A 72,089-nucleotide genomic window follows, 5' to 3' on the forward strand; every position below is an offset into this window, starting at 1 on the left:
GATGAAAACAGAAACTGAGACTTACTGCAAACTGAGACTGAGACTTCCTCGGAACTCTCTCAGCTTGCTGCCTAAACTCACCTAAACAATCCTGGAGCTGCACATTACAATTCTGGAGTGGGATCAATCCTACCRGGAAACCACTTTTTGGGGCTTCTTTCAGCCTTCCTGTGGACAACTAAAGCTTGTGAACTTTCTTGGAGAAATCTCTTCAGAACTTGGGGAGCTTGGATGACTGACAGTAACAGTCAATGTTCTCTGCAATAATTCACACTGGCTTCACCCATTGGTTTGGAGAGAGAAACTGCCAAAAACTAAACTTTGACTTGAACCTGCTCTCTCAGCCCTGCTGAAGACAGACACGGGAAGGAAGTGGTGATCCTTTTCTCTCAAGGGTCCTCCTGCAGATGAATAAGATGGCAGAAGCAGATACACAGGGGAGGAAATATGGTCTTCTTGATATTAACCAACTGCCTTATGTTTAGTGGGTGGGGCCTGAATAAGGAAGACCTATAACTACATCTGCTGATGTATTTTTTACTTCATTGCTTGTGCATTATACACCTTTTCTTGTACTGCTATTGCATCACTCAGCTCTCATGTAAGGTAAAATGAGGTTTCTTTACCAGAATCCTTCCTCTGGAAGGTAGGGGAACATAATATTCACAGAAATGTGTTTCAATATTGGAGAAAAAGCAAATTTAACATGAAATTAGTATAGCAGTAACACACATTGTGCCAGCTGCACAGCTTCATTTGCTAAGAGGCTTGATTCAGCCAGCTACAAGTAATATTCCTAACCATTTTGGATTGGTTTATCGGAGAGACAGTGTTAGAAATACTAATCATCCTCATAGTACAGTTTGACATTAATTTAGTTCATAAATCCAGGCCTTAGATAAAGAGAAATGTTTCACTACTGCTAATAAATTAAAGTGACTAAAATGAACTAAAAAATTTTATGCCATAAAAGGCATCAAAATCTAAAGGCAATGACAAATTATTAATATAATTCCTAAGCTGAAACAAAGTGTATTCTCATACAACGTAATAGAATAAAAGATCTAGCAACGCTTGCCCAGTTACAGAGCAGATGTGAGAGATCATTTCCCAAGGAACCTATTTTTTTCTTCTAGAAATTCACATTCTGTCATTCTGCTTAGGGAGAAAATCTGAATGCAAATAGCTGCAGAAACCAGAATACATTAGCATATATATACTCAACAATAGGAATTGTATCAGTTTCCCACAACATCTGCAGCAGTTACACACTTTTGGGTACTTTCTGAAGTGTGATTTCATGAAACTTTTCTGTAGTCGATTTAAATACTAAATGTCCACTTCATACAGCAATATGCATTTCATATGCTTAGCTGCAAGTTTTCTTCGTGCCATTTTTATATCTCAGTTTTTGCTTTTAATTTGTTCTCTTTTGTCTCTGCGGGTTAGCTGTAACCCAACTTATTTCCTTCTCTTTTACACCTCTCCCCCTTCATGTGTTCTGTTTTCATGATACATGCCAGTGTCAGCAGCTTAGCAGTAGCTGCCATCATGACATATGAAAAGAGGCCAAGGGATTTGCAGCTCTCTTTGCATCAGCYTGAAGAGGAGGAAGCTAAGGGAAAACCAATGGCAGCCTTTCAACACCTAGTGGATGGCGACAGAGAACACGGAGCCAGGACCCTCCTGCAGCTGCACAGAGAAGGGGCAATACTCACAAATGGAAATTGCAACATGAAGGAAACAAGATCTTCACAAGAAATGGTGTCAAACACTAGATTTGTTGCCCAGAAAGATTGTGGAGTCCTGAAGGATCCAAAATGCACATATACATAGCCCAGTGTGAGCTGCTCTCACAGAGCAGTTAGCCCTGGTYTAAGTAGGAGGTTGTATCAGATGACCAAAAGTCCCTTCCACGAAAGCCCCTATACAGTATTCAGAAAAACTTCATAGGACCTTAATGTCATACTAAGCATGGGTGAAATGGCTGCATTATTGAAAAACAAGGTCAAAAAATACTACAAATGCATACAGCTATGCAATCACAAACTCTGTCATTTCAGCATGAAAAATTCATTGAATTTACTTTGGAAACTGGGTCAGAGATGAAGTACTTCATGAAGGTGCCCCAATTTATCTTTACTACATCAAAACAAGAGGGTCACTGTCTAAAAATAGTCTGGGGAAAAATGATTTGGGGGAAAACAATCGGATGTTTCAGAAACATCAAAGCTTGATGTTTCAGAAAACAAAAAGGTTGCCTTATAGGTGCTTATGCACGAGAACACTTCAGCCTATGATTTTGGCAATGTTAAGCTTCAAATGCTCTCTTTTAAAGATGTCAAGGCTAACAAGATGATCTGAAAGCCATGAAACATGAAAACTTCATCAGCCATTAAGAAAGGCAGAGAACTTGAAATTCAAAATTTTGAATTTGCTGGAATGCAATCACTATTTTCTAAAATTATGCAGGGCATTTCCAACAGTACTGTACTCTTTGACAATTTTCATCACACTTACATACCCTTATATTCATCATAAATTTTAAAAGGAAGCAAACTAGTTCATACATATTCAATAAAAAGAAAATGCACCTATGCCACCTCACTGGGRGAATTTGAAGTGTTGCTTTACTCTGCAGATAAATATGACTCAAAACACACCTCGCCATATGTATACTCCTATTTAAAGTGCATTTAAATCTCACTAATGTGCTCTTAACTTAGGAATGTTTTAGCATTGTTTATACCCTAGGGATCTGCAGTTAAAAGAACAAAAATGAAAAGCTATTAATAATATTAATCACATAATGATCTGAAAATACACAATCTGTTCAACCATGACTTCCCAAAAGAAATTATTCATGAAAAATACTATCAGCGGACTTAAATTTTATTCAGCTTCTTGCCTGTTAAATCATAGCATTTACTACTTAGTTCACTGAAAAACAGTGTAGAAAATCATTATTTATTTTTATCTATCTATCTATCTATCTGTCTGTCTGTCTATCTATCTCCTACATATATAGGAGTCCTGACCCAGAGATATTTAGGATCATCTCTGCTGTACACAGTTGCTGTGAGAAGCATTATTTAAAGTAGAATGAGCACTATCATATAAAAAACTTCTTTCACATAGAGAAAATTTGTAAATATCCTATTTCATGACTAAGCAAAGTTTTCCTTTGACAGTCTATTACATTATTCTTCCTCCCAATAAAATCTATAGTCAAATTCCCACTGAATTCAATGCAGAAGATCCAGGTTTTACCATTTTATGAAATAAAATCAACCTGTGTCTTACGGTCCATTCTCTCTGGATTATATATGCCCTGCTTTGAAAACAGGCCTTCACTGATAAAAGTGCATTTCAGATAGAAGCGCAAGACACAGAAACACAGCGCTATATATGGTGCTACTGTTCTGCTTTTGACTGTGTCCCTTTTTAAATCACTTCACTGAACAACTTACATTTTTCTGCCAAGGTCCTTCCATCTACTGCGTCACAGCTCCTATATCTGAGAAGCCTCTTCCACAACATTCATTAGAAYTGTAGTTTTCTTTTAACAGTTTAGGATTGATGAAACAAGTTTATACTTTTCCCTTTCTATCCACCATGTTTGATGCTAAAGAGAAAATCACATTAATTATTTATGCCTTGATCTACTGCACTGCTGACTAAAGAACAGCCAAATGGCTTCAGCTTACACTTCACACYACAGAAAACACAGAAACAGGATTCTTCCTAGTCACTGTGGCTCTCCAGCATGAGCTCTTGATAGCAGTTGCATTAAACATTTTAGCTAACCCTTCTTTTACATCTCATTTCTCCATGGACTACATTCTCTGGAGAATAATAAGAAGAGAGGTGCAGTATGAGTAGCATGAAAAATTGGTTATTTCTATYTAAGTATCTTCTGGAACTTCAGGTCCTTTCTTTCTACCCGATGATATATGACAGCATCAGAAAGGTAGCCACAGAAATGCTCAGGAGAGCTACAAAGAATGAGACTGCCACCCTTAATCCACATGGTCAGAAATGTTTAGATGACATGCACTGGACTCTTTGGATTATCTCTTTGGCAAGTAAAAGCTTACACACCTAAATATTAATGAGATATTCACTAATCCACTTAAATTAAAAACTAAACAGTCCTTCCTTGACTTTTAGCTTTCTGATAATAAGAAACAGAACCACAGTCAACAAGATTATGTAAAACCCAACAGTTATTTCAAGTAGCTCATCTATAAGAGTAAATATGACAGTCAGAAATAGGGTGATTGCTATTCCTACTCCAGTGTGTTCTCCAAATGGCAGGGTATATTTCATTCAAACTAGTATTTACAGAAGAAATACCACATACTGTAGAGAAAAGATTGGAATAAGAGTATAAGCATTTCGGCCAGCTGCTTTACTGTGAGAAGCTTACTACTCCTGCCCCCACTTTAAAAAAATGTCAAAACTCACCACAAATTTGTTAGTATGCCTACATTTGTAGCCATTTGCAAAGTGACAAAGGTAGCACAGCAAGTATTTGTAATTTCTACTTCTAATTTGTATTTAGATAGATTGAAAGCCTTCTAACCTGTATATACTGTATATACAAACCTGTATATATCTAGTGTATAGTGACACAACATCGGGACCCGCAGGTTTGAAATAAAGCATACTTTGAATATCATCTTTGTCAGTCCCCTCATGTAAAACATAGCTTAGCACAAACAATACCGTACATATACATGAAAATTTTAGAACAAATTTCACCTAAAAATAATCTTCAGAAATTTCTCTGGCATAGTTAAGAACAGACTTCGTTAGACATTTAAATTAGTCAATTTAAGAAATAATGGACAGTTAAATTAGCCAAAGAATATCTGTGATAAACCCATATTCTTCTAAAAATAGACTCATATTACATCAGTATAGAGCTCTCATTCAAAACTCTGGTATTTATGCAGTTTTTAGTAACGTTAAATTTCATGACATTTTCATCCATTACATACACATTAAAAGATAGTCATATATCCCAATCAAAATCTATGGAAAATTTTCCCCACGGTGCTCAAAGGAGGCAGGATTTCAATAGCGTACACATGGGGAATGGTCTTAGGCAAATGTACTGCCCATGGACTCAAAAAAAAAACCCAAATATTAGACATTTTAAAAAAGGATCACTGTGAACATAAAAGATGGTCTATAGAAAGCAAATAAAACTAAGTTGAATCGAAATTTCACTTCAAAACATTTGCTATACTCCTGTGAATAGAAAACTCCTGAAAGTCAAATGACATTTTTTYTCACTTAAATATTAACATAAATCTACATGTATTTCTTTTAAAAATTTTATCTTTCATTTACTCCTCTCATACACTTGTTTCATTATGTCAACATATTTATCTTACTATATTAGCAACTGAGTACTCACAGTAATGGAAATACTTGAGCTTGCTAATTCAAAGGAGATACATTTTTATATTCTTCTGAATTCCCATACAGATGCTCACCAATATGAACTCAGGTTATGTGAACTGATGATACATGGACAAATCAATCATCCTACATACATTCAATTAAGTGGTTCAAACGCCATAGCTTTGGTCCTAGTTAAAGCTCACTGGGCTCTTGTGAAGTAACTGTGTAGTAGCCATGTCTCTCAGTAGAGTTGTGAGTTCACTGATAAGAATGTAGCTGAAGGCAAGGCCATGACATTGAAAACAAACAAACAAAATACACACAGTTTATAAAGTGAATGAATAGTCATTTTACTTACCAAACTAGACTATCATCTCATGTTTCATACCTCTATAGAGCTTTAAATTAGAAACATTTCATTTATGCTACTATTCAGATTACGGAAGTACATTTTTGATGCATTAATTCCAGACAATAGTGTTTCTAGGATGAATGCCAAGAACATGGTTTTGCTTGTGCAGTTGCAAGCAGAAAAAAAGTACTGAGATAGAATATCAAATAAGTCTCTTGGTCAATAGATTAGAATGAGGTGGATACTTGTTGGAGACAAAAGTCCAGAGCAGCATGATTTAATCTGAAAATGACAACTGCTTGTCCCTTAACGCTGACCTACCTGTGCCTCCATCAGTCTTAGATATAAGTTCAATTTCTGTATCTATTCATTCCTCCTCTTTTTGTTGGTACTACCCAAAAAGCTTTTATACCCTCAATGGTTTTAGTGATAGCAGCAAAAGAGATTCAATACTCTGAACTCTGGTATAACAGGAATTTCAAAACTGCTTTTCTATAGCCATATAAGCAAAATAAAAAGGATTTTAAAGGCTGCATGCGTATATCTGGAGGTATATTGGCTCATACACACAGTTACACAAAGAGTTCATCAGCACAGACAATGAGGTCCTCAAATGAGGGTAATGAAGGAAAAAGATACGATGAAAATATATCTCATACTATTTGCAAATATAATTTGCATATTAGAAGTTAAAAGTTAAAAAATGAAATCATTAGTTATCTTGAATATGAATCTAAAAGAAGTTTTACTTCTGCTTTTTGAAGCTGTGGCAATTCTTTCTCTTCTGCACTTGCTTCTCTATTCTTAGTGAATATATTACAGTTCTGAGTTCCATAAAATCTTCACAGCAGGCTGACAACATCATCTTCACCTAGCACAGTTCAATTACATAGAGCTCATCACTTTGCTGTGAATAGATACACAGCATACTAAACAGGCGAAGAAAAAGACATTTCCACTCACTGTCTGCTCAGTTGGAAAACATTCTTGCAGTCTAAACTTTACACCAGGGAAGGTCTCCCAGATACATCCGACTAGCCAGTTCAGTCTCAGTGCAGGCTCAGTAGAGACTGCTGCCTTAACAGCATCTGAAAGTGGAGAGTACAGTGCCAGCAGGGATGGAAAAGCAAACAGGTGTTTCCTCTGCAGGACAGAGTGATGTGCAACATTACCAGTATCCTTACTGCCTTCACTCAGGTAGTAGAAGCTGACTTATGGGTTCATTCCCATGGTAAGGAATAAAAAGAGCAAGTCAAGAAATCCAAGACTTCTTGGATTTCTTACTACCACTTAGGTCTGAAAATTATGATGCATCTACTATGTCACTGTTGGCACAGTCAAGCAAGTGTCAAGGTCAGAGAGGTAAAAGCCCCTGGCACTCATCGCTGCAATGGAGGTACGAAGACTGGTATTAAGAGGTTAACATAATGTCAAGGTAATAATAAAAATGAGCATTCCAAGATAGCTTTTATGTATATTTATATGTATAAAGAACAGGTTGTTCCAAATACATGTATACATTTATACATACATACATATATATAAATATATATACATATACATACCTATATATATGTATGTGTGTGTGTATATATATATAAATATATATATATATATATATAAAAGAATTTGTTCTGAGTTTGTTCCATAGACCAGCAAAGCGAGCCTTTCAATCAGGCACTTGGTATACTTAATAAACACAGTGCAACAACAGTTAGCAGTGTTAGTGCAACAACAGCCAGGCAAATCTACGAAGCTTAAAGCCACTGCAGAAGAGATGCTCTTGTGGTCCAGAGCAAAACAGAAAAATAAACTGACGAGGGCTTTGGAAGAGACAAAGCAAGTAGGTAAAATGGGAGGAGGTGGTACTACTGGTAGAAGGTACTGGAAAAATTCTATAAAAAGAATAATCAAATGTATTTAATTTGACTGAAGACCAATATATATTTCATTTCTATTATATACTTTATTGATCCAGCAGTACTGCTGTTAGCCTGAAAGAGGCAGTGTTTACAGTTTTGCACCTTATCATTTGATAAGACATTTTATTACTGTAAACATTAGGTCATATGGTGACATGTCATGGTGGAGACAATATGATGACAATACATGGGCAGGTGAAAAGCCAGTAAAAGAAATACAAAATGTGGAAATACAGTTGGCATCTTCATCCAACAAACCTGCCTGTTTTACACAATTGTTAGTTCTCATATTGTGTAAAAGAGTTACAGAATTGTCTGTCCTTATGCTCATTTTTGAGACTTTCCAAAGTTATCTGACTGAGAAGATTAACTATGARAAGAACTATGTGTTCTGGCAGATGGTGGAAATTAAAGACCCTCCACAGTAGTTGTGCTGCAGGGAATCATCAGATCTGTTCTCAAAATATTAATGCATTTTCGTTTATATAAAGAGAAACAAAACTGGCCAAAACTATGAAGCTCACAAAACATCAGCTTAATAAATTTTCTCCCTTCTGATGCCTTGCATTTTTCTCTAATCCCTTTGAATGACACTTAGGGCAGTGAATACTTCTGTTCTTATATCTGTATATATTAGTATAACAATAAATAAATTGATAAGAGAATATTAAACAGCAGGCACTATTGCATTGTTTGGAGATACAGAAGAAATGAAGGAATCACCTAACACTATAGTTCATCAGCCCAAGTGTAATGCTACCTTGACATGATTACATCGTGCCATACATATGGATGGGCAGGTATCTGGGCCTTAACGGCAGTTAGATGTATTTGCTCAATTCTAGATCATTTTTTTGATCATCTGTTCACTATCGTATTGTACTGTGAAGCATCTGTGAAATGAGAGTCCAGGTTGCTGGAACTGCACTGCACTCCATCTATATGCATGCRACTCCCAACTTGTTTTAGGTATTCCAAAATAGATTATTCTCATTTGAACACTAGACAATGTTTTTCTTTCTTTTAAGGACACCTCATCTTCGACACTAGCCATTAGCTAACATATTCACTTAGAAACTTTGCCTTAGGAAAACAATTAAAACAAACTTAATAACTTTTCTATCAGGTTAAATTGTCTTTATTAATGTTCTGACTAAGGCCTTGGGGAAAAATTCCAACAACAAAAAGTTGTAATAAGGTCAAAACTACACTCCTAGAAAGTTCTTTAGAGTGGATWCTCAAGTGTTATCAAGAAGGTAGGAAGAAAGACAAGAACAGAAAGTGGGAAAAYAGCACTCAAAAATCTTCAAAGACATCCTAACCTTGAACAGAGTAACTCTGCAGCCCATTATCCAGGCAAAAATGAAAACACATAATGGAACTGAGGTAACATAATCCAGTAACTAATTCATTTTCTCTTCAGTTGAATATTGTTTTTCATTCTTTCTCTGAAAGTGGTATGAGCAAAAAAAGATGTCTTTAAGAAGTTGCCCCAGTTTCTCCAAAAATGGCAAAGAAAATTTCTGCAAGCAGTCTTAATGCTTTTGGAAAACTCTAGAGACTTAAATGCAGAAGTTGTACATAACTGTGTTATTACTGTAATTATTACACAGCATGCCCCAAACTAGTTCTAGAACTTGAAACCACTGGTATCATAAGCAACTAGGTACTGAATCCTGAAGTCAATTGCTTTTCCTTCAGTTAACAGATTATTCTATGACATTTGTAGAAAAATATACTGGAGGATATGATGGGAATCCAAATGTTTTTCATAAGCTGGAAGAATGGTGTGAAAAGCTGAGGRTGAAGTTCAGTAAGAACAAGTGTAGAGTTCAACAAGTATTCAATCCACATGTTCAGAAGAAGGAAAAGAAGATGCTAAAGCAAAAAAAGCATTCTTCAAAAAAGACCATGGTGTCATTCAGAAACTGAAAGTAACAGTCATACAATGCAGAGAAAAAGGACAATTATTCTGTTATTTGTGACTACATTCATATTTATTTTACTCTACCCAACATAAAGGTTACTTGATCAAGGGCCTTTTCAGTGCAAGCAATAATAAGTAAAAGGAGGAAGACATAAAGAAAACACACAGAGACACAAACTTACGTGAGTTTTGGTTGTGTCCTATGTGAGYGTTGCTGAAGACAGTGACTTCTCTGTGACAGAATTTGGAGCTGACTGAACCAGCTCAGCATCATAAATATTAGCTTTAAAGGAGATCCTACTCCATATTCACCCTCTAAAAGCCTTAGAAGATACTAATTATCATCTTGATATCCCAACTYAATCTTGGCAAAAACTTACTTACTTCAGGCCACTTCTATGTAAACACAATATATTGGTGCTTTGAATATATGGACAATATTTGTCCATATTTGTGGACATTCTGAAACTTTTTTTTCAGAATTGAACAACCAAATAAATGACTGCTAAACTAATCAATGATCACTGTGGAGCTGCCATATTGGACTGACTTTAAGACATAAACCTTGCAAAATTAATTATTTTGATGCTTTAGTCAATGACTTTGTGGTTTGACTCAGGATTACCSATAATCTTGCCTAAAATATCTACATATCTATTAAAGTTACTGCGTTTTATTAATTTCAGATTAGTGGTTGTATCCTGCTTGACTGAAGAGTGAGATGATGGCTGTATGTATAAAGGTCATCTCCAACTTAAAAGTAAAACACTAGCCAAAAGTAGTGAGACAACAGCATTTAAACCAACTTTGTCAATTAAAAAATAAAACAGGTTTCATCTACTGTTTGCCCATGGGGGACAACCATGGTGTGCACTGCAGTCACTCAGATCTGTCACCTGTCTGGAGCACGCCAACACTGCCCTGTGGCTGTGTGCCTGCACTGCCTTTCCCTGTGTGTATCAGAGCAGAGGAGAAGGTCATGGGCACCTGGATGGTACTCCAGTTTGTGCTTAGAAGTGGGAATTTAAAGCACATTTGAGTACAGTAGTACAGGCACAAGCACAACTACCAAGCAGCAAATAACATCTTAAAGGAATTTAACAGTCAAGAACGTTGAAAACTCAGTCTCTTATTACACTTAGACAGCTTTACACTTCATCAGGCTTGGCTTCTGTTGTTTTATATTTTTCATTTGCACCAATGRAAAACTGTCTGGAAATCTTCTCCAAACAAACAGCTGTTAAGAAGTCCATTTAGCTTATACCAGACAGCTATTAAGAAGTAATGTGATTGCAGTTTCTAAGAAACTACACAGGGAATAAAACTCCAAACCTCAAATACCCTAAAACTGGACAAAGGCAAAATAATATCCAAAATCTATAGGCAAATAATGGACAGATTCAGGCTACATTTAAGATGCATGTTAAAAACAATGGGGGACTACTGAGCTTTTCATTGCCTCTGAAATTGTTTTAAGTCTAAAAGCTTGGAGCATAAAATCCAACCCTTCCATTTCAGTAGCATTCAGCACTCAATTTGACTTMAGGTGGATGATTACATATCCCGCAAGGCCACTCACATCCATTATGGAACAGGGCTCACACTCACTTCAACTTAATTTTAGAAAACTTGCATTCAAGGCAGCATAAAAGGCAATACAGAAATTGTATGTAAGGTAAGATGGGAAATCCCACTCTCTCGGAAATTGGACCTGGAAGCACATCCTTTGATCAATTATTGTACTGAAGGCTAGAAGGTAGATATTATTTTATACTTGAGTTGCACTGTTTATGGGGTGGTTACTGGGACTCTCCAGCTCTCCGACTGCTTTTCTTCCTATTAACTTGTTTGGTAACAGAGGTTCAGAGACAAGCACTATTTTTAAGGRGTGCTTTGCTCCTTTAAGTTTAGAGGGCTTTGCTACTAGGAATGTTCAAGGACAGTCAGGCCTAACTTAGCACAGGTGGAGCTAACAAATGAGTAATGTATCAACAGGGACAGCAGTGCTGAAAAGTGCAACCTGACTGGTAATTAAATACAAATGCATGTCAGCTTTTTGCTGAGGTTTGTGAGGTAATGGTCAATGTGAGGCAATGTTTTCTCTAATTCATTCCTAAGATCATTGTGTTTTGCAGCACTGAAAAGAGGAAGCATCCTGAGGTTAYCTAATTGAGAAACTAAGCTTCTTACAATGCTTAAAATGCATTTTCTGAACCATGCCAACATCTCTACAGAATTGTCTCCAATACTACATGGCATAAAGAACAAGTAAAGGAAATATAATTCTTTGATTAACAGATGTAATAGAAATCCATTCTGCTTCTGTACTTCATTCTCACTAGTTCTTTGCAGACAACATACATCAAATAGTCTGCACATGAGAAATGAAGCCTGCTTATTCAGATGGTCTCTAAATATCCACAGGCATTAGACAATATGATGAGCATTAGCAGAGACATATCAAAGATAAAACAGACACCTATTTTCTCAGTGTCTATTATATTAAGCAGCAAGCTATTAATTTCCCAAACTGCTTAAATATGTAAAGCAGGCCTGAACTAAGTACAGTGCCACAATTAATTGGGAGGATATTTTTCCAGCATAGATACTTTGGCTGACCTTCATGAGTTAACTGGCAGCGCTGCTGCATATCCAGTGTCAGATACAGAACTGCCTGAACAGTTGACAGAGAGCACAGGATGAGATTTTCAGATGTGGGTGATTAAGATGAGATACAAATCCCTGCACCTATATTTGGGCTTAACCCTTGGACTATACATGCCTGCTCCCAAATACAGGTTTTGGGGCCTGCAGTTAGGCATCAAGACATAAAATTCAGGCTTTTTTTTTTTTTAATATTTTCCTTATGGAATGTATTTTCTTTCATGTAATCAGATCTCTAGCTAACAAAGAAGTTGCAACAACTTGATTTATTGAGTTAACATCAAGGATGTTGGTATTAATGCTCTCTCCAGTAAACGCTGCTAATTCTCATTATAGTGTCAGTATCATCTTAGGAAAGCTCATCTATCTGGCTTTTCAGAGAGACACCAGTGTAATTGCACTTATTCAAAAGATCAATATTTATTTCATGACTTGGGATGAGAAGAGTTTAAAGGCAACCTCTCCAAGCTTAAGACAATCTAAACCATAAATCATAAGTGAATGGCACGCACATCTGCAATTTTCTGTTTTCCCTTATGGCTTTGATTTTTAGTGATAGTCATCCCTACAGTCATGGAAAGGCATCAAGTAAAAAGTGCTGTATTAAGTTTTTGCAACAGCAACCTAGTACATAACTCATTTTCCTCTTTGAAAGTGCACCAAACACATTAAAACACTAACCAATCCTAAGAACAATCTCTCTGCTGTTATTCTCATGCTCCTCTAAGTCAAAAAGCTAAAAACTTSTGTTACATTTCCTGAATTATCCTCAAGTTTTTGTCAGACCACAAATCTCCAAAGCAGAAAATTCTTCCTCCCTTGAAGTACAGCAGTTAACTGAAAAAAAGCACCGTTCTTAAGATGGCCTTATATCTAGGATATATTCAGGAAGATTTCTTATACTTGCCTGTAACGGATATGAAAAACCAAAGTCTTTTGCTTCTCAGAAGCCATTATACATTGAGAGATACATTCTCTTACTTTAGAGAATGAGACACAATTCAATACTAAAATTTCCTGTTATAGACCTGAAAAAAGCCTTAGAGCCTTCTTAGAGCCTTTCCCAATTCTGCTTTTTCCCCTCACACTTTCTTACCTCAGTAACTTGGGCTCTTGTTTTTATTTTTCTGAGTCTTTAAACAGACTTAGCCTCCAAAAGAGGGAGAAAAAAAAAACAGAAAAAAAAAATGAAAATTCCCATAAGGGCAGTCCTAGAGAAAGAGATTAGGGTTCTAATCTCTTAGATTAGGCAGATTCTCTTAGGGTTAGGCAGTGTCGTCCTGCCTACACTGAGCACTGCAGACATGCTTTGGTTACTTATGAGAAGAGTGACTGGCAGCGCAAACACCCTGACCAACATTCACTGGACTGAGAACTGAAGGGAGCCAGTCCATAGCGTGACTGTGCTTCACTTCTGGGATCACGTAGTGAGACAGTTTATCACATTTTCAATTCTGCATATAATGTATGCAGGCAGTGGTGACACATTTTTACACTGATAAGACTTCCAAGACATTTCTAATTTGTGAAAAGGCCAAAACACTTCACGGTTTATTGATTCAAATAGGATGGTGGTGTTTTTCTTAGTGAGGGCTCAGACTAAACTTGCCATAGATTACTGCTCTTTAAGTTGATTTATTTTAGATTTAAAAGGCAGAGATTGTAACATTCAAAATATACAACTCTGCATTTCTGTGAAATATCAACAAACCTGCAGATCTCTGTAGTCATGGAAAATCACTTCTTCATCATGAGTTCATCTAACCTGAATTTCACAGAAAATTCAACACTAGCCCCATAAAACAGTAAAAATTCATTTTTCTGTGTGGGTTAAATGACAGGAAAGATGGCCTTAGAGTCATTCTTGCGCTGTTTGAAATCTCGCTTTTCTTTTTTAAAGGTTGGCCACAAGGAGTAAACATGGCACAAAGAAAACCTAAATTCAAAATATTTGCTATTAGTTGGCTCTCAAAGTGGCTTGTTTAGGAATGAGTTCCAGTTTGGATGTACATGAAATGTATCATAATGGATTTTATAATGATAGAGAAGATGTTGATCCAAAAGCTGGAAATGCATAAGGTCTAAGATCACTAAAGCTCACTRTCTGTTGTTTGACTGATAACACATCTGATTTACTTAAGATCTGAAAAAAGCAGGAAACTCTTTCAAGTCTTATTTAATAATGAAGAATCACTGGAATCCTTCTCCCATTCTCTCTTAAAAACTGATACTCAGTATAACAATCTTTAACAGCGATTAGGTAGCCAGAGCACGCGACTGAAGATGGGAAAAATGGATTTGCTGAGCCTGGAGAAGAAAAGACGAAGGGGAGGCTTGAAGTGCTGCTTTCAGCTAAAATGATGTTGCAGGGAAGATGAAGCCAGCCCTTCCTCATTGGTACAGGAGGAAATATATAGCTTCCCATTTCCTGGTTTTTAAAGGATACAGCGTGCAACAGCTCATTTCATTTTATCTCTGATATCTCAGTAGACTGCAGAATTAGAAGGCCCAGGCTAAAATTCTCTCATAAAGACTATCTTTGGAAAAAGAGAGAGATGGTTCTTATATGCAAACTGCCATGTTTATGCATATATTTGCAAGGCCTAATTAATACCTGTCACTTTTGAAAGATTTGTTTCTGATCTGTTAGAATCTGTTATATTAAATTAACTATACAAGGTCACAGGCTTTCTTAAACAAAAAAAAATTAGATRCAGAAAAGTCTTTCTTACAATAAAAGTCATAGCTGCTTTAACAGAACCTGGAAAAAGGAGGCATTTTGTAAAGAAATATCACCCAGAAGAAAGCACACTGAGATATACCTTTTATATTGGTGATTATCTATGAAAATAACAGTTACTTTGTTTATAAATCATTTTCAATAATGCACAGCAGCCTTACTACCTTTGTTAATTCATTTTAATGTTCAATTTCAAGTTAAAATACTATTATTACTATTTAACTTTTCATAAGCCAAAATACTCTACATTAACAGGCTATTCTGCTTTTAAATTCCATTTTAACCTACTAATATGGTCACTATATGGATATGAAGAAAATTTCTGTATAAGAATACACAACTCAATTGTCTTSTTTCAAACTTTCTTTCATCAGTGTTTTAACCCTAAACTTCTGCATACTTAAAACATTTCAGCAGGGTCGGTGTTACACAAATTGAGAGGGCACCTGCTACCAAAAACTTGTAGTACATAGATTTGGAAAACAGATGGGATGCCTAGAGCRGTTGAGTTTAATAGTCTTCATTATGCTAGAAAAGAGCTTGCCAGGTGTTTCCCTACTGTACCTAATTCYCATCAGGAGGCAGAAAACAGCAGCTGTTCAGGACTGCAATTCCTATGAAAAGACTGGATTTTCTTGTGCAAATTTTACCTTGAGCTTCTGTAACAGCACTTCTTGCCTACGCTCTGCATGCTCAAGCCCAGGATGACGTGAGATGGTCTCTCATTTGCAGTATTACCTAGTTCTGTGCAGTAACTCTATAATTACATGCTTTGTGCCCTGTCTATTTAAGTTCCAATCATGTGTGGCCCTTCTTGCAAGAACTTAAAATCTCCCTTGATTGAATCATTTATGGTCTGCCTTCCTAAATTCAACTTGTAGCCACTTCTGTTGGTATAGCTACTCCTTTGCTTTCTTTTAAATAATTTAATATCTCTCTGAAATAGCTGCTATATTTCATATAGCTCTACTGCCTTGAATGTCAGTAATGCCAGTCTTTGTCCATTTGCACTGCGTAAATACCTCTACTAYAGGAAATACTATCTCAGTAAGAACACTTTCCTTCTGTATGAACTATTACATATAAATAGAGATTTCCATCAAATAGAACAAATCCAAAATACATGGCATTTTGGCCAGTGTCCCAGAGCACATTGCAAACATCGTCTCCTGCATCGTATCTCCTAATGCCATCATGGCTCAAAGGAAAACTCACAGGAGGTGAGATTTTGTACTTTCTTCTCAGCCCTTCAGTTGAATTGATAAGATGTAAAATATTTTGAGCAGTTCTTCAACTGATAGAGAAAAATGAAAAGAACATCTCAGAAGAAAAATGAAAATGTGAAAAGATTTTTATCTATTTAATAGAAGAACATATTTTCAATTAKGAATAAGAGGAAAAAAAGGATTAATAATTGGAAATAAAAAAATTCTTTCAGTGCACTGAGTTTAAATTATTCAGAAAATTCAAGGAACCAGAACTGCTACTAATGAAAAAAAAAAGTAAAATATAGTGTTTCTTCACAATCTATTGAGCAGTCTTCCTGGTAAAATCAAAACTTATTCAAAGAGGACTTGAGGTCTGCAGCAGTTTCAGGTATATTTAAAAAAGACATGGAAACAGTATACAGCATACTTACACATACACAAACAATCATTCACGAGGAAGATGTAGGTTTTCTTTGAAAATAATATAATACTTAATACAGAAATTGTGTGTGTGCCTACACATGATTTCTCCTTTTTCTTTTCATATATTCCACATTGTTTTTATTATTCTTTGAATCCCTTTCTGTTGGTGCTGCTGTCTCCTCCTGCCCCGCCAAAGAAGCCATGGTCCCTCTTCCTGTTCCTTATATGCTAGATGTAGAGATGAGCCATGGTAAGGAGGKCAGCTAGTGCCAGCACAATTGTTAGTCAATGAAGAAGCACCGATAGTAATTGAGAGAAGATACTGAGCTCAAATTACCTATTTTTGAAGCACTCAACAGATAATCAGTAAGCCAAACCTGATAGGAACAACAGAAGACCTCTAAACAAGTTACAACTCTAAGTGCATTAGTACCATACAGACTGACTGCACTTGCATGATCCATAAAAAATATGAAGTTCCTCACTGCCAGGAGAGTTTGTTGATGTATCTGTTTTTAGTACAGTATTCTTAGTATACTAAATTAGCTAATTTCCAAGTGTATACAACGAAAAAAAGGAGTATGTAAATTCATATTATGATTTGCATTTTGCTAAAAGCAAACTCCATATTCATTCTCAGGATTGATTAGCTTTATCTCCTTGATAAAGAGTTTTGCCGAAAAGAAGGGTAGGGAGTAGCAGGCAGGTGATTCAGGGGACAGAAAAAAAGTAGACCCACCCTAACATTACACAATAATGATTCATCCCAACAAGCAAGATTTTGTCCAGGATAACGTATGACTCTGTATGATAAATATTGAGATAAAGGATGAGAAAAAATACTTTAGAGGTTGAAAGATAATGTACATTGTAGAGTAGATATTTTTAAAGTTTCTTTTTAAACAGTGTTTCCATTTACGAAAGTCACTGTGAGAAGTATATTCTCTTCAGGTAGATAGAATTTGATGGCAAAAAGATCATTCAGAAGACTCAGTAGGTATACCCTTCCATCCTTACCTTTTTCTGAAAACTGTAACTGCACTAGGCAATGCTTTCATTAAAACCAAATTAGGAAAAATAAAAATAATAATAAAAAATACCCTCCTCTGTGGGCTATCTTGAACCGCTGCATTACCCTTAGTGAAAAAAGTGTTGAATATTTACGTATTATTTGTATTTTCTGTTAGATTCTGTGTTTGCTACGGAGTTTAAGAACATGTGTGTTAACACTGCAGGTCACCTAAAGAACCATCAGTTTTAAGGAATACGGGTCATTCATGTTCCCGGCTTTGAGAAACACCATCTGGATGTGAGCTTTTCTCATTGGGAAAAAATCAATCTCTTGATATCTAAAGGCAATGGAATTTGGCTGACATATGACACATCCAAATAGGATTGTGACAGTCTGAGCTTTTTAGCGGACTTTTAATGAACTTTAGCCTTAAGATAATTTAGTCGTCTCTAAGCACACAGTTATTCTCACAAAGGCTGTTAGAGTCTAGTTTAATGAAAACCTATGTAGAGATGTTTGCTCGGCTGCTTACATGTTTTAAATGCTATTTTACAGAGAAGTTGATGACCTTGTCATGCATATGAAAAATGTAATCAGGGTAGCTCTTGCAGCCTATGTAACTTTTAAAAACTAAATTACATGATTCAGACTAAATCAATAGCTTCCAGAACTGATGTCTTCAGGCTATTAAATTTACATTAATTAAAGCTGTGATCTGCTAACAGTTACTCACACAAGGTCTTGCTTATAGGACTACACCCTGAATCTACACAACAAACCTTCATTTATATCTTCTTGCAGGCACAAAATAGAAAACATCATATATTGTACATAACCTTTTGTGATTGACGGCCCACAATCTACAGCTGTAATACTTCAAAGGATGAATAGGGAGCAACAACTATTATGTCCTTCCCACAAACTAGCCCAATTCTGACCAGTGGGAGCTTTACCAAGTCTCTTGAAACCAAAGGAAAGTGAACATGGAATAGATATCTAACTGGTGACTTCTCTGCCACTAATACTTTCTGCTTGGTGGAGAAAAAAAGCAGTGTGTTTCATGCTTAACTCCAAGACTGAGAAGGAGACACAAAGATGGGCTGAGCACCAACGAGCGCTACCTGCCAGAGAAGATGGACTAACTCCGACTGTGGACTCGATCAGAGAAGGGCGGCACCACGAATTGGATGTTCCTTGCAGCAGCAGTGCGACACCAGCCTGAAGAGGCTCCCTGAGCCATTCAGACTGAGGGAGAGCAAGGTGCCCCACTGACATATTTGTTGGGCATCCTCATGACAGGGTAGCAAGTTTTCTGCAACAGCAATGAAATGTATATGGTATTTCTAGGAAGTTAAACATCCATCAATTTGTACGGAATACAACCTAAAACGTACCTGTACAACTCGCACTTCCTTCAATCAGCACGGCTGAAGGCAGATGACCTTTAAGTTATACTACAATAAATATAGAAATATTAATTAAAAACTCATCATTATTCCCGTCCTAGGACCATTGTAAAACTCACTTGCATTACTGGGAATTTTGTGAACAGGCCAGAAGAAGATTTGCCAGGCAGAAATTCTTTCACTATCACTGTTCTTCACACTACACATGGAAGAAAAAAAAAAAGTGATAAATCTCATCAGTTTGTATAAACTAGTAAAGAAATATTGTTTTTGTCACAAACAGAGAGGATGCTACTGGCTAAACTGATCAAAAGGCTTGCTAGAGCATTGTATGATGGAAAATACATTCTTTTTCAACAATCAAATATGTTCTTTTTCAATAGCATCTGTACTTACATAGAACCTTATCATCATCAGTGGTGCAGATCCTTAAATATACGTGGTGAAAATGAGGGGAAATCAGCTTTCTAGGAATGATCCCCGCTGGGTAAGTTGTATTTTAAGTGGAACTAGTGCTTATGCAAAGTGTTTTCTTTCTCCTCCCTAGTCCAGCTGCCAAATAACTTTGCACTGCAGTGTTCAAGACAGCAGTAAAACACAAGACTGAGAACAAGATTGGAATAGCAAGAGGGTGTTCCGCAGCACTTTGCTGCTTATTGCAACAGAAAACTCCAGTCCATTCTTTTGTTAATCCTAGTGATCTACAGAACTTCACATAACAAAACGACGTTTGGAGAGAGACCTACTTTGGACCTTTGGAGCTGAAAGATGAATTTGTAAAATATTKCTTTTATCTTTTCTCTTATTTCCAGATTTTTCAGAACTGATCACAGTTTTCCTGTGTTTACTCTGAATCTTTTCTCTATCTTTTCTATAAGGACTTGGTCATAAATATTCAAAATTTGCTATATAGCACAAATGTATGTCATGGAAGAGGAAGCAGTTCCCTGTTTCTCAGCTGAATGATATGTAAATTGCTCCTATATCAAACCCAAGTTTTTTATAAATTGAAACATTCTGCAAATATTCCTCCTTATAGCACCGACATTCACTTGGAGTGTTTCTGCCAGCAAAATCCCATTCCTAAATGCAAATAAGGAACAAACTCAGTTGGAACCAGTTCACTTAAACACTCTAATGAGGTCTACAGGGTATTTAAATTAAAAATTTTTTACTTGAGCTGTGCATTCGGTACAGTTTCTGTTACAAAGAGTAAGAACTAAACATAAATACCAATAAAATGATGTATCTAACAGTATGGAAACAATACTTTTTCAAAAGAACAGAGCAGGAAATATCAAATAGAAACAATGTGTTCTCCAATTCTGATCAAAGCATAAAAACAAACATGAAAAACTGACTGAATAGCTAATGTTTGATACAATGAAAGTAGACTTTTCATTTTTAGATTTAGATTGCTCATATTTTGCCTAAAGTAATCTAAGTATTTGGGTAAGTTAAAATGAAAAATCTACATCCTTCTCAGGTAAACCAGTCCCGTTCTGTAGACAGTGAATTAACAGCAGTGACTGAAGACTGTTGTCTAGCTCAGACAGGACATCTGAGATAGCAGCAGAAGTCTATTCCTTACACTTACTCATGAATTTAGACCGTCTTCACTAAAAATATTTTCCATTTCAATATGAAACCTTTTTGTTGTTGCTGTTATTATTGTTAATGCAACTCCTGCACAGGTAAATTGCTCCAGTATTCATAAGAAAAATCTCATAATATCTTTCATTGGCTTCAATATAAATGAGCATCTTCATAGGCTTTGCTCAAGAACAAAGAGCCAACACAGAAACTAATTAATCCATTAATCTATGGGAAATTAATCAATTTCCAGAATGGGCCTATCGTTTTTTCATCGTGAACACTCCTATCGACAACATTCACCCTGTCTTTAAGGAAAGGCATGGTGTTCTTTGCAAGTGGATGTACACTGCACTTGTCCCAAAGGTTTATTTTGTGTGCATCACTCCTGGAAGATAATAACCAGTTCCGACTCTTTTTAGAGAGTGTTTTTTTCAAGATGACTAGGTAAATTGAAAGGTTAGTAATAATACAGATATTTTCCAGGACAACACATCAAGTGTGATGGCGGTTAAGTTTGCAGGTTTATCAAGATTATGTTTTCTCAACAGCAGATAGAGTAAAAAAAAAAAAAAAACATAAAAAAGACAAAAATAGAACCTCTTCATCGAAGCCATAAAAATAGTAATATATGGCACAGTTGCTGAAAATTTACATTCACATAAAAGAAGAGATTAAAGCTAAAAGAACGGAAAAACGAGCTTAGGACTGGAATGGTTTGCCAAGTTCATAGCATCTGATCTTCTGCTTTCACAGGCAATTACATCATGCAGTACTTTTTATGAAATGATGACATGCACCTTCGAAGCACTTAGGGCTTTCTACCAATACTCTAAATAGGAAAGCTTTTTTTCATTTCTCACCACTCCAGCTGTTTGTCTCATGAAATAGATTCAAGGTCATTTTAGATTTTTTTTTCTGATACTAACAGTGACTTGCAATTTCAGTATTTCCTTTTCTTCCCCATAATCATCACACTTGAAGAAATCCTTTGCATTTCCTCTAATACGATGGTAAGCAACTTAAAACAGCCATTTGTGTTTCCTTCACAAACTGTTTAGTGTTAGCAGAACATGGTAATTAATGACCTGTGAACTACTACTTTAGAAGCCAGATTTGCTATTTTCTTGGAACTGCCTCACTTTAAAAATGTTTCATCTAGCAGTTTATTACAACTCTGAAAGTTGTTGCAATATAAGGAAATACAAGTTTTCTTTCACATAATGTAAATTGGTTCTGCTGAAGTTCATGGCAGTTATCTTTACCAAAAAAAAAAAGAGGCTATGAATCCAAAGTGCAGCTCCACAAAGGACATAGGAACAAACAGAAAAATGAGGGATAGCAGACATAAAGTACGTATAGATAAGTCTTAAATGTTGTGGAGTTGATAGGTAGGCTGAGACTTTTCAAATTCTAGTAAATATTTATCAGAAAAGTTATGAACACAGATGAAACATGTTGAACAGAACTTTTGTCATCGTAGCCATCTCCTATATTCCCCTAACTGGGCACTGTGAGTAACTTCCCGGTAACTAGCGCAGTGTTTCCAGTCCACCCCATCCGCACAGCYGACCTGACCGGAGCAGTGCCAGCTGAGCAGCACAGTAACACCCACAGCCCCTGCTACCTCTGCCCGAAGTCACTGCAGCATCAACCCTCTCTACTTATAACAGAAAAAAAATGGTTTTGGTAGCACTTAGAAAACTGACTTAAAATTTTTCTCGCATTAATAGGTACCCTGTTGTTGGTTCAACAGAATATCCATATCATTGCAATTCATAACTAGTTCACATGTGATCCTGAAACCTCCCCATAACATTTCTACACATGCACAGGACAAAACCCAGTAACGATACTAACAGTAGAAGGTTTTTCTTAAGACACAGATGAGCATCTGTGATTCTCTTGCATACATGCTAAGAAATGGGTGATTTGGCAATTCTTTTCTTTGCCCATAGTAGCAGAGATTGTCTCTTTCTATTGAAACTTCTTATTGACACAGAAACAAGCCTGTCTTGCAGATACAGCATCAGCCCATAGCTAGATGAATGAAAGAAATTCCACTTTCATTTACACAGCTGTCAATCTGAGGTACCTTATTAAACACAGTGGTTTACAGTTAGGAAGCTTCCATAAGTGCGGAGTCTGACCATCAGCTCCCTGAACAACAGAAATCTTTGTACTTTGATACATCAGCTCAGTTGCTAGATCATCAAATAGAACATGACCTATTCTAGTCACCAAGAATAAATAAAGCATCAGCAGTATGTTACACTCAGATATTCAGAGAAGTCTCCTATGCTCTGTAGGTTATGTTTACAAAGTTATTTCTAAATTGGCATAGCAGGTGGCAGGAAGCAAGGATGTTACTCACCCTGGCAGCATCTGCTTCCTCATCCATCTGCTCATTGCTTCTTAGACACAGTACACTGGGCAGACACCATCTYGGATTGCAAGGACATGGTTTTATCTTTCAGGGTGTGCACCTTGACTAAGCTGTATATAAAAGAACTAYATGATGCTTCACAAGAGCAATGGTCTACAGCAAAACATATAAAGTAATATGGATCAAATGGAAAAACAAAATGTGAGGTCTTGTCAAACACAACAAGTCACAGAACTCCACACTAAAGACAAAAAGCCCCATAAAAACATAATTGCCTAGTTCAGGGTAGAGGCAACATGTCAGGTCAGGTGTCAGGTGCTCCACTGGAAGGCTGGATTTGACAGGAATCAGTCTGGCACTGGTGGCTGTCTATGAACAGGCTGATCTRTGGGATCAGGGCAGCTTAAGGGAAAGTATCATCTACTGCAATTCTTCTGCTTGGTGGGAGCTTCCTTCTTAAAGGAAGCCACAGTAGCTTGAAGATAAATGACTATTTCATGTTTCAAAATGTCATATTTTCRTTTATGTTTATTCTGATGACTATGGTATCAAAGTCAACAAAGCCACTTTTTAGCAAAGGGATTTTATGTTTTTGAGAGGATCTCTGGGGAACTGGAGATATCTGTGTTTTCCTCAGCTCCACATGTAACCATCTGGCCCCTACTTGTTTATATCCATGAACATATCCATGGATATGTATACATATCCTATACAATGGGATCCTATACAATTAGCACGTAAATCTTTTGCGGTATTTGCTCAAATAGCCTAAATTTCTTTCTTGGAAAAATCCTCTCACTGCGTTTACTTGAGATGAAGGAATAACAAAGGAGTAGACTGCCTCTGCTTATGAGGCAGCTTTCATGCTGATCCAAACCCCAGCAGCTTTGAACTACCAGCTGTGCGACAGTTAGAGCCTGCAGCCACTGAAAGATGGGTGGAGTGACGTAGCSCTATCACTTCAGGCTCAAAGCATCCCCAGTGCTAGGGTTATACCAAGGAATTTTGCCTGATGGACAGTTGCCAAAGGCAAAATTTTATCATTTTGAGAAGTATAGCTGCTTCCAGAATGACTTTCACTATCAGAAATGCACAAGGAAAGAAATACGGAATAGAAAATGAATTACTTTTGCCCGTACTTTCAAAGCCAGCATTCCTTCCAGCCTTCCAAAGCATTTCAGTGTAATGACAAGATTTTCCTTATTTACAGGACTGACATGTATATGTCCGACAAAGATGCTTTTTATACCCAACTAGTTACTAATTTTTTTCAGGCACCAACAGAAAGAAGCCACAAGCAGATTCCTGGGCCATCCTGATGACCACYGTAGTGAACACCATGTGCCCTTTCATATCCAGTCAACTATATCTTTCTATGATAACAACTACTTGTGGATGTGATTGCATGCTTCATTCAGGCAAGCTGCTGTGCTCTAAATTTCATCCTCTCACTTGTTTTASTTAAAACGTGAAAATGAACTTTTCCCAAGAGACTTAACAGGACAATTTGCTAAGCAAGTGCAAACTATTTTGAAGGTCTTTGTTTGTTTGTTTCAGAATGAATTGCTGTAAGAGATTAACTTCAGAATGCACAGTTGGAGCACCCACCTTTCTAATAAAAAATTAGCTATAGGCAATCAAATATTTTCCTAAATTWTCTAAATATTTTTTCTCCTTATGTATGCCATGTCAGTTTAGTCTGTGCCACAGGAAAAGCATATTTAGTATGAAAGCAGTTATTACTTTCCCTGTGCAGGGCTGCTCTATTTTTATATTCCACATCATCTTCCTTACTACTGCTCCTAGTTATACTATGTGCCTGTCCCCAGAAAGTTAGGATTCTAAATTTACAAAAGAGCAATATATTCAGCACAGCACAACTGGGCACCAGTTACAAGTACTCAGCTTAAGACTCTTACAGACTGAAATCACACAGATTTTGCTTGGATTTACAGATTTCAATATGTTTGCAGAAGTAGGGTAAAGCAATCTGAGTTTAGKATTCCAAAATTTAAGCACTCAAACCTACAACCTAGAGAGAGTGGTAAGGCACAACAAGAATTTTAGAGGTATCTGTGTCATTACTGAATGATGGCATAAATGTTCACTATTAAATTAGGCTTAACCCTCTCAAAGTCGSTGCTATTTTGTACCCACATTGAAGTGACAAGTAACCTCAAACGCCTCTGAAAATGGAACCTTAACTACTTCAGCTCTTGTAGCTTGGGATGGCTGGGAACTATTCGAAGACGTGAACAGTATGCAATGAAACTTCTCATTAAACCAAGCAGATGTTCTGAAATGTAACTTCAGGAAAACTGGGGTTGCATAACACAAATATTGACAAAGCACCATAATAAAAGATGTTAGCATAGACAGAGTAGGAAAAAAATACTAAAGAAAAAAACTGGAGGAAGCTTGAATTAATTGTTCCACTTCTATAACAAGAATGTATGCTGTGGACAGAATTATGCAAAACACTTCAATCAGGAATTTCCCAGAGGAGGCAGTATGATCATTAATAACATTTCTTGAATTTTCCTTTCCTGAGTTTGAAATAGATGTTCATTGYCTTTAAAGTTACTGAAAAATTACAGTAAGATAAGGTGTACTTCTGGTCCTGAGGTCAAGTATACTACTTCAATTGCTCTCCATAAGACAAATAATTTCAAACCAAGCTTAAATATACAAAAATGAACACAGGTTCTCCTCTCTCTCTTACACACACCAGACACTCCTGTGTTTACATGATTGCAATGATAACATGATTAACGCAGTTACAAAGAGTTTTCTAAGATTCAAAAAAAAACATCATTTTGTAATTGTGGTAACAGTAATGCTGGTATGATAGCTGACAGCTGATCCCAAATTTATGTGAAGGTAAAAGTTGTATCAACTTAAAACAAAATCTCTATTCAAATAAGTCTGCTTGTTTTTTGTGGGGGTTGTTTTTGGTTTTTTTTTTTACTGATCAATCTAATTCCCATGGGCTCATTTATCACACTATTCTGAAAGTTTTACATTTCAACGAAGCTGTCATTTTCATTAGCAAATCTTGGTGAGACTCTACAGGCAGCTATTGGATTCTAGATGTTTCTGCCTGCTGTTATGTGTCAGTTTATGCCAAAAGCAGGACTACTGAAAAACTCAAAAGCAATACMGCTAGAATTAATGGACTTCAAGATAGCTCTTTGCTCCTGATAAAGTCATGCTGTAGCAATAATTAGAGATAAAATACAAATTAAAAATGACTGCTCAGCCTGTGCGGGGAATAACTAATACAAACTGTCATTCTGGTTCAGTAAATATCAYGAATCTCAAAGTAATTCTCCTCTCTTAAACAAGTCCCTGTTTCTCCATCAGTCAGAGTAAGCCTTCTACCACAWGAGTAACTTACTCAGGAAAATGAAATAGAACAGCTGGAAGACCAGTTCTTGATTTTTAGTATGAAGAATAAATAATATCTTTCTCCAAATGACATCACGAATCTGTAAACAGAAATGTTATTTCTTAAGGATTTTCAAGTTTTTTAGTTTTACAGTTACTGAAGCAGAATTATCACAAAAGTTAAATTCTTGAAGCACTCCCTCAGCATTAGTTAAGGAAAAGGAAGGGCTAACTTCCAGAATTCTCCCTCCTGCCAGTGATGYAGAAGACAAGCTTTCTTGTCAACTAAGTCAGTCAATATAAAAAAAAAWTTTAGAGACATTTTACTTTACCTCCAAATATAGCATATCTGGAGCCTGTACTGAGCAGACTTTATGCTGYTGACGATACAGAGTTGGTATTCTAGGCTGTGCAGAGATTACAGTATCTGCAGTAAATACATCAGAGGCTTTAAGATACTAATTGGATCTTCTGCAATTGGGAAATTCCTGTATCACTGGGAAGATGCAATGAATCGTGCTTAGCCTTCTCTGCTGTTAGCACTCAGCAGGAATATTTATGACAACAGCTAGAGCTAAAATCATGAAGGACACACCATGGTCAAATCCCTGGATGAAATATGCATATACATACTGGGAAATGTAATACAGCAGYGTATTTATTACCTCCTATGGCTTTGCATAGGCTCTTGTTGCTTAAAAWGATAATAAAAATTGATGTGCATATTTAAATAAGGCTCCCTGCAAATTTTTAGTCACATAAAAAATGGTACAATTAGGCAGCCAGATTTACATAATGCTCAGTATATATGCTAAGGTGATTTTAGCACAGAATTCCCAATGAATTTTTTAAGAGAGCATTTTCCTTTATTGYTTTATTCATCTTAAGATTCTGTATGTTTCTATTTCTGCTCTATGGAAACCTTACATATCAAACTGTGGCTGTTCTCTCTATCAGGGTTTTTCATCTCAAATACCTATTAGAGTTCTAGCCTGGATTAACTAGTTTTAGTTTAAAGTTTTAGTTTAAAGGTGCAGATAATTATTCTACTCATGGACAAACCTATAGTTTCGTATATTCTGACCAGCAAAGATCTGTGCTGGCCTCCTTGAAAGATGACACACAGCTGCAGCTCCTAGTATTTCATTAACTCATATAGCAGCTATCAGGCTTCTACATCTGAAAAGCCTCCACCCCTGTTGATGCTGACAGGCGATAAAATGATGGTGCATCAGATAACTCACCATAGTTTTGCATGTTTTTTTACCTGGAAACTACATGCCAGAAAGCTGATATTAAAACATCGGGATTAAGACTGAAAAGCACATCTCTTGAGGAAGGTAATGCCAGAATTACGCAGAAGTTTGCTATGGATCAGTTCAGTCAGCGCAGTGACGTTCCTGGCCCCAGTCAACAAGAAAGCTACAAGCTTCAGGTGAAGACTTAAGTACCTGTGGGCAAGGAGATGCCTGAATGCTAGGCTTTTTTCTGCCCCACAAACACACACTTTTTTTTTTTTTTTTCCTTTGTCCCCGCCAGAGCACTTTCCTAGGATTAGATGTCTAATTTAGGTGCCTATGTCCACCTGTATCCCTGGTCTCTGATGCCCCAGGGCAGTGGTCTTACTTAAGGGTGTTGAAAGGGAGAGCAGCAGTTTGTGTCCTGCCATTTCTGGAAGGGCAGCATATGCTCAGGTTATCTACCAAGGACAGGTGGGCAACATCATATGCCCACCCCAGGATTATTCTTTTGTTTGCCCCCTCTGTGGGGTGCATGTGAAAGCATAAATAAAATTAGAAGGTAGTGATCTATCCTACCATCTACAAACAAGAGATTTACACATTTATGATCTGGTTACGACAGAAACCCTGAACAAATATCATGTTCTCCTTCATCTTTATTTTAAATGCAATTATCTAACAGTAGCATCAGGCAAGCCCTTCAATGCCAAAAACAAYACAAGTCACCATTTAGCCCTGAAGAATTCCAGAAAAGCCTTCTGAGACAGCAGGATCCTGAAAATAAAAAAGGAAATCACTTCTTTGTTTGTTCGCATGAATATTAGATAYTAGAATCCCTCCCAGGCACAAATCCAGGAATATCATATCAACCACTGCTGCTGGTATGGTACTTTCAGAATCTCTATCTCATTGCCTATTTTTTTTTTTTTATTTTTTGTGAGAGAAAAACCTATAAATCCTAATGAGCCATAGTACCTTTTCTCTAGAAGGAAAATGGAAAAATAACATTCATTTTTCATGAGAGATATATATTGCAAGTTTTGCTGGAGAATAACTTAATTGAATGAGAATGTTTCTGCCATTACTGAGTTAAACAAGGTCTATGTATGTTACATATGTAGATGACCTTTTTATATTAGATTGTAAAGAATTCTATTGAAACTTCTCAAATAATAAATGCTTCAGCTCCTTTCTTAAATTTAAAATCCTGCACATAAATTATTCAACAAATGGTTAATATTGCTCTTYATATCTCAAATTTAGGTAATACCTGATGTGTATGTGCGGGAGAGAGGGAGAGATGGAGAGGGAAACAATATTTAAAAGTTAAACTTTTCAGGTAAAATTTATAGGAATTGTTTTGTAGTATTTTCCCAAATTCCTTTAGTATACTACTGTTCAAATTAATGGCTTTAGGGATGAATGTTTAAATTTAGTTGACTAGGGTTTTTCAAGAGGCTAGATGAGACGCAGGGGACTCTTAAAACTCTTAGTCAAATTCAATTCATTAAACTTTATGGAAGAAACTCAAGCTATGATGTTAAAGTTATCATACATACCAAACTCCAATTACATTTCCACTTGCTCTTATGCTAGGAGCTTTGTTTAGAAATGAATAAGCAGAAAACAAAGTCATAAGCTTGATTTACCCGTTTTTTTATAATAGCAACTTCATCTTCTAACATATTTGGGTATGGAATCAGTGAAAATTTAGCAGTGAATTTTCTCAACGCTACTTTTCGAGGAATGACCATAGCAACTAGCGGAAGTGCTCTATGAGGAATCCCTTTATTTCATCCCACCACAAGTGACTCAGGAAGGGATGCACACACACTTATTCACATGTCTATGTATGACTATCTAAGYTCCTCTCTGGCAGAGATCTTGTCAAGCTAGCCAACAGAACCAGGAGAACAACTCCTGGAGAACAACAATGACCAGGGCTAGCAGAACTCACTAAAGGAGCCTAAGAGCTTATCAGTCCATTGACAAGATATCCACTGGCAATAAACAAGAGCTTATGCTCAATTCAGTCACCTACACAAAGTCCACTCTCCTTGGACATGCTCTCGCTATCCAGAATAACCTTCCTTGATTGACAAGTGCAACATGGGACATAGGGAAGACTACCACCACCACACACACCCTTCTGGAAATACAGCTGGGGCAGCTCAAATAGTTCTCAGTGGTGACATCTCCAGGAAGACTTTAGGAGTTTTTAGTCTTTTCTTTTCCCTTTGTGACAATCTCCTTCAAGCACAATTTAATTAATAACTTATCAGTAGGATTTTTCCCCTTAGAAATTAGGGTAAATGGTTTTCCAGTTCTCTAACATGCTGTGTCTATAGTTGGGGATAGGAAGGAGRGCACCTTCTGAAGGACAAATGAATTCTTATTCTCATATTCGAAAACTCTTATAGGTCTCCTATTTCCATTCTGTCGATGACTGCAGAGGAAGACTTATCAGATATTTTGAACAGTATCAAGACATCTTCTTATACCATCAGTGCAAACCTATCTTGTTTTAACAAGAGCTTCTTGTTTTAACAAGAGCKAACAACATCCTAGTTTTGCCTACTGCAGTAGGCATTTGGGGAAAAAACAGCAAAAGCACGAGATTAACATACAGCAGCTACAGGTTGCATTGTAATGTGAAATGTTACATAATGCTGTTTACAATCCTCACTGATGTGAATAAAATTCATTATTAATAGAAAGTGAACAGATTTTAGCTTCCTCTTACGGGAGCACTTCTGGCTATCTGTTCCAAAGTATGAAATTGAATTACATATTTCACGTTACAAAAATAAGGYAAATTCAATATGATCTAGTGCTTTTAGCATGTCAGTCCTACAGTTTTACGAGTCAACACAGTGCACCAAGTTGTAAAAACGTTGCACTCATGGACAATGAACAGGGCTGCACATTTGCCCTACTGGAGTCACGGCCCTGTTGCCATGGCTCTATGTCTGGCTGTCATCAAGCTGCAATTACAGAAATGTTCTTGCCTTGTGCAGAGATAAGACTGGATGAGCTAATAGGTCATTTTCCATTTCTAACTTCTGTGGCTCAATGAACCATAAATAACCCCACTGTGTAGATGTAAAGTCTTGTTGCAGCAATAAAATATCGCCCACAGGACACAAACATTACCGAGATTGTGATACAATGCCTCAAATATTTAGATGTAACATCAATATATCAAAACCAGTGCAATTTTTCTATTTTGTGGACCACGTTTAACAGTGATGTTGCTCAACAAATCACTTTGGCTTTCCCCACAAATTAAAAGAAAAGTAAACACAAGAGTTATAAATTCTATAAAGAGAATCGTGCAAACTAGGTCTTTGTTTTCTACTTTGCTTCAGAAAACATGCTACAGATAGGGATCTGCCTGCAATACTCTGTTTTCTATATATAAAAAAAAATGGTCCTAAGGGGTATGCAGAGTTACAGACAAAATATATCAATATTTATAGCTGCCAAGAATGCAAGTAGTACTCTGCATCTTACATCCCAGAGTTGCCATCTGAGTTTGGATGACTGCCTAGAGAGACCAGGTGTTTTCTGCAGTGCTGATAAACTAGAGAGGAAATAATAAAGGATAAGTACATAAGTCACAGCAGAGCCCACAGTAGATGGCTGCTTTGGTCAGGTATGTTTTTATGAGAATGCTCACTTCTGGTTATCACACAGCTTACTTCAAAACACACCTTCAGATAAATCAAAAGTGTAATCTGTGAGGTTTTTCTGTAATACTGAACAAATAGAATATCAATCCCTGCAATTCACACTGTTTAGCAGTTAATSATGTCTCTAAATTCTGCTGAGCATGATGTAAAGAAAATGTTATTTCCATCTTTCCAAAGATGATAAAGCCAGTGTAAGACATTATATGGTTTCTACCATTATCAAACACACCAAAGTTTCTACAACTATTATTGAAGTCTGATGAAAACACATACAATGTCTTCCACTTCACTGTACAAGAATAAAATGCGGATAGGTAGCGAGCATCCTAACAGCCATGTAATCAAAACGAAGTAGTGTACCAGAGAGCTGCAAACTACTCGTCTCTTTACAGCTTCTGGTGCAAGACAGCAAATGAATTGAGTTCCAGCTCTCTACAAAGAATTAAAACTCCCATTAAAAGCTTTATTTTATGAAACATACAATAGCACAATTTTCAAGCCATAGAAAGTGGGCTATTAATACGCCAATATTCCTTCATGCCACAACTCAGAGAAAACAGTTGCTTCCAGCATCATACAAGCAACTTGTAAACAATCTAATTAGGAAAAGGTACTTTTCACTACTTAAGATTTTCTATAATGAAGCAATTTCAACTAACTGTTTTGCTTGCTTTTGCAAATGAAATGCAGTCTATGGGTTGTGATATACAGGACTTTCCATATATTCCTATAAGTGTATGATAGGTGGAAATAAAGCTATATTATTGATCGTGCTCTCTAAATGACATCATATTTCCACGTTCTACATAGCAAATTGCTTCATCACTCTACTGCAAACAAAAGCTAAATCAGACAACTTTCTTTAGAAATTATGCAATATCAGATAAAAGTCTGAAACATGAGAAACCATGAACATTTCAAGAATTTGCACTAAAAATGACAAAAAAGAGAAATTTCTTTAAACAGCTTTTCATTCTGTTAAAAGTAATTCCCAATAATTTCCCAACCCAAATAAAATAAAATCGTTTCAAGTGAGATACTATTGACAAATTTTGAATTTCCAAGTAAAAAAACATTCCAATTTAATCTCCCTCCAGTTATCTCCACAGCCTACTTCTGTACAACCTACAGGGGCTTTCAAAAGTAATGAGCTAGAGCTTTGCATGCCCCACAACTTCCACATGAAGCTTTTCAGATTGATCATATTTATCATATCCTTTCAAATAACGCCAGCAAAGCAAAGCTATATGTAGTAAACGCACTAAGCTGGAACTCAAGACCTGTTCTCAGCTCTCTGCTGCAGACTTCAGCTTGAGAGCAGATCAGTTAAGGTCTCCATACTGCAGTTTCTCCATCTCATGAATGCTTTAAACTGAATCATCTATTTAGCTTTTAAACTCATCATTGCACAGAACTTCTTACTATACATATCACCTACTTAGCTTAATGGGCACTCAAAACCATTTGCGGGTTTCTGAGTTATCCTGTAATTAATATACAGCATGATTCATTCTAAGACTCACTTAAGTTGGACTTTGTCATTCATAAACAAGAGAAATCTAGCACAARCCTGCTTTCTACAGCTGTACAGTCAACCTATGACAAAATTCATCACACTTGCTATGAAGTTCTCGAGATAAATAACTTATCTGATCAGAGGTTCAGGTTCTGTTGATATAGGATATAAGTACCTACCCACCATTTCAAAATCTCTCATAATTCAACTTAGAGAAACGCATTATTATCAGCGTAATGGAAAGGCTTGACATATATAAAAGTACTGAATTATCCATATATAACAATAAAATAGAGCACATACTTATAACTTGAAGACAGCAAAAATATACCTAGCTATATCCTCTAATTTTAATTTTATTGATTTTAAAATAATTGACTGGTTATTTCAATTTGAATAAACATGCCTACTGGGAAAATGAWCAAAGCTTATGCCAGCCTTCAAAATGAACACAACATTAATAATCTACAATGATGGCTTAGGTGAACAAAGCCAACAAACTAAATGGCACCTTGTCTTCAAGCCAGAGGAATTTCCCTCAAATTTTTTTGTAGACAGCCATGAACTGCAGTTAGCCTGTGTCCATTCCAGTAGTTATTCTCTGGGCTATAAAGATGCCAACATAAAAATGTCTAGTTAGGATATACTGCCAAACCGTCCATATTATAAAAAATATATATATTTTATAGTATTCCCAGATTTCATGAGCCAAATTTGTATCAGACTGAGAAAGGTTTGACTGAAAAATCAATGGACACATTTGGCAAAGATAATTTCACAACAGAAGAATTAGTTTTCACAACCAAGAGAACTTCAGTAAGCACTTGAGAATCACATAAAGTCAATTGTTTAGGAGAAGAGAAAAAGGATGTCATTTATGGGCTCTACTGTCAAATACAACAATTGAAATGCAGGTATTTGCTCTTGAAATCTTATCTGGACACTTATTTGACCAAATTAATAGCAACAAATGAGGCAGCTACCAACATAACTGTGAATATATTAACAGTAATTTGGAACACTGAACATGTATTCACAAAAAGCTGCAACAAAGAAACAGTGGGATGCACAACTAGCAACATGATTTTTGCAAAGAAAGAAACAAAACTATGCTCGTTCTGAAAGGATTCGGAAGGACTCAGAGATACTAGATGTAGTATCGTAAGCAGCATYCATGGTAGATTATTGCCTACCCCTTGCAGTCAAATATGGTAATTCAGAGTAGTAGCTGAGTGCAAAAATAATTATCACTCCTACTTAGCACTATGGAGGTGGCATTCATATTCAAAGATATCACATGAGGAAGAACTTATCCCAGGTTCTCTTCAAAGGTAAAGAAAGTAAAGTACAGTAAAGTAAAAGTAAAGTCCTCTTCACTCTCACTTTGGCCCTGCAGCTTTAACTTCTTTATTTCTTTTCTAAAACTCTAAACTTCTGTATAAGCTAAAAAAACAAACAAGCAAACAAAACCCAAGTACATTCAAAGGAAAAATAGAAAAAGGAACTGGTCTGATTTCATGGTAGACTCAAACACTGAAATTCAAATACAAAAGAATTAAAACTGAAGAGGGAGAGAGAGAGATATTACTCCATACACCTCCTCTTACTGCAGATTTTTGGAGTGCATTCCAATTCTGCACACTAAGCAACACAATTAATAGCTCTCTCCCAGGGAAAATTTGTACACTGTTGTGTTGTGGTACAATTTTGCATTCTTTGAGGATTTTTTAAAGTTTTTTGCCAGAGATATTGCTTGTTGTTTACTGGGTTTAGTGAAGACAATCTCCAAGCAATTCTTCTTAGACTAGATGTACAATGTAATGATATTTTTGATAGTTTCAGTTCCCGGGAGGGATCTCAAGAGTCTCAAGCCAGTTACTAAGTAAATTCTGTTTCTTGAAGAGACAGCACTTCTACCTGCACATTTACTCTTGCTGTGGAGATCATCATGTATTCATAGAAAGAATGAAATTATTAGTGACAGCTGCCATTCTCATGTCAGGTRTTCATTTGAAGACATGCAATGAGAGTGTTGAATTTGAAGTTCCACGGGAAGCCAAAGGACACAGAAACAACCAGCAAACACATCTCTAAGTGCTCGTATCAGAAAGAGACCCCCTAAGACCTTTTTAATTTTGGACTGATTTGTAGATAGGAGCCTTCAAACAAAGATGACTACACGGGGGCTTTAAATTAAGCAGTATTTTTTTTCGTCCAGTTGCTTCATTTCCAACTTGTTAATCATTCTTCACCAAGAAACACATCTTTTGGAGCACACATTCCAAGCATTAAACCACTTATGAGGTGAAGGTCATAGAAATGAGCATCATCTGCACTACAGACCCCCAAGTCTTGATCATACGGACAGTTTTTTTTCTAAAGGATACATTAGCTTATTGGAAAAAAAAAAAAAAAAAAGAGAGAGAAATCAGAATTATACAAGCCRGAAGTCTTGTTTCCCATCACTGCTTTCTAGCTGTCTCTTTCTCCAGAATGAGTCAGTTGTTTTTACTGCATACTCCTAGACTCCCTCCACTTCTCTCAAATGAGAAAACAGTATCTCATGCTCACTGCTGAATGTGCAGTGGTACCCAGGATTTATGAGTGTGGATATTTGCCTGCAGTGTGTTGAAAGGCCAAAATCATTCATCAGTGCCACAAAGTTCCACATCCTGGCTTGTATCCAGATTCCTCACCAAAGTTTGAGAKTTCAGCCTGTAACAGAGCTGAAACACAATCAATATCTAACACAGTAAAGGATATAGCTGCTGCTGCAATTCCGTTTTGAAAAATCTATACAGACTGAACTTATTTAGCTATACAGTATACACAACACATCTCCCAAAAGAAAAAACAAAAAAATCTATAGAAAGGTTGAAAGAATCATAAAGCCCTTGGCAGACTGGGGAACTCATCCTACTAAAATGTCCACAAGYTTAGACGTTTTATTGTGAATATCCTGCAAGTTGCCTGGAATAAGTGCTTTTTTTAATATCCCAGAAATAACAGTATTATTTGCAATCATAGATCAATGGGGTTTTGTTTCTCTTTACTGAGAACATTTGCTTGCCCACACGGAGATCAAAGGAACAGTACACACTTCTGTGCATGTTACAGYAAAGGCAGAAAGATTTACTTGCTTTTCTACTTATATTGTACAAATCTCTTCCTGTCTGGGATTTAAACTAACCTCTGTTTCTTACATTTTGCCAACCCAATGGTAAGTAGACAAAACATCAATCAAGAAAAATGAGCATCTGTCATAGAAGCAGCTTAGAACAACATGTACTTTAAAGGACCAACAGATAATAGTCATCATAAATTACRGAAAGACAAAGAAAACTTTGTCTTGTTTCCTTATACTGCAGATAGAAATATACAACTAGAATTCCATGTGCTAAAAAGTAATTTGAAAATACATTATTTCCATTTTTTAAAGGTCATCTACATGAACTACATGTCAAGTAAGGCAAACAAAGGCATGCTCTGTGGAGTTGCTTTGCAGAATTATTAAATACCTACTGGAATTTGCCTAACACTTGAATAGAAAAGACGAATCCTGCTGCCGGGATAAAATGAAATTGTCTGTTGGTGTCAAGGGAAGAGATTTCTTCTTTGCAATCAAACTAACAATGGTAGTAGCTACCCATTATTTCAAACATAATAAAATGATTATGGAACTACTTTACTGATGATTTCAGTCAGCCACATCACGGCTCTTAAGGTCCCATAGAAAGCATAAACAGACTGAAGGCTGCTAACTCTGGGGAACTGCACCATATTAACTAGCTCAGATTAATTTCTGTGGAGTTTATAAATAGAACCTGTACATAATTAYACCAAAAATTCTAATTTATAAAATTTACATATAGGTAAAGCTGTCAGCTATCTTTAACTGATTTAGACAATCATGAACCAGATGAATGGAGGGGAGGTGATGGGAGCTGTAGACATCCCAGTAGGCAGGAACTCTATGAGGTGCCTGTTGAGTGCCAGAAACTCTTTATCATGTTGATCCTTAGTCCATTTGAAATATTGCCAAAATCAAAGCTATTAAATTCCAAGCTCACCTTAAATAAACTGACTTGTTTTTCCAAGCATAGGTCAAAAAAAAAAAATCTAGCAAAACCAAAACACAATAAAAAATAAAATTACAATTTACAGTTCACCTCCACATCTTAATGTAGGTCTCTAATATTCAGATTGCTCATTTTCAGATATTAAGTCTTCAATATGAATAATTGTGCTATTACAAGTAATTACACAGAAATATGTCCTATCYTATTATTCTCTTAATCCAATGAAATTTTTCTAGAAAAAAGAAAACCAAGACACATATGAAATATATCTAATACGCTAAAGACTGATCACTTTTAGTCATTCAATGTTCAATGAATATAGCACAGTTAAATTTTTAAGTGTATCCAGACTAAAATTCATCCAAGATGAATTACAAAGGCTATTTCATTCTTACTTGCCAAAAATTAGTTGGGTACTTAAATCCGGGCTTTTTTTTTTCTGGTGATTTTTTTTTCTGGCAATATTGCGATATATAGTCTAAATTTTGAAAGGAAAGTCTTAGTAAATTAAGACTWATGTGCATAGGTCACAAATGCCACCATATCTACCTCTGGCAGCTGTAATATGGTTACAGGCCTGCTACCTTGTTCAGGTCCCTCAGTCGATCTAATAAGATCTGCATCCCCTCCCTTCTAACCTTGATTTCACAGATTCACAGATTCACAGAATATTTAAGGTTGGAAGGGACCTCTACAGATCATCTAGTCCAACCTTCCTGCTCAAGCAGGCACACCTACAGCATGTGGCACAGGGTGGCATCCAGGCGGGTTTTGAAGACCTCCAGAGTAGGAGACTCCACAACCTCCCTGGGCAGCCTGTTCCACTGCTCTGTCACCCTAACAGKAAAGAAGTTGCTCCTCACCTGGAGACGGAACTTCTTGTGTTCCAGCTTGTGGCCATTACCCCTCGTCCTATYGCTGGCCACCAGTGAGAACAGCTTGTCCCCTTCCTCCCTGCATTCTCCCTTCCTGAACTTATACATATTAATCATATCCCCTCTGAGCCTTCTCCAGAGAAAACAGGCCCAGCTCAGATTTCCTTTTATCCTTAGACTGTGACAGCTACAGCAATACTGGTAGTTAAGTTTCTGACAATAGTTTATTTTCTGATTAACTATAAACCAAACTGAAACAAATCAAACCTTCCCGATTACTTGTTTTTCCTTCTGATGCTATACTGCATGTCCCATAGAATGGCTCCATGCATTTTTTCCTAAAGGAAAGGAGTGGCGTATATCAGCTCACCTAGAAATGCCCTGTCTTCCCATAGGAAAGTCCATAGCTGATACCTATAAGAGCAGGTTAAAATGTCACATTTTTTCCACACTCTTCATGTCCTTTGAATTCATGGTGGAAATGAAGTTGGTTTACAGACAGAAATGCTCCTCTATCTTAGTTTACTTAATAACCTGTCAAGTTTTAAAGCTGGCAAGTCCTCAAGCAGAGAGTGGCACCCAGCCTAAAAGGCTTGGTATCTGTCCCCGCAATGCTGGAAGCATGAGTAAGACAAGTGCAATAAAACTGGACATTGTATGTAGCTACCAAGCAGAATTCACAATTACAGAYAGTCTTAATAAACCTATGTGGGTAAAGGCGCTCCTTCGGTAGCCAAATCCTTCCCATCTCACTCAAGACATCAGCAGGCTACTTGGTGGCACTGAATCTCAGTGACAATTAGAGATGTTCAAAGAGATTCAATGAACTGTCATCATAAATCACTATCATTGCCTCTTCACATTTTCTCATGCATCATCAATATTCCCACTTGCTATATAAATCAAAGAGAAACGATACAGACTTTTAAACTTCATTAGTAACATTAAAACATCACATAAACCGAGACTAGAAGCATGTGCCCCAAAGGTTACCTATCTTTTAACTATATATTGTTGAAATAAAAGGTATTCTCTCTTCTGGAAACCTTTTCTTACATGTACCCAAATAAATACAGCTACAATATCATGAAAGTAAATACTCAAAGGACTACTGTAAATACTTCCTATTCAACTTTGAAGCTACTGTAGTGACAAAATATATTTGACTTCGAGCTGAAGGAATTCAGGAGAATAATGTCTGAGTATTTCTTTTACAACCTGGCAAAACTCAGAGTTATTGCACAATGCTCAGAACAGATGTGATCTGTACCTGAACGTACCCTTTTCTGAGATGCAACCTGCTTTTGTCAGTATAGAGAAATTTCCCCAAGTGAAATAATCTACAGTACACAGACTTACTTTTTATTCAATACACAAAAACAAGGGACTAGAGTGGCAAAAGAGAAAGAATGGAAAAAAGAGTGCATGTCTGGTTACGAGGTTAGCAGGTCTGGTGAGAGGCCACACAGTGGGATAGAGCTACTGCAGGAAGGCAAAATGGGAACAACGTAATGCTGCTTCCTTGAGTAGGAGGTCCTCTTAAAACACACACATTTCTTCTCCTGCTTTACCCACTGTGAGTTAATAAGCCAGCTGGGTACATCAAACAGTGGAGAACCCACAGCAGAACAGATGTGGAGGTCTGCTCTGCTAGTGAGAGAGACTGCAGACCCTGCAGTAGGAAGGTATGAGTGCTTTCAAAGAATGAATTTCATGCAAAATGCATAAAATTTAACAAATTCAATTTTCACATAACTCAGTTCTGATCATCTGCTCTTTTCTGTACCAATTCTAACTCAAAGAGTCAATAAAGAGCATGTGGCAAACTGCGGTATAGGTGACCCTGCATGAGCAGGGGGGTTGGACTCGATGACCTCTGAGGTCCCTTCCAACCTTAAGCATTCTATGATTCTATGAAAAGTATTAGTCTTTCTGAAGAAGGGTTTTTTAATTTGGTTGTGTTTTTTTTTTTTTTTAATCCAAGAGATCCTAAAGAATAATCACACAAAGAACAAAATGAGTGCACACAAACGCATGGTGTCACTTCTGTCACTTCTCTGGAGTTGATGAAGTTAGTTTGGCCAGAAATGTTCCTCACCTTATTCAGAATTCTGCCAGACAAGTTTATCAACAAAAAAAGCCATTTTGCATACACCCCACAAAGTCAGCAGATGACAAGTTTGGTAACTGGACTATAAGTCTTTCAAGCTGTAATTGAACTGTCTAGTGTAATGAATGAAGTGTAGAATAATTTGCATTCTGTTTGTGTTTGTTTATGCAACCTGTCAGCCTGGTTTTGGTTCACTTAACATTAAAGAATTTTTTGCAGCCAGACTGCTCTATTAGTGTCCATATAGTTTCCTTCCAGTTTAGCTCTCTAATACTTAGCACTCCCTTCAGGCACGGGAATCATTACAATACTACCCTAACTGCAGTATTTTTCTTTCTATTATTCTACTTAAATAAATAGCTAAAATAATTTTACAATACTGTGCACTACAGTAACATCAGCCATATATGAACATTTTTATTTAATAAAAGCCATTCCCATATTGCTACTTCCTGATTTTCTATTTATAGTAACATTTCAGATGAGTGTTTCCTTCCAGTAGCTTAATATCTTCAATAGGATCAACCAAGTGCTGCTAATATATGCTTCAACCAACCATACCAAATTCTGCAATTGCTGAGAAAAGACAGAAAAAAAGAGGAGAGATTTTTCTTCCCCTCCAAAGCATTCATTCAATATCTTTCTGTTCAATGGATGTTACTTCACTGTGCTGTTTATTGAATTTAAATACATAGCAAATTCAACTGTACATATATATTTTTAAACAAATATTTCACAACAGGCACTGATGCATGTGTATACGTACTAAAGATACTCTAGAGTCCCAATTTGCCCTATATAAACTGACATTCCACTACAATTGGAATATATGTATATTTTACCCTTTGAACATGAATCAAATCTCACCAAAGGCAAAAGGAAGCGACTGTTGGCTTTTGATCATTCTCCTGAACTTCCATTAAGTTGGTAGAGATTCATTTGGRGCTTACAGGAATAGAAAACATCACTCCTGTTCTGTAATGGATACTTCCCTAGGCCAATACAAATTTACTGCATGTTCACAGTTCTGGTCTTCTATACCAACCATTCTAACAGAGCAGATTTATTCTACAGAAATTAAAGAGTGGAGCTAGTTTTATTGCTGATGTAAGATGCATAAGAATTGACTGAGAGAGCTGTTCACCCCTCCTGGTGAATACAGCCACGGGCTAACTTCCAGCAGCTCTACACTTGTAAGCATTTAACCAAGGATTCTCATTTGCAGCAGGTTAAAAAATGTACACCTCAGGGAGAGAAAAAATAAAGACACACAGAATAGCTTTTGCTTAAAAACCAAACAAAACAATGGTGATCAGGTCAGACTTGTTTCTCATTATTTCTTTCTCCAAAAATAAATCCAAGAGACAAATSAATTCAGGAAACTAAGTGAACTGAGTGATAAATCAGTTGCTCGGCTCTTTGTTATGAAACAGGAATAAGTATGTTGTTCGTGTTGTTTCTCCAATGCTCTTATCTGCAACAACAAACAATTGGAATTCTTATGATTAGGTAAATATGTTTTCTAAAAGAGAGAACCAAAATACAGAAAGTAGGCTGACTGGCATCTCCTAGTTACAAGGTTCTCTCCTGAGCAGATCTCTAAACATTYATAAACTAAGGCCCTATTTGAATACTAATGAATACTCTAAGTTTTTTACATTTATGGAACTCCTCATCCTTTTCATGTAGAGACACCTAGAAATATTTTTAGTTGACAACTTAAATTCTGCCTTTAATTTATGAGGGCAGTCTGATCAACACATCTGTGCCTTGCTTTAGGTGCAAGCTGCAGTGGCAGAGCTGTGCTGAGCTTTTCATTCCTATCTAAATAAATATTATAAACATAGCATCTACTTGGGCAAAAGCATTATAAATAAAATGCATACTCATCCAAAAATATTATAAATACACATATATTCCAGTAAAATTTCTTCTGCTAGAAATTTGCTGTTGAATGAATTAAACGGACAGCAATATCTATCTGTGGCTAACACAACACTTGGAACAACTCTACTGAGTAACTGAGTGTAATAGGAAGGTTTTTAGGAAGKTTTTTAACTGTATGCATTTGTGCAGTACCTTATCATGAAAGACAATTGACAAAAAGAGCAAGCAGCAGCAGAAATATGTTCAATTAAATGAGACAGTTGGAATGTTTTGGAACATTTACATTGAGACTAATTTAATTGTGAGACCTCATACAAAGCTACTTAAATCAGCAGCAAAATTCTTCTTGATTTCCATGAGCTCTGAAAGAAGAGCTTCTACTGCTTCCAGAATGTTTTCTACAACCTTGCTTTTAAGAAAAAAAAAAAAAAACCAACAAAAACCAACCAAAAAAACAAACCCAACAAACTTTTCATTGTCCCACATAACACAAAACAGAGCCTCTCTGCTGCTCAGCCAGACCTTTGGCTCATTCCATTTATTTCATTATCCCTGCAAGTATGGGAGCAGCACAGGGAGACTCRCTCACTCACTAAAACACACCAAAATTCCATGTAGACTAGTAAGAGAAAAAGAAACACATGAAATAGCTGTGCAAGAATGAGAATAATTAGCATAGAGCCTTCATCCAAAATGCTCCTGATCAACAAGGGAATTTCTGGAAGAGCTGGCTGCACCTGCTGATGGTGTGGCATCTTCAGGAAGAAAAAAAAGCTCTGAGAACTCAAACCTGCTGATCCTTTTACACTGCYCTTTGCATTGATCATCACTAAGATGACTAACTGTTCCATCACTCCCTACTTTCACAGAGCATTCAGAAATAAGTATCATGTCATTTAGTTGTTTAGTGGGTTTGTTACATTTTGGAGGTTAAATAACAACAACAACGATGACAAAACCATTACAGAGTAGAATATCTATATATACTATTTTCTAATCACTATGATACTGGAAAAGCCATAATAAATAAAAAGTCATCTAATGATCACAATCTATTATGGACAATGAAGAAAATGTTTTGCACAGGATTTGGAGATGATAGATTCTTCTAAGAATTACAGCTTGAAGACAAGAAGTCCATGCTGTCTGTTTCCCACAATACTGGCAGGAAATACATTTTTACTTGTCCATGTTCTTCCCTCTAGATTTTTGTATTGATTTTCAGTGATGTTTCCAGAGCTACTTGGCTAAGAAATGTTATGGAACACTAAAGGCAGAACAATATTCCCAGGTGGATGGTAGAAACAAACCCTTGGTGTTGCCATGAAAATCCCTGTTAAAATGTATCTGCTCACACTCATCATTGCAGGGGTCTCTAGGAGTGGATTTTTTCCAAAAAAAAATAGTGTATAATGCAAGATAGAAGTAGAAAGGCATTTACAATATATCCTTAAATGATTTAGCAAAGGAATTTTTGTTATAAAGAGGTGAAAGGAGAATCAGTAAGAATGACTAAGGAGCATGCTGGAGTTCATATGATAAAACCATATATGAAAAAGGACTGGTATTGTACATCAGACCACGCACTTCTTATTTTTCAGAGTGACAGGAAATCATTATTTGTCCTACTGTGGAGGACAAGATAGTATTTGGCATTTGAAAGARAAACTGAAAGAGAACATACTTTTGGATAAGAAAGTACCATTACTGTGGCTAGTCTTGCTCTGAGATGCCCACAGAAGGAAGCACAGAAACAGCACAGATTAACATGAAAGATGCAGTCAGAGCCACAGGTAGATTCTCTATGAAGAAAATAGACAGATTGCATATTTTTGACTTGCTTTTTTCCCCCTTAGTCTCTCCCATTCTTAGAATAAGAATATCAGAGGCATCTGACCTTTTTTTCAAGGTGAAACAGCTRGTTTTCCCTCTTGTGCCTATCTCAGAGGAATAAATACAATGAAAAATAGAAATACCAATTATCATAATCCAAATATATATGCAGGCCAGCCTCTCACTGGAAAAGCGACTCAGGGTTTGCAGAATATTGCCTCTGTTGACAGAGGCAGAAAATTATTAAATAGAAAAGGCAGATGAGACATGACTCTCTCTGCTGTAGATTCCTTTCTTACTCTCTCATTTATTTGAAAATAAATTCCTGAGTTCCAATTGTTGTCCTAATTCTACAAACAGATCTCCAAAATGAATTTTCACCTGATGTCATCTGACAAGGTTAGTGAGACTATTTACAGGGATAAGGAGCTGCCCRTAACAATTCATCTGCAAGTCTTGAACTGGGAGTGGAAACAGCTGATACCAAAGGTGAAAAACACATTGCTAGAGGTTTCCTCYGGTTTCTCTCCATCGCTGAACAAGAGCATAGCAAACAGCATTAAGCACCTTTAATTTCCATTAATACCAGGGGAATGAAAAATAAACATCTATGAAAGCTAAGTTAAAAATTAGGAGGAGTGTGGGAAGAGGATAATCTGTAAGATCTGCCTAATTTAGCTTTAAAAAAAATACTAAACATCACAAGCTAACTGTCAAAAGTTTCATGCTAAGACTTGCGTAACAGGCAGAGGCAAATCACTTTTTCTGTCTCATTCCCATGGCCAGCTGACTGCCTGAGCAGTAAGGTTGGACACTCGCTGCTTTTAAGCTCTGCGTGCTGATTTTAATTCCCCATTCCTTGATTAGGAAAAAAGATCATGCTCAAGTAGGGAGGCATTTTCATTGATTTTGCTTCTTGATTGCAAGATAGGTTCCTGAAGAATAAATCTGGGCATCCATGTCAAGGTACCACAGTCAAGTCAAGAAATGCATACATAGGGGATTTAGGATGATACAAATTCTCAAAAGAGAAATGCATTTTCAACTAATATCAGAATTACTTGTTTGATGTTATGCTTTGTAATAGAAGATGTCCATGACTGTAACTACTTCAAAGGATAGTACATCCAATGTGCCTTTTTATCCTTTCAAAGCATGAAGTGTTCTCTTGATAATAAATGAAATATTTCCAAAGGATATGCTTTGCTAATTGTAACAGATCTCTTTAAACCAGATAACCACCCTCAACAAGAGAGGTGTCATCYGGCTGAGTAAGTAATATGCAAAATGAATCACAGCAAACAGAAAAGAATGAATGACGGGTAGTAGATGTTGGAATTTCAGCATCATCAACCTGGCTACTTAGATGACTTTAGTGTCACTAACAAAGCAACAAGCAGTTTCTTCAAGCTATTTTTGCATGCCTGTACTTTATCTCATTTTTAACAGCATAACACCTGTAGGATCTGAAGGAATCATCTGTTGCAGCTGTCATAAGCAAATAGCTTAAAAATGAGATAAAATACAGGCCTACAAAAAGAATAACACAGAGAAAACAGGACAGTCCTGGAGAAGAAAACTTGTTCTGAAGATAGCAGTGTTAGAGAGACATAAAATAAATCTCCATAATGCATCGCTTGGCAAAATAAGGTGGTGGTAACACATATAACAAGAGAAAACAGCAACATGAACAAATACAGTCAACAAGGAAGTAAAAAGGGACAGGTCAAGACAAAACAAGATCGTAAGTCAGGTTAACTACAAGGGCAATTCATCACAGATTCTGTTGTCGGGAAATGAGGCTRCAAAGGCACACGGTCCCCAGCTGCCAGCCTCGCACTGCCCTCTGCCGCCGCCGGGCGCAGGGAAGGCCCCTCCGCGCCGGCCCCGCAGGCAGCGAGAGCGCAGGAGGGTGCAGAGAAAAGCGGGAGTCCCGCGTTACCTCCGCAGCACCACCAGCCTCACAGCCTGCATGCTGTGAGCCACAAATATGACATTTGGTACTTGCTGCATTACCACAGGACCTCTCCGATGCTCASAGAAAAAGAAAACTTCCATGCAAGGAGCCTCCTAGGTTTTCCTTAGAGAGCAGGACATCCTTGTCTAAGTGTTCCCTCTGGTTAGGAGACTCAAAATCACCAGGATGGAAAAGCTTTATCATGCCACCCTGAAGCATGCAGGTACTGCTCCACAGAGTCATCCTTGCAGTTCTTCCACCTGCAAACCCTGTGTTTAGCGAATTTGTTTGCAAGTTCCACCACAATCAAAACATTCGGCCTTATAGGTCACAAAGGAGACATATCTGCAGTGCATTTCTGTGCTAAGCAAGGCCCTACCTATATCGCCGATGGGTTGTTAGGTTCATTAGTACCACAACAGCTGTTGAGAGTCAGAGAATGGGTTGAAACATCACCCTGGCTGGTGGCTGAGAAGTAAGAAGCACTATTACAAAGTGGAGGGGCTCTGCAGCTGCAATCAAACACCATGGGTGTCTCTCACCACAAACACCATCTGTAAGGGTAAAACTGTGTCTACATATAAGTAGAAAGTTAAAAGCAACATAAGGAATGCTGGTAAGGCAGCAAAGGGCACAGAGGAAGCAGAAGCAGGGAAAAGTTGAGTTGCTGAAATGGAAAGGTAATGAGAAACACAAAATAGAAACAACTGTACTAATTCCATTTATAATCTACAGTGCTCCCTGGTTCTTCTAAGAGCTCTGCAACCGCTTTATGTTCTCCCAGTCCTAGTTTCTAGTATTCACAGATGGAAATGTAAAAAAAAACTTGAAATTTTCTGCACAGTGAAATCACTATCTGCTAATCACAAAGGAACAAGCATATTGTCACAAATAAGGAGTAAAAGAAAGAAATTAAGTGACAATAGACATGAAAGGAGCAGTTTTTGTGAATCATTATCTATATCAGCAGTAGACTTCATTTAATTTTTTTTGATTGATTTTTTTTTCTGTTGGAAAATCTAATAAGGCAAATTTTTCAAATAACAGTAGAAGAGAGACAACTGAAGTAGTGCAATAAGACATAGTTTCTTACATGCCAGATTTGCTTACAAGCTTTGTAGCTATCAATTACTTGCCAAGACTCTAAACTGGATTCACAGGAGCATCTTCCCCCGCTCCAAAATGGGTTTTTTTGAGGGTTTTGAGGTTTTCTCCCCMATCTTCTCAAGAAAGTAGAATACTCTGATTTCATTTTTCATTTTGAGCTTGTTAAGACAACGGCACAAAAAGCCCTCTCTGAATCTTCCTAATTGAAATTCCAGCTTAGTTTGGCAACAGAACATGGTATTTGGAGTTGGTCTGTTGTTTTTACTATGAACTATCATATCTAAATGAAATAGAATCTCAACATGCAACATAATAAATGAATTATTATTACAGTTGTTGGAGAGAAGACAAAGCACTTTAATGAAGTACTTCCATGAAGAAAGGATAAAAATGCTATTCAAAATGATTCAGAAAACGTTGAGATCAGAATACATTACTTGAAATGATTTGTGGAGCAATAAAAGGATGGTATATAATAGATACTTTAGAATAAAGCATTACAGCAAGTCTGAGGGGATTGGAAGAGAAAGATTTACTAAAAATAGAACTACTGTATTTTGCATTGATGGACAATCCTAGGGAACAGAAATCACCACAGAATTACAGAATGTTCAAGGTTGGAAGGGACCTCTAGAGATCATCTAGTCCAACTTTCCTGCTCAAGCAGGCACACCTACAGCATGTGGCACAGGGTGGCATCCGGGTGGGTTTTGAAGACCTCCAGAGTAGGAGACTCCACAACCTCTCTGGGTAGCCTGTTCCACTGATCTGTCACCCTCACAGTAAAGAAGTTCCTCCTCACCTGGAGATGGAACTTCCTGTGTTTCAACTTACACCCATTACCTTTTGTGCTGTCACTGGCCACTACTAAGAAAAGCTTGGCCCCATCCTCCCTACATTCTCCCTTCATGAACTTATACATGTTAACTGGATACCCTCTCAGCCTTCTCTTCTCCAAAGAAAAGAGGCCCAGCTCACTCAGTCTCTCCTCATACGAGAGATGTTCCATGCCCTTAATCATCTTGGTTGCTTTTCTCTGGACCCTCTCGAGAAGCTCCACATCCCTCTTTTACTGGGGAGCCCAGAACTGCACCCAATACTCCAGGTGCAGCCTCACCAGAGCTGAACAGAGAGGCAGGATCCCCTCCTTTGACCTGGGGATCAAAGGAGCTGGCAACACTCCTCCTGATGCAGGCCAGGATCCCATTGGCCTTTGTGGCCACAAGGACACTGCTGACTCATGGTGAACTTGGTGTCAACCAGGACTCCCAGGTGGCTCTCTGTGAAGTTGCTCTCCAGCAAGTCAACCCCTATTCTGTAGAGGTGCCTGGACTAGCATATAAGAAAATTGTCTTAGCTTACTCCAACAGTTAAACACTGTTAACATACTGTCAAATGATCATTTCTTATTAAACATATGTAGTAGCTCAGCTCCTTTACCAGTGAATACCAGGCAAATGCTAGCTCACCTTATTCTGTACTCCAAAGTTTTTGTTTTTGTCAAATTCTGTAAATTGTGAACTGTGAAATTCTCAGTGAGATAAAGCCTATCTGTGCACCTGAGATGGACTGGGCTGACTACTGCCAAAGCGCACCTCTATGCATACGGGGCAGATTAGAGGTTCTGTCCAGCACAGAGTTGGACCAAATTAGTTAGCAATGCTACCTTCCAGTGGCACAGCATACTCTGTGACTCAAGTCTTTCTGAAAGGCACTTCCAGTGACTGCTGCTTTCTAAAAGGCAACATTTTGGGACTGGTAAAATGGTACATAAAGTACTTGTTAGAAATTTACCATGTTGAGAGTACTCTATAGGATATACGGACTTTTCCTCAGCTGCTTCTTACAACCCCTCAAAAYTAGCTCTCAGACCTATGTAAGTCCATAGAAAACTAGTCATTAGGCATATTGTAGACACTTCCAGAAAAGCATCAAGTAACTTTTCAAATGCTTGGTGCATTGTGCAACTTCTTTTCAGGCTGCAGTGTCTATTGTAGCTCCAAAGTGATCCCCATTTGCAAGTAGATGGCACATTATGATAGGCACATCTTATAAACAAGATAAACTTGGAACATACCTCTCTCAGTCATGCGGCGGGAACACTGAGATCATTTCCTACTGAAAGTCAACTATAATTCAATTTTATATAATTCAAAGGTAAGATATATTTTAATATCACCAGCAATTCTTAAAACAGTAGTTACAAATGCCATTCAGTTTGACTTTTCAAAGTACTACTGTAGTTTTATTGCTGAGAATTTTACAAATGACACAATGTGAACACTGTGAAAACAGATGGGTCCTCATTCTTTTTACCCTGCCACGTAAAATCAGGAATAACCTAATTGAAAACAGAACACTCAGGAATGCATAATCAAAGAACCTACTCACTCTCTATCACAACATTTAACTGTTACAAAAGCTAGCAGATTTCAAAATATTGCCTCATCATGACAGAAACATCCATTACATCTCAGTAATGCTAAATTAGAAGATTGTTTTGTTCTAACTAGACATTGATCAATGAGCGCCAGAAAAATTGCAAAGCCTGTTTCATTGATTATTTGGAACAGAAGAATGTACTCCACTTGCAAGAGAAAAAAAGACTCTTTCTTGGTATTTTGACATGAGTCTTTTTTTATGAAGTGGAATAACCACAAATTGTTTAGACCCTCCTGAGATCTTCAGCAAATGTGACAGTGCATTTGCTGTTATTGGGGAAAATTTTGGTGCAATAGTGAATATTTCCATCTTTACAGATGTCCCTTTAACTTTCTTGCATGAGAATCTCCTCTAGTATGATTTTTTTTCTTTTTACATTGATTTAACCTGACTCTTGTAGATTTAGTTTTCTCTGACATTCCAGTAATTAATTGGTCATAGTCAAAGATCCATAATAACCTCCCACCTTCCTTCTCTGCCTAATATAAAAATTCTCACATGATGTGTAACATCTCAGTCTTCTATTTTACTTTTAACATTCTTCTGCTTCTGAGATAGGTACTACTAAAATATATCTCAGCCCAAAAATGATATTCATGAAAACGCTGTACAGTAGTCAACATGCCGAAAACATACAATTACAATGGAAAGTATTAAGGTGATTCCCTAGGTTGATGTTGGAGCTGTATCCTTTATAAAGCCTGAACTACAGGCAAGTCCCTTATTCAGCTCATGATTTGTCCCACATGATTTGTTTCCATACTCGACTTTATGATCTGCTAGGTCAATACTTAATTAGATTCTTCGTGTAGATACATGATATTATGACACTATAACCTTTTTTATGATGGTTTTCAAAATGATTAATTAGGGATGGATGTTGCAAGGCATTTTTGTCACTTCAGCTTTCTCTAAAATTAATGGAAAGAAACAGTCTAGCATCTTACAAAAGGGAGTCCAAGGCAATGATTTCTTTGTTAAATGAAGTATTGAAAAACACAGTGCACAGCAGAAAAGAAGAAACCAGTTTGATACTAGATGTAAGAGAAGAGTCTTCATCTTGCTATCTAATCATTATTTTTTACAATTGCCAATTACTGGGCTTTGAAAAACTAAGATTTTGCTGGCCAAGTAGATGAGCACAAACAGTAAKATCCATGCATATAGGTATTATAAATTGAGTATAAGTTTGTAAATGTCCTTCCTCCCTTTTTCAGTTTATGGCTTTTATTTTGTAGTATACATTTTAATGTCAAAAATACTCATTCCTAATCCTGCCTTGCATTAGGCACAGGGTGTTATCCAGGTACTTTCAAGGTACATCCATCAATTTGTGCTAGACTGAAGCAGTTTTACCAGAAACACATTCCACCTTACCTAGAAGATATAAAGACAGAAAAAAATCCAACACATTCCCAGATAGTTTGTTCCACTRTTAAAATCAGTCTATGCATGTCTTTAGCTCTTAGTTATTGAGCTACCTGATTCGGCTTTCGACCAAAGCCTGTGTATCTGTTATCACTGCACAAATCCTCATCTAGCAGAATAACCAAAGTCCAGTCTTTCTTTTGACGAACTAAACAGACAGTGCTCCAAATCTCCCTTTCTGAGACATTTCTAGAACTCTAAAATCACCTCGGAAGATCTCTGTATTCAATCCAGCTTTTAAAAATCCTGTTAAAATATCAACACAAGAGCTAAGCAAAGGCTTTCCAGTTATTTTATGCTATTAAGATCACTTCCCTCCCTTTACTTTCTTCTCCCTCTGTGCCTAGATCTTCTTGCCACTAAAGCATAGGGGAGAGTTAGGAATTGTTTGTCCTTTTTTAAAATTTTATGCTACTTGTTTGTTTTTTTTTTTTTCAATTTTATGCTACAAAATCAAGTATCTTTGAATGAAATTAGGCTAAAAAGCTTCACATTAACACCTATTTCAAGGAACAGAGCAAAACAGATATATACACAACTGCCTCTTCCCTGTCCACCCCTAGAATCTTCTTGTGTCCTCCATTATTCTTCACTTTTACTGTGCTTCTTTGATCCTGTTGAAGGCAGCTGCATTATAAAGGAGGGCAGCATGTGATGAAGAGTACACACAGCTCCAGATCATGTTAACAGTAAAGAGGTATAGGCTACAGCTTCCTAATGCCAATAAATATGTACTGACTCAAATAAAAAAGTACCTGCTTCAACAGCAGGTACACACAGGAATCATCCTTCTCATGAAAATACGTAGCTGAGTAAACTGAGCAAAAGATTTGGTGAGTCATCTACGATCACACAAGAAGCCTAAACCAAAATTGAACACAACAGCACTGAATGTCCATAATTGATTAGCTAGATTTTGTAACTTTAACTGTTTGCACCATAAATGTAGTATGCATATTTTTGTGGGGAAGACAGAATGAACATCTCCAGAAAAAAAAATAAATAAATAAAAAAAAAAATCATGACTCTTACCTGACTATTTACACAGGATTACAGAGACAGTAAAGATCATAACTTTTTGATTTGCCAAGACCTTCTCTGGATATGTCTTCTATAATGAGGTAATTCAAAAGTTTCCCTTGTACTTTTGTTTCATTGCCTAGCTGTTCTTACAAGTTTAAAGGCCAAATGGGCATCCCAATGCAGTCATTCAGCCCATGGCAAAAAATAGCATTAGACAATTGACAATTTTTCTCATGTGAAGAAAAATACTACTCTGAAGGCTATAACCACAAACACGGTGTAAAATAATTAACATCTCCTTCAAGAGCCTATTTTTAGGGATTAATGAATCTATCTGCATTAAGAACTCCTCAGTCAGCAATGAAATTGAAGGTGAGCGGGTTGGCTGTGACAGTCAACCACAGCATGAGCTAAGCCAGGCAGCAGATGCAGCTGCGAGAAGGCTAAATGTGAATACAGAGCATCTCAGTCAAGGTCTTTCCAGTAAGGTTCTAAAATATTACTGGCCTTGTACAGAACATGAGTTTAAGCATAGCAGTGTGTAATTCTGGCTACCCATATTCAGAGAAGATGGACTCAAAATGGAAGAGGCACAGGGAAAGTTGTATTGATCACAGGAATTGATCACTGACAAGAAAAAGACAGAAAGAGCTTGAGAATTAGTTAGCTGTGGTATCATCTCTATACAGCAACAGAAACCAAGTATCAATGAGGAAAATTAAGTTAAACTGTGCAAGAAAAAGTGCAGTTCGGTGTTAGTTAACTACATATACATTTTAGCTTAGAAATTAGGAAGGTGCCAATGAGCAGTGATTGGARGGTGTAAAGCTGAACACCGCTTCTGTCCAGAAACCTCTATGAGAGACAGAAGTGAGAAGAACAAGGGGAAGTGGCCAAATTTGAAGATAGAAGTCAACATCATATGATGAGAAAATCTGCAGTAGAAGGATGCCTTCACCTCTGAGATGCTTCTCAGGAAACTTCAGGAAGGAAGTGATAACCACATAAACAGGATTCATATTGGCTTGTTTCTCAGTGATCTCAAGGGGGAGTGGCATTTTCCACAAGCGGCTTCTGCTTATCAGGAATCCAGACACGTTATGGGAATATTGTTGTAACTTTGTGGCACCCAGGGTGGTTGTATTCCAAAACAGCCTCCAAGTGGTTAGAGAATGAATTTTACAATCAGTTCTGCAAACTGCAGACTCAGAGATATGAAAAAATAAACTCCGTTTTCTGTTCTTGCTACCTTTTATGTTCTTAGCTTTACTTTTGGAAGAGTTTTGATCTTTTATACTCAGACACCTAYGTTTAAATTCTACATATATGTAGAGCATGGAATTTTCTATTAAATTCTATTTCTATTCTATTTCTATTAAAGATGGTTGTAATATTCCTAATAATACAGATGTGCACATATAAACTAATATGGTTATTATGAAGCTATATGCACATAAACAGCATCRATTTCCTGTTTTATTCCTACAAAAGTTTACTGAACTGAACAGAAACCAACCTTCAGATTCAAAGCTTCTACTGAAAATGGAAATATTTCTCCAGATATTTTTTACTTGGTAAAAAGATGTGGTCTAGAATTACACTAGTAAAATAATAGTTAATTAAGAAAGCAATAAATACATTTATTTAAAAGGTCTGAACCATGGAAATTCGTTCAAAACAAAAAGTACATTCTACTCAGTAGTCTGACTATAAACCTTGAGAAAACAGTTAAATATGTGATCAGCTAAAGGAATCGTACTTTCTTTGTTCCTGAAAGCAACTAAAATAACTGAAAAAATATAACTGAATATAAAAGCTAGACAGACCAAAAATATTTCATTAGCTTAAAGCCAGTCTTATAGTAATATAAAACATCTTGCAGCTTTAATGAAAACTCGTTTATGTCAAAAAGAATTGCCTACCTCTGGCAATCTGCGTAAGCAGTACAGACACAGCCTTACGTCTGCCATGGCATGTGCCTCAGTCCCAGCACTGGCTGCGCCSTGCTTCCCTGCAGCACTGCTGGGGTGCTCCCCTGCCTCCCCCGAGAGGCTGCAGCTCCTGTTACTTTGTGCTCAGCTACAGCATAAAGGTGGTGGCTGTAGAACGTACACTTCACACCCATGACAAGATTATTGTAAGGCTGWGAAGAGTTCCCTGCAGGCCAGGCACTGTAAGTACCATCAACACTGCTCCTGCCTCTCTGTAATCTGGCTTAAACTGTTTCTGATGAACTATATGTACTATATTTGATTACTACTTCAGGAAGTTTGAAACCAGCTGATGCAAGTCTTTGATTATCTACACAGAAAATATGAGTTTATTGTGTTTTACATTTTTTCTCTCAACTTCTTTATAGAGTTTTTCTTTTCCTCCAATTTCTGCCCCTCCAATTTTCCATTAGGACTCAATTTCTTTTTATCTCTTAGTTTCCTTCCTTGTTGTGTCCTGCCCTTACTGCTTCAAGATGACTCCATCTGACCACAGAAGAAATGAGGCCAATAAAAGAATATTTTACATAGGAAACTATGGGATAGCAGTCCCTAGATCAACCGACAGGCCAGTGGTAGAGCTAGGAATTGGATTTATCTTTCTTGAGCCACAAGACAAAACTTCATATGAGCTCTTAAAATGTCCTACAATAGAAAAAAAGCTTACAAGCAAAACTGCAAGGAAAATAATTCGGAACAGGAAGGAGTCTTCAGAGAAAGGTGACATCAAATTAGGTTCATGCAAGTAAGAATATATAACAGACAGATTGTCCCTGGTTTCATACTCAGACCAATTTCAGAAAGAAGGACATGGGCTTTTGTTATTATGGATCTTTGAAACTGCCAGTAGGGAAACAACAGGAGCTTGGAAATAGCAAAGATCATGATGTTTAATAGAAGGAATTCAGCAACACACAGTTAAAATGATTGCTCAACTAAAATCTGGTTATGAGGAAATACTGCAACAACAAARAATGCTTACATTAAATGATGATTAAAAGCAAGCATAACATACTACAAAAATTACGAGACACACACCATAGAAGAGGAAAATTACTACTGTAGAACAAAGAAAATGCTTCTAGGAGCAAAGGGATTCAATAAGATAAAGAATATTTAACTATTCATGTCAGAAACAGATTTCTAAAGTTCAGACGTCTTAGGCAATGCAATAGTCTCCCAAAGGAAGGWGCCAAGTTTCACTGCTTGAATATTTTAGCTGGAATATTGACTTAAATCAATGAAAAACTGTGAAAACTTCTGAAAAACTGTGTTTTTCAAAGCAATCCAGAAGGTACATTTTTTAATCTCTTTCATTATAGTATTTTTTCATTATAGTATTTTTAATAATTTTCTAATTATTTTTTCTACCTATATTTAAAACCATAAATAATAATTTTCTAATTATTTCTATTTTTTATAATTTTATAATTTTTCATTATAGTAGTTTTTTCTCTTTTTTTTTTTTCAGAATACATACTTCTTGCAGATATAGCAGCAACATATTTTCTCTTCCGTGAGTATTAAATGAAATTACAGATGCAGAGTCTTCTACAATGAAAGACTGCAAAGTAATAAGGAAGAAGAAATAAAAATCAAACCAGTCATAGGAGGATTTTCTACCTTTTTAGGCATAACCACTTGGTGTGACTTGCTAGATGCAAATGTGCCACAGAGATACAATAATCATTTGCTTGTGGTAACATGCTTTTGGCAATGGAGAACTGCAATATAACAAATCCTTTCCCAGATGCTACCTTATTACTTCTAGCTTCTCTAACAAGCTTCACACTGTTACCAGGTAGGCACGTAGCACAAAAATAGCAAGTATGCACCAGCTAGATGTTTGGCTCTGCAGGACATCTGGATTTGTAGGTTCTCAACTCCAATTATATGATACAGTCAACAAATTAACAACTACATGAAACAGTAAACAAGAAATACAGCATAGATTACATTATCTTTCATGTGTGTATCAGGTACAGAAATATTTGAAATAATTTATGGCTCTATTATCCCAGAAAGCTTCTAATAAGTATACTCAAATGCCAGTCTCTGGCCMACAATTCTTGCTGCAGATCAGCTTGCACATATCACAAGAGATAATGAAATAATCCTGCTTGAAACACTTGGCTTTTGACAACTTAAAGCCCAGGACATACAATTATGTTAGCAAGAACTGAGATACTTCAGACACACAGTGAATCAACTGAGGACTTTCATTGCTATCAATTAGGACTTTGCTATTCAAATAGACTTCCATTGCTATTGTAGTTGTATTTTTGCCTCTCCTGCATGGGCTGAACAACATTCACATCCCTTGTCACTTGTCATTCACCTTGGACCACTCTGACACAATTACCCCAGATCAATCTAAAACTGCTTCAGAAAAGCTTTATAGTGAATTTCATTCTTATCATTAAACTAAAAGACAAATTGGTGCCCTCTCATATAGCCAAAGATTAATAACAACTTTACTCCAGGATTACAATTAACTTTAATACMATGATCTATTTGAAATGACCCCTTAATTTCCACATATTTAATACATTTGTTGAAAGAAGCAATTTGGGGTATCCCATYACTCAAATTTTATTATTCAAAAGTGTCTTGAGAGAGCAGATTCACTTATAGGAGGTTGATTCACTAAAAGGTGCCCTTTATAAAAATGTTTCCAATTCATGGACAGCTACTCTGAAAATAAATATTTATTCTAAGATTTAATTTAAATATACAGTAAAAGCAAAGWTGGATAAGAGCTTTTCACAGACTACTGTTCACTATTCCATTACTTTTCTAGCTAACAGCTAACACAGCTATAGCTTCTAAAGAGAAACATCAATGTAACTTAAAGGTAAATTCACAGCCGCATATAACCACCTGAGGATGTTGAAGCATTAGATAACTGAACACCATGTCAAGTAGTATTTAGGAAGTCAAGGTATTCCCATTATTTTTTTGCATTAAATCTATTTTAAACTGGACTTCAAGAGTTGGATTTTACTTGGAGGCATTCAGGGAAAGCCTAATGATGAACCAACACTCCTCCTACAGTAGCTTATCTTACCTGTGGCAAGAACAGTTATGCTTCTGCAGCTRTTACAGTTACCCATTCTTACTTCCAGCTATTTTCTGTTCCAGCTGCCATCACGAGATAAACTCAGGCAGAATGGCTAAGAGGATTAGTCATGAGATATGGAGGTTTTAGCAGGAGGCCACTGGCTTCTGTCTGTTCAATAATCTATGTAAAATGAGTTTGACTCATTCCCCTTCTGACCGTAACAGACAAGCACTCTCATGGCAGAAACAAAGCTACAATTCACTTTGATTTGTGTTCTTACTTGTAGGCATCAGAGAGAAGTGGTTTTAGAAGGACAAAAGGACCAAATTAGCTTCCCAAAATCCTTGAAGAGCTAAGACATGAGAAATTGTTAGTGAAACTATAGCATCCTTGGTTGCATGAGGAAGAGCATTACCAGCAGGTTGAGCGATGTGTTTCTCAACCTCTACCGAGCCTTGCTGAGGCCCCATCTCAAGTCCAGGTCTGGGCTCCCCAGCACAAGAGACACACGGAGCTCCTGCAGCAAGTCCAGCAGAGAGCTATAAAGATGATTTAAGGACTGCAGTATCCCTCCTATGAGGAAAGGCAGAGAGAACCGGGACTCTCCAGCCTGAGGGTATCTTACCAATGTGCATAAGTATCTGAAGGGAGAGAATATGAAACATACACAGCTCATCTACCTTTTGATCTGCAGAAGAATCAAATAATTGATTTTATGGCTTGTCAACAGAATATTCTTATCTATTTAAGGTGAGTAGGTCTGCATTTCTGGGTATCTTTGCTTCCTACAGACTAACTGACATCAAATGGAGGAGCCAAATGTGGTGGAAGATCTGGAAAGAATTAAAGACTTTTGCCCTTCTGAATTCCTCCTGAAAATTGTGCAGTGGAGTCTAAAGATAGCAAAAACCTCTTATTCCCCACATTTTTTTCCCCTCATTTAAAACAAGCAACAATACAAAGCACTTTCAGCTGGAAGCAGAGCACTATTTTTGATCAACAGAACACCAGCTGAAGCCAAACATCCTCTAGCAGCTCTAGCAGGCAGACGAGAGGTACGCTCCCTGCAACCAGATGGCTAAAATGAGTGCAGRAGCAAAGCTAATCTATAGCACAGCACAGGATGCAAGTGCAATATCACATCTCACATCCCAAACTCATTGAACAGGCTTTCCTGCAAGCTTTTAAAATGTGACTGCAAAGCAAAAATAGGTTTAGGTGAACTTTGTAACCTGTCAGAGAAGCAGACRACACTAGCAGACAACCTTTCCCAGGGAAATGTTAGGAAAGCAAAGGGAAGAACAGAGTCACTAGATCTGTTAAAAGGTAAAGATGATGCAATGACATGTTGAAAGGGATACTCACTAAGTTAATGATCAGTGGTGATCAGTGGATGGTTGCCTCCCTTCTTTTCTGCAACTATTTAATCTACTAGTTTGGTTCTTTGGGTTTTTTTTTTCTCATATAAATTGGCTATACACTTTCTTTAGAGTTTATTGTCCTTTAATTACAGGACTACGTAGCTTGCTCATCGTGTCGTTGACCTCTAAAATTCYTTCTAAATCCCATAACATGAGACTATTCACATGATGGATCATATGGCAGGATGGTAGGATTCTCTCCTACATTAAGAAACGCATCTGAGCATACAGTGTGGTATTCCTTAATACAGAATAATGAGGAGTCACTGAGTGACATATTAGCACAAACATAGTGACACAGTACTTTCACTGCATGATATATTAAGAGAAACATATGTCACATTTTGATTACTTTCCCTTCCTACTTTTTCTCAACATACTTGCTGCACTCTGTTTTGCAGCAGCCTCAAAAAAAAACCCCAACTTTTGAACATATCCTTAAAAGCTTTTACACCTTTATGCTTGCTCAAAGCTGGCTGCAGGAAATATACAATGATATATGAAAGAGGAAAGAGAGAATCTTTCTCTTTGACAAGATTAGAAATAGCTATAATTCTTTATCATCAGATTTGAATGAATCAAAAGCAGTAGGCAATTACTTCGAAAATTCAATTAACTTGGAACAATAAAAAAATTCATAAAAGCCTTATTTCTTAAGCAATTCTTAAATGCAATATTGAAATTAATAAATGAATCTACTTCAATCATCAACATGACCTGGCAAGTATTATTTCCATGTTACGCTCTGCAGGAATCTGATCAAGTATCATGTACTGACACCAATGGGAAGACTCCTAGTTACTCCAAGGGGCTTTACAACAAGCACTTGAGGCCTCAGGCAAACAAAACACTTCAGCATCTTACTGATTAAATACTTCTAAGCTTAAAACTTCCCTCAAATTCAAGTAGATTGATTTTATTTTCTTTCTCTTTTTGCTTTCCAATTCTTAATATGGAGCCAATCATTCACTGTAGGTAGGAACAGAAAAAAGCTATAAATCAAAGACTAAAAGAAAACAAACAAGCTGAAAATTTCCTCCACATTTGAGGAAATTAAAGCAACTGTGGCCAGGTGAAAAAGAAGTCGGCCAGAGACCCACAGAATCAGGCTATAGGAAAATTTTCAGATTATACAGCTATACTCATGCTTAACCCAACTGTGGCTTGTCCTTCCCTTCTTTGCCATACATCTCTCACGTATTTTCCCACAAGGGTTTCTCCTTTGTTTCACAAAAGTCTCCACCTCCCTGCCATTCCTTCCACGAAGTTGTGAGCATKAAATAGTTTCCATTGCACTCACTCCATTTACATTCCCCTGTGTCTGTTCATTCAAATAAATATCTCCTTCAAGACAGGGATTCTAATCTATCGTGCACCTTCCAAAATACTCAGGCCCTGGAGCGAGTGCAGTGGAGGCACACAGAGCACTAACGTGGCTTTGGTTTCTTAATTAGACATGGCGAGTGTTCCTGTATCATCTTCAGGTCACAGTTCTGCAGCACTCCTTAAATTTATATTAAGGCTTTATCTTTTTCAAGTGATTAATATGTGACAGCCATGTTCCTGATTGGCCCATAGGAAGCACAGTAAAAAACACAGTTAAAGTATAATTAGAACTTACGTAGAAACAATAACGATAATAATAACTTAAACTACCACATGCTGTCATCCAAAAATCCCAGAAAGCTCATCACTTGCAAGAGASAGACCATGATAATACACTATTCTTGTAATCAGGACAATGATGGGAACCAAAAATAAAACTTACTGAAACAAGTCTATTTCCAAGGTCTCGTGACAAAAGACCTCCTCATCTTATGGTGTCCTCTGTGCCAGACCTTCGAAGAAAATGCCACTGGAATTGAGTAGGTTGGTCCACTGTAGCCTGGCAAAGTGACACAGCCCACAAGACCCATCAGGACCTGGAGCAGTTTCTGCTGGTGAGTTTTCTTTCCTCTCTGAGCTGCAGCCGAACGGAAGGCTGCAAAGCTTTCTGTCTASCCTTGCGAGTGCATTTCCTTCACAGTCTTTTTCCCTAGTATGATGGTCCTGTACACACTCTCCAATGARACCTCGAGAGATCTCTATGAATCGCTAACCTCACTTGACTATCAACCTCACATATAGCTGGAAAAAATGGAACAAAGAACTTTTGAGTTCATAGGACTCAAACTCAACATCGTYCTTCCTCCAGTTAATACTCACTAGAAAGAACAATAAAGGAGGTTCAAGAATTACCTTATTCTCCAATTACAACATTCACAATTTAGCTCTATTCTGCCAAATATACTCTATATTTGGATAAATTTATCATATGAAAGTATATAAATTATTTTCAAACATATTTAGAAGAACGATTTAACACCATTTAACATTTTTTGACCTAATTTATAATTTTCAGACGAGCTGAGTTTTGGGTTTGTTTGTTTTTAACATTTTGGTGGTATCTCCCAGTACAACAATTCGTGCGAGCAACTTTGAAAACATCTGGAATCACCTCACCTTCCAAAAGACAGTTATATTTAAAAACCATCCGAGTGGCAAGCAATAACCACTAGAAAAGATCCAAGACTAGAATCAAAAGAATAGCAGATTTGGATTCCTGTTGCAGAGATAAACTCTGTAATATAGCAATATCTGCCAGCTGATTGGCAGATATCTGCCAGGTGTTTCTTCTGTGCCCATTTCTAAGCCAAGCTGCCCCAAATGTCCATAACATAAGCAATAATGATAAATGAAAATGCAAGGTTTGTAAGAAGAAAAAAAAATCCTTGGGTGGCAGCTTGGAATAACCTAGCCTAGATCTCAAACTCTTTCCAGCAAAATAGTAACCTTTTGTCCAGAACCAGGCCTTGATTTCAGATAGTCCTCCTCAATACAGATCTGGCACAATCTGAGGAATTTAATCAAGTTGTCACTAGACAGAATCAACTCTCTCATGTACTGAAGGACTGAATCACAGGCTCTGAAGTTGGCTAGAATTTAGAATGTATAAAATATAAGTCATTTAAAACAAGAACAGTAGAAATACTCATGAAAGAAAGCAGGCTGTTTCATGTCCAGCTGTGCAATATCATATGCTGAACAGACACATGTGGGTTATTAAGTAAGTAGATCTAATTAGTTGGAAGTACCCCAGAAAAATTCTGGAAATGAATCCTGAAACTGAAAGAAATGGATAAAAAGAATTCCAGATCTATATTCATCTCCCACTGCTATTATACTATTGAAATAAAAGATTTTTGATAAAATATTACATACACGTGAAAGTATGAAATTCTGGAGCTCTCTTACTTCAGATGGAAGAGATGTTTCTAGAAAAGGTGAATTTTTTTTTTCAGCACTCAGGCAAAAAGCCCAGGACCAATCTGTAAACTTTCCATGGCTATGAGAACTGGTTGTAGCCTTATGATACACATCTTTCTACCCATGGAARGACCTGAACGGCAACTGACAGCAGCCATTCACTCCCCTTCAAACCCATCACAACCCCCGAGATGGCTGCAACTCAGTGTTTTAGGATCACCGATTTGCTACAGCCAGGAGTAAAGAATGAACCCTAGCAGTTCACCTCAAGTCCACTCTGTAGAGAAATCCGAGAATCACTCTATTTTTGAGCTTCCCAGGAGTAATATCTGAAATTATTTGATGCAAAAGTCTTTTATGAGCCTTGGTGACAATGCAACTTCAGAGGCACCCAATTCTGCTCTGATACCAGCCTTATTCTCCTGTCAGAAGGTTTCTTTCCAGCTTTCTGATGCTGCAGCAAATCAGATTAAAAAAGAAGCATGCRTTTCTTTAAACCAGTTCATAATCTAAAGAGTCCTATGAAATATTGGCTTTACTATCTCAAGTCAATAAAGGAAAAGTATTTAAATGCAAGCCACAGAGATGGCCTTGATGCTGCAATCAGGAAGAACAGAAGATCACTGATGAAATATGAAGGTAAGCATCACATTCAAGGGCACTGCCTGTACAGAATGGATTATTGTTACTGCAACTCTTTAATAACTAAAAATATGTCTTAGGTTATAGAAGAGACTTTGCTCCATTTTACAGYATGCTATTTTTAATAAGAAAAGAGACTATAAATTCATTGCTAGCAGTCCACGTATCTTCTGTGCCACACGCTCTATGTAACCCTGCATGCGCACGGGGGTTGGAATAGATGATCTCTAGAGATCCCTTCCAACCAGGCACTACTTATTAGGCATATGATGGTATCATAAGGTAATGGGTAGTTTCAGTAGTCACCAGAAATAATAAATTCTTCAAATTCAACTTTTTTAAGCTGATGCCACAGCTTTGTTTCATTGCTCGCAGAATAAAAAGCAAATGCTTCCTAGGCATCTAAGTCAGAGAAAAATCTTACGCTTTCTGAATAGTTTCAACTCTCCCTGCTTGCATGTGCTCAGAAGTACTACCCTGCTTATGCCCGTACTGCATCTAGCCAATGCACCAAGTCATCAATACATCATCAATATTTTTCTAAATACTGTAGTTCTAAATACTGCACTTATGAAGTGAATGCAGAGATAAGGTCAACTAGAGACTAAGGACATGAAACTGAATCAAAATTGGAATATAGAGCTGAGAGTCTACTGTAACATCTTTTAGAGAAAAACAGAGAAAGTGGAAAGGCACAGAGTAACCAAGATGAATGCTGCCAACAGAAAAGAATTGATGTGTGATGTATCTTTCCTCTYAATTTCACCTCGCTTAGCTAAAAGTTTGTCTAACACTTCCTACAGCAAAAATATATCAACCATAATAAGGTCTTTCTGCAGAAACTTCCTAAAGCTCTATGAAAACTCCACCTCAAAAGCTATAGCCCATTAAGAATAATTCATCCCTTAAAAACAATTGAGGCAAGCTGTATTAAAGAGAAGCTGTCTAGTTAAAAGTAACACCAGCAAAAACTCAAAAACAGGGTCACCAATAATACTGAGCTCTGAAACAAGCATATTACTTCATGAGCACCTCAATACACAGATCCTTTCAAATTAAAGATCCTTTCACTGTTCATCCACAGGTCATAGAAGTGACACAAGTGTACAGACTTCAGAMCCAAACTGAAGAGGCTGAAAATTTCCACAAACCCTTGGAGGTTAATCAGGAAGAAGGAGGGACAGTGAAGCAGACACAGAATACATACCTAAATGTGCTTACTCTGTTTTCCATCAAGCAACAGAAGAAAAAATATTGAAAATAATTCAGTAATAGAGATGGTTTGGGACAATAAAAAGTGATTGGCTTACAGCTGCCGTGGTCAGTTGATTTTGGCGTTAATATTCAAGTTTCATTTGTCAAATATAGTAGAAGTCGTGTGTAGTGTTGCCACTCCTATTCTTGCATAGCTAAAATAGTTGCACACAGCTATGGTAAAATTTAAAGCACATCTTTTCAGTGATGTTGAAGTCTGTCCTTTCTATTATAGAATTAATGCTATTTGAGTTTATTTAATCATTTTCAATTGGATTAGGTGCTCAATTGGATTAGGGTTCCGTATAGCAAAGAAAAATGGTACAACACTTACAACATTGGTCCACGCTGCTGTCACTTCTGTAGTTTTTACCATTGGCTTGTTCTTCAAAACCTAATGTATTTGACTTAATGAAATTCAGTCTATCAGAATTTCACAGTTAAAGAAATTATTTTTTAATTTACATTCTGAATCAACTCAGCTCCTGCATCAAGGAAGACATGAATTCAGCAACAACGTACTTCAGCAAAGCTTTTTTGTGTATAAAATAGAATCTGATCTTACCTCAAAGATAATTTTGCTCTGTGATTTTTTTACTCAGACATATCCAGATGGAAATAATAAAAGACTGTGCTTAATAAAGAGCCATCTGAGATTTTGATTGACATGGGTCATGACATATGAATTTAATTTCATAAAAGGAATTTAACTGAAGAGCTTTCTATTATTTCTGAGGTCTTCTAAGTTCCATTCATTTATTCTGTGAGTTACTTCCTCTCTTTATTCTCACTGCTATTCAATATGTGTCATCACTCTGTGATGCAGCAACCAATGAAATGTTGTTCAGACTCCAAGCCAGTCTGAGTGRGAGGGATGGAAAACATTTTCTGGAACACCTGGACTCATTACAGGAAAAGTCCATCTCAAGGACATGAAGAAACAATGCTAGAAAGTTAAGTTCCTCCTAATATTCACCAGAAAAATAACGGAATAAGCAAGGCAAAGTCTCACAATAAATTCATTTTATGATAAGTCTCCACTTATATTTTAATAAAACAGTGATAAAGCTCCCTCTGGAGAAATACTCAGAACAAACACAACAATTTKAACATGTAAAGGCACTAATGTACAAACTACATGGAAAAACTTTCACATGGCATAGAGTAGCTAGCAGAGGCAGACAAAAGGATGAGGCAGGGGAGCTAATTCACATTCTTCCTTTTGTCTTCTTAATGTACCAAAGTACCAAGACCCATCCAGGAGAGGCCCAACTTCAGAAGCCTAAATCTTCCATAGAATACAGAGGAAAGAGCTAGGTGACACCTTGAAAGAGTGTTTCAGTTACTAAACTGAAATCTTAGTGCCAACACTGTGCAAATCTCTAAGAGAAGAGTAAAACTGGTGACAGAAGAAGCCTCTTAATATAAGGAGGCTGCATGGAGAATGCAGATCCATCACTTGCCTGAACTGGCATTTTCTCTCCTTGCCTTAGAGCCAAACTCCATTCAGATACTGAGATCATCTGTCTGCAGAAAMATCCCCAAGAGCATGACCAAAAGAAAGGGCAGCAGACTGACTAATAAGACTAGAGGATCCCATACGGATTACAGCTGCCTCACGCTGATTTTTAGAATTCAGTCCTACCAGGCTTGCAAAGGTTCTCTCAGGTGGAAACAAAGAGTATATTCATAAGAAAAATGTCAAGAAAACTCCAAAAACAGATTTTACAAATCTAGACATGGAAAAGAAAAATGTGCTTGTAGGAGAAAAAAAAAAAAAAAAAAACCCCACAACCCTATGCTTCTAAAATAATACAATGCTTGGAACCATAGTTTTCAAATCCAATTCCCATAGGATAATCAACATGTACTAACTTCTCTCACAAATTTAGCAGATTTCTCACAGAAGAAAAAAAGAAAGGAATTGCAATGAAAGCCTTCCAGGTTAAGTGCATCCAGAAAGCTCACAGATTAAACTTGTAATTTGATATTACAGCTAAATTGACCTGCCTCAAGGACAGGAACAGTCAGAACAATAATTACATCATTCAGGAACAATCATCTGTTACCTTAGCTGTGTRAAGCAACTCACCACAATGCAGGCAAGAACCATTTTAAGTACCAAAGCAGTAGCAAGATTATAATACAGGATGGAAGTGGCAGAGGATGTATAGTACTATCTTAATAGCAAGGACCACCTTTGTCAAAACGAAAATACGCTTATGCCATGAGAGGGAAAAAAAAAAGCAGTTCACCTTTCATGCAGTCATAAATTTCTCTAGTGACTGAAGAAACACTGGAACTGTGAAAAATATCATTCTCAGTGTGAAATCAGTATGAGCAAAGACTGAATTTATAAAATGAAATACATTAATGCCATGTAAATCCTGGATTAGGACACACTTCTTAAGGTATTGTTTTCTCAATGCCTGGGGACAATTGTTATTCCCATAAGACGTGAATTGGCAGCACACAGAGTATGCTGAAGATCCATATTCATCCTAACTTCTTGAGTGCTATAAACAGCAATTAACCTTTGCACTGAAGATTATCTTAATCTGCAAAATTAGTGCTTACTCCTCAGACATAAATAACATATCCTGAAAAAAACAGGCTAAGGTCTTTTAGAATCCTGTGTGGTAAATAGTGTTACGTTCACCAAGAGTGGTTTGTGAACTGATTTCCTTGACAGGCATCACCATGATACGTTGGTACTGTGAAGAATTGCGTTATTTTCTTATTTTCAGAAGAATCGTCTGAAATCTAAAAAGTGACAAATATATCAACAACTTCATCTTGAACAAAATAAAAAAATCGAATCACAGTAACTGTTAATTCAATATAAATGAGGTCAGGCAAAAAGTTTACCTGGGAAAAAAAAGGGGGAGGAAGATAGCTACTCTAAGTTAATAGAGTGGACAAGAACAGACATCTACCGTAGCCTGGCATTACCTGTAATCACTAAGAAAATGAAGCATGAAGTTTAGGCTACTGGAAAAGTTCAAGATAAAATCTGAATTCAGCCCTTCTGCAAGCATCTTGGGTTGCTAAATGGGTTTTACATCAACAGAAACATTACAGGCAACTTGGAAGAAACATATTTTGAGGGTCACAAGGCAACAATCTACATGATTATTCTTCTTAAAGATTAAGTTACCATGTTATTTTCTTGAAAACATGCATTCCATTTATTCTGAAGTTTAATCATCAAAGCATGAAGATGCAGGATAAGCTGGTAGTGCTAATAATAAGAAACATCTAAATGTGATGATGCAAAACTGTTCTAAAAAACCTGCCTGTACGTTTAGAAAAAAAAATAGTATGTATGAATATAGTTTTGTAAACAAATACAAAATGCATAATTTACCAAATTAAATATGGATATTTCCTGGCTTATTATTCTGATGCTCCTGGGACTAAAATTTGTAATATACGTTTAAACGGGAAAATAAACCAAGGTGCATTCAATCCTCAGGACCAGGAGAGAGCGAGTTTGAATAAACGCCCTGCCAGACAGCAAGCACATCAAGTCCACAGCATCAGTTGTTTCACTCTACAGATTTACTCCTTTTCACAACGCTACTTACTAATGTAGACATAGCTGGCAACACTCAAGTCATCTCTTAGAAACATATACGTCCCCTGTAAGACAAAGGGCAAGGATTTTCCAAGCTGCCAAGATTTTTTGATTGTAGAAGATATAACAAGAGTTCTGGTACACAGTAGCCCCAAACACTGCAACAAATCCAGAAGCATAGGGGTATAGTATTCCTGCAAAAAAATCTTCCAGATTAGCAACTGTCTCTCCACTAGGTTTGAGGGTTAATTAGGAGAAAAATCAGATTCTGGCAGCAGACTAGCAATATGGACTTTTTTTCCTCGTTCCTCAGTTAAGTTGCTATGAAAAGGAAAGTCAGTCACTAGAAATCATATGTAATTATTTTTTTAAAAAAGTGGTAAAAATGTTAAAATATTTATGGTAAGCAATTATTGTCCCTAGGAGAAAGTCTTCAGCAAAAACATTCAGTATGAGAACAGTTATACCTATTCAGACAGGGTTAGGTGCAGCAGAAGCAGCTGCAAACTAGCTCAAGTTGTCTGCTTGCCCCCGTCACATGTGCATGCACCGTTCTGCAGGCCTCATAAAAAGGGACTGCAGATTCCAGCTCTTTTATCCCTCCTCTGCCTAGGAAATGAATGTGCCCCTGGAGGGAATATTGGTAGATATGGGCTTATGGCATCATTCTTAGGAAATCAGAAATGAGGTCTCCTAGAAACTATCAGAAGGACACTGCTGCATGGTATCTCAAGTCACTGACATGTATTATTTTGCCCTTTTAAAAGTATCAAATTATAATATATAGATTTTAAATGGTATATGGGAAATAGAAATAATGTCAGCAGCCTCAAAGTGCTTAAATGAAAGAGTAAATGAATGGTGATCTGCACTGAATAGAAGAGAAAAAGTTTAGGACGTGCAGCTTTCTTTGGCATTTAGAGCTGCTTTCATCCATGACTACAAATTGTCTTGGTTTCCTAAGCAGTTGCCTTTTTTTTCCTTCTGCAATGTCACTGAATTGATTTCATATACACTACTTTTTGAATGAGTTAGCCAACCATTCTGCTCAAAGCAGTGAAGCTCTTGCTGTCACATCAATTTTTCTTTCCAAAGTCCTTCAGAAAATAAATCAGAAACAAAGAAAGACAATGTGCTTCATAGGGCCAACTTTCCACTTCCAGATATCCCAAAGGAAATGAGAAAATACAGGCAATGCAATAGATACGTATGCATCTTTGTCGGTCATTACACAACTTGCAATAATTCACATAGACTTGGACAGGGTGTTACAATATATGTTAGAAGGAAATAAATTCAGTTAAGATACAAGTTSTTTAATAATTGTTCAATGTCTAGGATTCCTAGTGCTCTTCTTGAATGCAGGATAAATCAGGTGTTCTGATATCCCAAGCAGGATAATACAGTTGCACATATGGATTGCAAAAGCTTGAAAACTTGGGATTAAATGGGGTTACATCTTCAGGAAGGAAATCAGTCTCTAAAAGTATCTTCCTTACAATAGATAGTGCACAAGAAAAATCAAGGGACTTCCTCTCTATTCCCTTTATAAGAGATTGTGCACTGTCCTCATATTCTCCTGGTCAAGCAAAGGCTGCTATAACCACATGCTCAGGCACCTTTTGACGAGGCTGACAGTTGCAACCCTGCAGAACGTGCCCAGCAATGTGCTCACATGGCAGCAAAGCAGGAGCCTCAGGACCTCCTGGCCCCTGCACTGCCTGCAACTGAGACAGGGTCAGGGCAGCCACTTCAAGCCTATYAGCATTGTTAGGAACTGTAATGTGCACACTCGTGTGAGTGAATGCTCACATAACCGCGGAAACAGAAGGAAGCAATGAAAGCAGCAAAGAGATGCAGGGGCATTTACAGTTTTAAATACAGTTAAGAAGTACTATCCTGTCTGGGTGCAAGGAAGATTACACAGATCTAAATGATTCAGGTATTCCCCTATAGTGAATATTTCTCTCTGGCACACTGCGTAATTTTAAGTACTATTTAATGTCTGCACCAGCTCAGGCATAAAGAGCTCCAGATGACGATGGTAAAATATTGATCTCTCAGCTGTCATTAGAGAAGGATGCGCAGAGTCTTTTAAGAGTTTGGGTTTTTTTAACCCTGAAAATCTGCCCAACATCCACCATACCAGGCACAGCCATCCTTCCACAGGGTATACCACACATCTACYAGAGTAAACCACAGCATAATCTTTTGTATTTCGTCTCTTAAAARACACCTCCTGCTCAAGTACATTGTCTTGCAAAGCTGTTTGGCTGCTGTCTCATGCTGAGAAATGTTCTCCAGACACTCTAGCACCGTATTGACACATTGCACAAATCAGCCTCCTCCCACCTCTGGGAACATCGGTGCTATTCCTAGCTCATTTAACATAAATGGCATCATTTGCTACCTGTAACCCCTCTGCTACTTTGCATTGATTGCAGTCCAAGCCTGAATTTATCAGCAGGGACAGGKGCTTGTTTCCCTCTCAGGAGTAGTGCCCAGTGCAGCACATACTCCTGTATTAAGAGAATTGTTTGAAACTCTACAGCTGCAYAATACCTCTTATTTTCATCCTCTGCAGATTGTTGCTGTAACATAAATCATGTTCTCTTTTATGTGACACATGCACCACTCATGCACACTGACACTGCAGCTTTTGAAGTGCCAGTCCCAAAGAATACCTGCTGTATGTGAGAAAGCCACAGAGCGTCCTGCCAAGGCAAGTGGCTTCGTTGATGCTGTGCATTTATTATCATTGATAGACATTAATACTAAACTCCATGTCTATTAGAGAAAGAAAGCAAGTCTATTAAAAGTTTTATATATATATATATTAGATAGCTCATTAGAAAAAAATATTAAAAACCTGTAAGTACAGACATTAATAACTATGTACTGGAGYTGCATAAATTTCACATATTTTGACCATCTCGTTTCATGCCATATGAATAAYGATGTGAAAAAAAGACCAGTCTCTTTAAAAGCAGAGAGAAATATATTTAAATATATTTCTTCTAGGACAGAGTGTGCAGAACTAAAATTGCATTTGTTCAGTGTAAAGAAATAATATCTCAGAATGTCACATTGTGTGACATTAGGCAAGTAAGGCAAATTTTTCTGCTTTTCCAGAAAAATACTTATTTCCATATGGTAATGCTCATAACTAACTCTTTTAATTGCATTTATTATTTAATATGTTGTTTTCACAGGTATAAATTCTTTAGAACTGGATTTTTGATACCAGCACATTTTAGCAGAAAGTATTAATAATACAGAGAGGAGTTTGTTTCTTTTATAAAGAATATACTGAAGAACCACAGAGTTCAGCAGTGCAGTCTCATACTAGAATACTAAAACAGCTTTATGAAGCACCACAGGGAACAGTTCAGCTCACTTCAGACATCATCCACTTCAGTAAGATTAGTGATAATTTTTCCTTAATTTCCAGAACAGTCGGCCATCAGAGTGGTTTTTTTGTTGTTGCTGTTTTTTGTGTTTTTAAAGAAAAATGACTGCTCTGATCACGGAGAGTTTTATTTCCTCATGACCAAAAGCTGTAGTTATGCTAGTCTTTTAAYAGAAATCTGAAACAAGGATGATGAAGTGGCCCACTCATTTAAGAACAAGGTTAATAATTCCTGTGTGCCCAAAGGGATCAAGGACAGGGTGAAAAATGTTAATATYTCTATATTACCTGTTTTTAAAGCCAGATGAATAACAGAACTCTTTCCTGTTCTGAGTTTTCCATTCCAGAGCTCTTGCAGATATAACTACTAAATTTTTATTAACATTGTCATTAGAAGCAGTACATTCATAATATTGTCAATTCTTTCATCTTCAAAGTACCATAAAATATGTTGATTGCACAAAATTAAGAAATTCYAAATCAATTATTTCCAGTCAAAGACTTTGCTCCACAAATTGCCAGAATTTGTGGAAAGCTCCAATGTTTACTATCAATATGCTGATCAGACAGTATGATGATAGAAAGATTTTTTTTCAGTTCCACTAAAGATATTAGTGGATATTCCACTGAAGAGAAATTTGGGAAGAGGAGTTACAGGATAACCGATGCTTTTCTTCTAACTCTGTCTGCATTCTGGTGAAGTATTCCAATGTACATTCTTTTTCTTTGTTCAATTTCTGATTAAAATCTTCTCCTTCCACACCATAGACAAATCACTTAGGCTTGAGATAGTTGATAAGATTTCCTTAAATCAACACTTTGGCATGGAAACTTTATTTAACTACAGACCTTCATCATTGAGAGCGCCAGGACTGCAGCTCAGACGTCACTATGTCCATCTCCTGCATCAAACACTCAGTTACTACAGTAAATACATGTTCTMACCAAGGATCAAGTATTTAAGCTACAGAACAGCCTAAAACACATGTTATCTTAACATATGCCTTCTTATCATCAACTCACATCTTAAAAACAAACATTTAGCACAGCACATATTACACTGTGTTTGCCTACAGTGAACCCCTCCCTACAGGAATGGGAATCCAAATCCATCAGCACTGAGCCAGGGAAAGAGGACACAAGCTATTCAAAAAACATGCACGCACTTCAGAAAAAAAGTGGAATTGTATGGTCCTTTAAACGATGATCTCATTCACTATTCCTTCTTTCCAGCATTCAAAGGTGAAAAATCAATGTTCCAATTGATTTTCCTATCCTGTTTCATTTTTATCTGTAGGCAAATGGTATTACTATTGAACTGCTCTCTAGAAATACTTTGACTTATTAGTGTAGCATACAACATAGYTATACAATTAGAAGCTTCTTCTCTCCCTCCCTCCATCATAACCTATTACAGTTGGGCAATTGAAAAATGCAGCCTTTCAGATATGYTATTAGCTATTTTGCTTTTAATAGAGGGCCATGCACATTTCATATTTGTATGATATTAAGCATGATTTTTTGTTTATTTTTATATTGCATTCTAATTTCATTTAAGATGATGGAGCAAATTCAGAACCAATTCTAAAGGAAACAAAATCACTATGAATTACCTCTTATTCTGGCCTCCTCCCCCCTTTTTTTTCTATATACTCTGGCCTAAATTAGCCTTTGCTGTAGCATCAGTGAAATAAATGGAATCTGTATGTAGTTGATACAGACATAAATTGMTCACATCATGAGCAATGAACACAGCTAAGCAAAAGGCAGGTATCCATATCCACTCCCAAATAAACTGATGCTGCT

At 36.9% G+C, this 72,089-nt stretch overlaps 1 long non-coding RNA gene across 1 annotated transcript; it reads right to left on the bottom strand.

Moving 5' to 3' along the window:
* Positions 1-18,822: 18,822 nt before the first annotated feature.
* Positions 18,823-19,107, bottom strand: LOC112948778. Its single transcript, XR_003249697.1, has 2 exons — positions 19,055-19,107; positions 18,823-18,972 (listed from the first exon to the last, which is right to left on the bottom strand). It is a non-coding gene; the product is annotated as an uncharacterized LOC112948778 (long non-coding RNA).
* Between the last annotated feature and the right edge of the window lie 52,982 nt (positions 19,108-72,089).

This window comes from Nothoprocta perdicaria, unplaced genomic scaffold (genome assembly GCF_003342845.1).
Source record: "Nothoprocta perdicaria isolate Ctin4 unplaced genomic scaffold, notPer1 scaffold_278, whole genome shotgun sequence".
In the NCBI taxonomy this organism is placed as follows: Eukaryota; Metazoa; Chordata; class Aves; order Tinamiformes; family Tinamidae; genus Nothoprocta; species Nothoprocta perdicaria.